The sequence below is a fragment of the Silene latifolia genome, chromosome 8, assembly GCF_048544455.1.
Source record: "Silene latifolia isolate original U9 population chromosome 8, ASM4854445v1, whole genome shotgun sequence".
Taxonomy (NCBI): Eukaryota; Viridiplantae; Streptophyta; class Magnoliopsida; order Caryophyllales; family Caryophyllaceae; genus Silene; species Silene latifolia.
In genome coordinates this window covers 80,935,005-81,007,093 of record NC_133533.1, presented here as the reverse complement: position 1 = coordinate 81,007,093, position 72,089 = coordinate 80,935,005, and positions in this window count along the sequence as shown.

Here is a 72,089-nt window from a genome sequence, read left to right as displayed (position 1 = left end):
GAGAGATGAGAGGAGGGAATTTCATATGTTTTTGAGGTATTTTGTGCAGGATTCGACGGAATTTGAAGTTAGGAATCATAACAACGAAAGACGAAGCAAGCAGTAGGTTCCTCGATCGAGTCAGCCTAGGCTCGATCGAGGCACCAACGTGCTCGATCGAGTGCACCCAGGGCGCGATCGAGGCACCAAGTGGACAATTAAAATCAAGTTAGAACGAAAGTTGCATAGTGAGGATTTTGGTTCCTCGATCGAGTCAGCCTAGGCTCGATCGAGGCACCACTCTGGACCCGGTTCTGTGTTTTAGACCGGACGGTTTACTGCTTTAATTGTTTCTAATATTTCCAATCCCTTTCTTAAACTCCGTCACTTTTATTGCTTATTTCGACTGCCATATTCCTCTTTCTCTCTTAAATCAACATCATTCATCATCAAATCTCACATAAAACTTGTGTTTGTTTGCTTATTAAGTGATTACATCAATCTATTGTGCTTATTTTTGCAATTTCATTAATCTATTTGCTAAGGTAAGTCCCGATTTGCTCTCTAATTCTTTCGAAAAATCTGAAATTTCTTGCTTAAATCTTGAGTTTATTGCTTTGAATCTTCCATTGCTCATATACAATTGCTATTTCCTTGTTTTTTAGCCCTTTATTTGTTGAATTAAATGCCTAATTTTCTAATTTGGGAATTAGGGTTCTTCAAAATCCGGGTTGAATTTATGCATTAAATTGGTTAGAAATTGTGTTATTATGCTTGGAATCTTCACTATTTGATATATAATCATGACCCCCTAGCTTTTTGGATGGTTTAATTGTGATTTTGGGTCTTAAAAATCGATTTTTCGACCCATATTTGCCAAAAAACGGGACTGTTTTTGCCTCTTGGTTGGGTATGATTGTATACTTGTCTATATTGCAGATAATGTCGTCTACTATGCAAGGAAACAAGAGGACACGGGAGAGAAGCGCTCCTATTCGTCAATCGGAGGTGATACCGGAGGTGGTGGAGTCTTCCGAGGAGGAGGATTTATCACCATTTGACGATTATCCTTTTGTTGAGTTCCGTGACAAGGAGCAACGGGATAGGTTCGAGTTTTTGATGACTAAATCCATGAGTGCCACTAGGTATGTGGATTGAAAAATATTGCGAACCTTGAAGATTGATGACATTATGTTGGGTATGTTTGTTGAGATTGGTTTACAGGGTCTTTTTCTACTACACGAGTTATCTTAACCTGCCTTGACCCTTGAGTTTTTGAGCTCATATCCTTACTTCCCTAATGACCATATTATTCGGTTTAGATTGCTTAATGTAGAACGGTCCTTGACTTTTGACCGTCTTTCCGAAATTCTGGGGATTGATAAGCATACGGATGGGGATTTATATAATGGTAGTGGGATGTCTGCAGTCCGATATTTCCCTTTGTTTACTGGCTATACGGATGCAGATGTTAGTAGTATGTCTTTGTTGGATGTTCAACATGTTTGTCTTCGACTTTTTCTACGGTTTTTGAGCTACTTGCTTTACGGGAGGCACGACAAGAGCAAGGCCTCTTCCTTAGAGGTCTTGATTCTAGCCAGTTACTTGAACCCATTTCAGAGAGGACCTTTCGCTTTTCTCCCCGCTCTTATTTGCCAAGCTTTTGACCGTATGATTGGGAAACATGGTGATTTAGACTGTGGTGCCCTCATTACTAAGATTGCTCGGGTTTTATGTGATTTTGAGGGGGATGACCCCTATGAGCCTATGGATGACCATGAGCCCTTAGCTGATGACGACCACCTGAATTACGATATCTCCTACATTGACATTAGGAACGGGAAGGATCATTATTGGAAGGTCCGGGGTCATTCTTATATGCTTTTGCCTTGTGACCGTTTGCCGGCTGTGGATCCTCTTGAGGAGAGTACAACCAGGGAGAGACCCCCACCTATCACGTATTTGATTCCCGAGGATCTTCTGGTTACTTTTCCTAGCTCTAGCACTACTACTACCACTGGCGGGCGTCGGAGAGGTCGTCAGCCTGCCACCCACTTACCTGGTTCTTTCCAGCCCACTCATCCTCCTCCACCTCCTACAGCCTATCCTACCCAGGATTATCACTTTGACCCAGTACTTGCAAGAGAGGTGAGGATTCATCAGGACATTAACACCGCATTGACTGAGCGGCGTATGTGGGAGCAGATGGAGGCTATGACTCTTGCTGCAGGGGGACAGTACACGGGCACTTCTCCTAGCTACTACACCACACCTGGTGATGATAGCCGTGTCTTCCACCTTTTTGGAGTGACTCCTGCTGAGTTTGGACAGTTTAGTACTGATTATGGTGTTTTGGGTCGTCCTTTCTACACTCCAGTTCGTCCCCATCAGCCTACTTCTATCTTTCCCGAGGATTTAGGTGTTCCTCTTTCACAGCGTGGGCAGTTTGGTCAGTTTGGAGCTTCTACTTCTCCTGCAGCAGCTTTCCCAGGAGGTGGCCGTTCTAGAGGCCGTGGTAGACGAGCTGGTCATTCTAGAGGCTTTGGTACCCCTGTTAATGACCCTGAGCTGCTGGCTATATATGCTGAGATTGATGACTTCGATGAAGCTAACCTTGATGATGATGATGATGGAGCTCAGTAGTGCCAGCTGGTCACTACATCCCTCACTTTTCACCTGGTTTGGGGGAGGCTTTTGCAGTACAGCTGGTATTTTCTTTCCTGTTTTTGTTTTATTGCATTTCTTATTTTCCCTCTTCCCTTTGTTAGTTGTGTCCCATAGGTTGCTGGATTTCTGTGTGATTGCTATGTTGTAGGCGTCACAATGAGGACACTGTGACATTTAGGTTTGGGGGAGGGTATTTATTTCTGTTGTATGTTTATTTTATTGTTGTGTGAAAAAAAAAATCCAAAAAAAAATTGAAAATTTATAAAATACAAAAACATGTTTTATTTATTTTGAGTCGAGTCTTGGTGAATTGTTTAGCAATGATGATAATTTGCTTTGTCTTTGCATTTGAATCCCATCTAGTTGTCCATGTACATTGTTTTGACCCGTTAGCTATGATAAACAAAGCTCTTTACTCAAGTCTTGACCGTCACAATATGCCTTATGCCGAGTAAATTTGACTTTATTTTGTTGGTAAACCACTTAAATTTCTGAGGTCTTTAGAGCTTCCTAGGCCGGGAACATTAATAAACCGGTCTCATTGTTATTTAGGCTGAAGAGTGTGGTCTCCTTGTGGAATATGTTATATCAAACTGCATAAGTGTGACATTAGTTTCTTAGCTTTTGTGCATTCATATGATTGAGTACATGAGGAAAGGCGGTTCTTATTGTTCAAATATGTCATACATTACCCAGTTTTTGTTAGCCCGTTTGAACCATGTAGTCTTTTTATATCTTATTTCTTAGCTACATTCCAGAATTTGCTTACCTTTTTCGGGACAGTCGCAGTTGCTTGAGTCTTTGTTGTTATAGTTGCTTTGGTTGGGTTGGGACTTTTATTGTCATGTGGGTAGTAGCTATCTTTTTGTAGCAATTGTGTGACCTCCTATGTTGAAACAAAAGAAAAGTGTTATGAAGCATTGAAAAAGAAAAAAAAAAGAAAAAAAACAGAAAAAGACGAAAAAAAATAGGAAAAAGCAATAAAGAAAGAAAAGAAAATAAAAGAAAAATTCTTGCTTCATCAAGTTTTGTTAGGAGGTCATGGGTGGTAATTACTGGAGTCTAATGCACATTTGGAGAGTCTTTTTATTCTCTCATATGTTGTCAAAGTTGAGATGATTTCTCCAGTTGGTTGATTATATTATATACTATTAGATTTGGTTATTGGTTTAGCGCTGCGACTACCGTCTGAGCCTCACATACCCATACGTGCTTTTGCACAAGCCACTTCTATACCCATGCCACTTTACCACCATTCTGTCCTTGATACATGTACTTGGTCTGTATTGTGAATGCGCACTAGTTGGAGAATCTTCTATCACATTAGATTGCATGCATGTTTCATAAGTTGAGTGAGTGTCTCTATTCTTTCTATTTTACATATATCTCACCCCTTATGAGTGCATGAGTGAAACAGCGAGAATCCAACAAAATTGTCTTGCAAGGTTGAAAAGCATTTGGCTGAGTCTCGGTATCATGTCACATCTTGAGTAAGAGCTGCGTGAATCTGTTACCCGTGCCTTTGAATTTGTTTTATTGGCACAATTTTTGGTCATTACTTTGTTATAGATGTGGATAGCTGGAATTTGTATGTGCCTAGACATTTGCTCTGAGTTATTCATTCACCATTTGTTTGTTTGTCCTTTGTTTGGTTTGATTGCTTTGCTAGAGGACAAGCAAAGGTTTGGTTTGGGGGAGTTTGATGTATCACTTTTATATATACTTTTATAGCTCCTTTCATACCATTTTATATATCGTTTTCGTATCTTTATATCGTTTATATGCCTTATTTCAGTGAATTGTCGATACTGGCGCTACTTTATGTTTTAATGCAGAAATGACGAATTACGAGGATAATCAAGCGGAGATGAGCATAGCGGAGATGGCATAGTGGAATACACGGAGCATGGCACGAAGAACGAGGTGGCATGAAGGCTAGAAGTGAAAAAACGAAGGAATCTTTCTGTGTAGATGGTTCCTCGATCGAGTCCCCTGAGGCTCGATCGAGTAATCGTCCTCGATCGAGTCACCTCAGGCTCGATCGAGGAACCTCTCTGGTAGATTTATTTCCGGATTTTCCTAAAACAGTTATTTTGTATTATAAATTCTAAACTCGTACGGGATTATTAGGTGATGCTTTTATTTTGCTTAGAACGGCTGAATACTCTCTCTAGCTTTAATCTTTCCTTGATATGGTACTAATCTTTCTTCAACAATTAATCATTCAAGTTTATGTTAATCAGTTATTGTTCTTATTTCATGTTTTCAATCATGTCTTCAATTATTATTATTGTTGTTATTGCTTTAGTCATGAGTAGCTAAATCCCTCATCTAGGATGAAGGGGATCTAGGTTAATTAGAAAGGGGAAATTGATTAATTGCTAGAAAAATCATATAAGTTGTCGTTTGATTATTGTTCTTATTCTAGTTAATTAACTTAGGCCTGAGTTGTTAATTAGTGTAGCGAATTAATCCTTTCAACAACCGGGTTAGAATTAATATAGGCTGCGATAATCAAATAGATTGTATCTAATTATAGCGACCACATGTTAGAATCGATCTAAAGGGCATAAATAGAATCGACCGATCTTGTGACCTTAGATAACTTGATAGATCTAGCAATTGATTAAGAGATCCCATATAATTGACCTAGTGAACCGGAATCCTAAACTTTTAATATCATTGTTTTAAATCCTTTTAATTACTCGCAATTAGTTGGTTAGATAATAAACAAAACAAACCCCCAAGAAAACGGTTACCTTTAGACAATTTAAATATTTACAGACTGACTATTACCGCCTCCTTGTGGATTCGATACCTGTCTTACCACTAGCTATTCTTGTTAGTTTTGAGATAGTTTTATTTTGATTTGGTGATACGACTTTAGCCTTATCAGCTGCAGATGATGCTTGAATAAAGACGGGGCAGCAGGTGGTTGCTTGAGCATATGGCTGATGAGTTGGGCTCAGAGCAGATGCAGAGGCGAGATGCTAGTGGATTCGGGTTGCTGTATTGGTCGTGAAACACGGATTTTCGACGTCGGGTTCGATGCAGCGGCTGGCTTGATTGGTGTTTGTCGTGATGGTGGCTTCCACCGGTGTCGATGTCGAGTTGAGGTAAGACTGCTAGGGTGGTGCTGGAATGCAGGCTAGGTGTTGTGAATGGGTTGTTCGAATTGACGAAGGATGGAGTTTATGGTGGTGTGTGGTCTGGTTTTGTGTTGGTAGTTGCAAAAAAGTTGGAGAATGGAGAAGATTTATCATCAGATTTTATCACCCAAAGTCACATGTTGTACAATGATTTAAGCATATAAGGGAAATTGAGTTAATTGTAATGAATCAATGTATATATATAAAAGAGGCTTTTTTCAGAAACTTTGAGAAACTCCAAGTTTTCTAAAACACCTAAATAAATAAAACAAATAAATTATTTTCCTCAATTAAATTAAATCTTAACTATATTTTTTAGATAGAGTTTTATTTGCATAGGGCATGTAATCCCAATTAAATTAAATCTTAACTATATTTTTTTAGATAGAGTTTTATTTGCAGAGGGCATGTAATCAAAGTAGGACAGTAATTGGATATTTATTAATCCGCACTATGATTCTTTAGTGCTATAAATACAACTTCTTGATGCATCAATTTCTTTGTCTATATGATTAGTTTTACGTTAGCTACATTGATTAATTGGTTATATATATTTGCACACCATCATAATTTTGTGTCAATTCAACTACGTCATTCTTTTCTTTGCTTTAATTTGTTATTGGTTTTATTTTTAACTAATATTGTTGGTATTCTTTCTTTAATATTTGCTTATTTTATTAATTTCATGATTCATATAGCAAAAATTAATCCCTTCACAAAGTCTTATACGCTTTATTGTTTTGCGGTGTACAATATGCGCAATCTTTAATCTTCAAAAAATTGACCTACAAATGGTATTTCATTAGATATCATGTTTTTAGCCTATAATTTAGGATTTCATATCACAATACTTTAAATTTATGTGATTTTAACGAGATGTAATGCTTATATGCTAATGTTTCTCCCTCCAATCCAATTTATGGCTTTAATCATGTAAGACTGTCTCACAATGAGATGATCCATTTACATAAAAAAGCACTCTTTTAATGATTTTCTTACACATAAGGACTGTTTTATTCTAAAATTTGTGGTGTTGTATAGATTTTTCTTTCACCAACAATTTCATAAGCCAACAAGATTCTGAACTATTATTTGCAGATAAGTGGAGATGCCGAATGAAATCTTAATACAAGCTTCTCTAAACTTTTTTCAGGATGGTAATTTTACTAAGGATTCATGACTTACATAATTATATGAATATAAAGTTCATGTGTGCAACTGAAATCTTATTACATGCTTTTATAAACTTTTTTCAACATATTATTGTTCCGTTGTTAACAAACTAAGCTTCAACATAGTTCTTTTATGTTTGCAGAGATGCCATTCGGAAACATGAGTCAAAACGAGGGCATCACATGGATACAAAGATTAGAGATTGTTAATTGTTTTCCTGTTGTTGTATAGTCTTTAAACATATAACTTACCAACCACTAGAATTATACCTATATTCACATTTGAGAAACTTATTTTTTAGTTCAAATTTCACAAGGATTAGAATATTATTGAATCATATAATAAACTATATCATTATTATGAGGCCGTCTTACATGAAGATATCGTGAGAAAATAAGAAATACACTCTCGAGTTACGAGGACTTAAAAAGGAGGGGAGATGGTTTAGGAAATGAGAATGGAATCATAATTTGGGCGGTGGAGGTAAATGAGGGAATTATAACTATAATCATCGTATTTACAGTACAATGAGAAGAGTAAGTTAAAGAAGTATTACTTGGATTTGTTAAAGGTCAATCCTTGTGATTCCTCGGTTTAAAGAAACTATGTTAAGTACTACATACTAATGAAGTAATTATTACTCCATGACTCCATCATAAGTTAAATTTTAAGACAAGAAGTATTAGATGTTGTTATTTTGTGCGGAGGATTGTTACACTTTAAACTCCCGTTTTCAAGTTGATAGTAATTTAAGAGACGTTATGATAAAATCATTATAAAACGAAAAGGATCGATAATCCTTTAATATAAAATCATTAAATATCGCAATTCTAATTGTAATAAGATTCTAACTAGAAACCAACAACAATGGAAACTCTATTAAAGAAAGATAATTTATAGTTTAAACAGTTTCACAATCGAAGGAAAACATTATAAATGAACGACTCTTATTGATTAGGGTCGGAGGACACATTAATTGTACTCCTAAAGGACCTAAGTATTTTTCCATAAATATAACTTATTAATGGCTTGACCATCTTAATTAACTAAGACTTACCCTTAAAACATTCTTTATATATGAAGTGGTACCTCTGAGTCAACATATTACATTTTGAACATGTAAGAACATACATTTTCTCATAACCTCATTTATTAATACATAAAAATTGGACTCTAACTTATGAGAGTAGTAATTACCAAAATTATAAATTTATACAAACCAATTTAGTTAATGTGCAATGCACGGGCATGAAATCTAGTTGGATAATAAATACAAGTGATGGATTACACCACAATAATAGAGTAACACCACAATAACACAGGAATAACATTACAATAACAACATAATAACACGGGAACAAAAAAAGAGTAAAGAAAAACAAAGTAATAAAAAAAATCAAAGTGAGACCGGAATAACATCACAATAACACCAGAATAACAATACCACTAGAAGAACAACACAATAACACATGGTAAAAAAGAGAAAAAAAAATCAAAGTAGTAAAAAAAATTAAAGTGACACCGGTATAACATCACAATAACACCAGAATAACAACACAATAACATGTCGCAGAAAAAAGAGTAAAAAAATCAAAGTAGTAAAAAAAATCTAAGTGACACCGGAATAACATCACAATAACACCAGAATAACAATAACACTAGAATAACAGCACAATAACATGTGGTAAAAAAGAGAGTAGAAAAATCAAAGTAGTAAAAAAAATCTAAGTGACACCGGAATAACATCACAATAACACCAAAATAACAATAACACTAGAATAACAGCACAATAACATGTGGTAAAAAAAGAGTAAAAAAATCAAAGTAGTAAAAAAAATCTAAGTGACACCGGAATAACATCACAATAACACCAAAATAAAATAACATCAGAATAACAGCACAATAACAAGTGGTAAAAAAAAGAGAAAATAAAAATCAAAGTCGTAAAAAAAAAGTACAATAACAACATAACAACACTAGGTAAAAAAAGGAGATAAAAAAAATTAAAGTAAAAAAAACCGAGTAACACTAGAAAACAGTGAAAATAAGTAAATGACAGTGGTTTTATATGACAGGTAAGATTAGATCTTGGCCATTCATCTCTAATATAATCTAGTGGCTGAGATTTCAAAGCATAAACTCACCATAAGAAACAAAACTTACAAGAACCTAAGTCTCTCTCTCTCTCTCTCTCTCTCTCTATATATATATATATATATATATATATATATATATAGAAATATGATCTCGTGCGAACTGAAAGTTCGGTGCGAACCGTACGAACTAAAGTAATAGGCCTGGATTTCACGCACTTAACTAAAACCAATTCACACGACACTCTCCTTATACTCTCACTAACAGTAAAACTAACCCTTCAATTCTCTCTTATTACCAACGACGACCGCTCTTTCACGGCGACGGGATTTCCCACTGCTCTCGGACGGCGACAAGATCTATTTCTTCGTTAGTTGATGTATGTTTTTCCCCTTTTGTAATAGCCGTCATTTGATTTAATTGTGCAAATAATGATGCAAGTAGTTCAGAAAAGTTACCTGATTTTAGTGGTAAAATTAGTTGTGTAGTTGAAGTTACTGATATTGAGAGAAAATTTGGGAAGAAATCAAGTGATTTAGGGGAGAATTGTGGGATTAAAAATGAGGGTTTGAAGAAGGTGGTGGAAAATAAGGAAGAGAAGGAATCATGTGTTATTGATGTGAAATGTGAAGAAGATAGTGAGGTTTTTGAAGGGGAAAAAGTTTGGATTTGTCATCTGAATTCTGAGCAGGAATCGAAATCGGGTTCGTTGAGGGAGAAAATGATGCTTGGATGTGGTTGCAAGGGCGAGCTTAGTGTTGCGCATTCGCATTGTGCCGAGGCTTGGTTCAAAGTGAAGGGAAACAGGTGTATTTCTTTTCTTTATGAGTTTGAAAGTTTGTTTCTTGTTCTTTATTTGAATACAAATACTTTATTTGAGACGGTTGTAGGAGTGAAACGGATCAAAAGCAACTCATGTCCGGTTATTAAGAGCATTAATCAGCGTTGGAGATATGTCTCACACTTCAGACGGTCTTAAGAGAGACTTACTATTATATCAATTGCTTTTACTTTTTTTGTTTGAAAATTTGTAATTATTCCATAGTTATAATGTTATCAGCTTGGTTTCTTACTATTTAGACATGAAGTACATAACATAAAAACAAAAACAAGTTAGAGGAGACGGAAATTAGGACATGTGGTCGTGCATAATATATACATTATTTCGAAAACAGTAGCAAGGTGCCAACTTTCAGTCGAGTTTTGCAGGTGCAAACGAAGTTTAATATGGGTGTTCTTGGACTCGTTAGAGTCGTGGGAGTGTGAAGTTTTCAAATATGGTCAGAGGTATGGTCAAGGGTTGCTCTAAGGGTGGTCAAATTGGCGGTTTACAGGTGCTGCTCAGACGGGTTTGCTGCACTTTTCTGGGCAGTTTGGTATCGGACAGGGTGTCTTCTAATGATCTTTTAGTAGGGTTAGGGTGGTCATATAAGGCTGAAATTTGGTACAGTCGTATAGGGTAGTGTAGGAAAGGAAGTGGTTGTGTTGTACGTGGTGGAAAATGGAGTTAACGTGGTGTTTCGAGGGGTTGTACAGGGTCTGATCGCGGTCTGCAATAAGGGCTGTCAAAATCAAGTTTAAACTATGTTGCATTCATTAACATGCTTTCATCGATGTTGTACGGTATAATTGATTAATTTCCAAAGTATATTGTATTAGTTATGTTGAGTAGGAGACCAATATAATGTCATGCATGTAATTCTTCTGTTATATGATAAGGGTTCTTGTCACATTTTCATTTTGTATAATGTAATGGTAATAGGGTGTTGCCACTCCTGACTATTTTTGCTACTGATTTGGTGCTTTATCTATCTAAATAATGAGCTCCATTATTAGATGTCTGACCTAATTTCGGGGTATATTTCTCGACGTATAGCATTCTTTACCAGGTGGTGATGGAGCGGTGGATGCACATACTACCAGTCCGGATACACATGGTATTACTACTGGATACACAAATTGATTTGTGTATCTAGTAGAAATAACAGGTGTATTTGTGTATTTAAGTACCAATACGTGTATGAAGGTAGAATGTTAACAATTCATCCACGTTAAGAGTTAAGGTTTATACAACAGGAGTTGGATCAATTATTACTAGTGTTGATTTGAATGATTTTGAAGTTGAATTATTTCTACTCGGAAAGTTAAATTCTTTTCAATTGAATTCTTAGGTACTGTTACAAGATTCCGGACCGCCTTCCCTCACATCTAGCGGCTCCCTTATTATGTGCTGGAATTACTGTTTATACGCCCATGATGCGCCATAACATGAACCAGCCTGGTAAAAGTCTTAGGGTGATTGCCCTTGGGCATATGGCTGTAATGTTCGGTAAGGCTTTCGGGCTTAAAGTCACGGTCTTTAGTACAAGCATGTCGAAGAAAGAAGAAGCCTTGAGTATACTAGGTGCTGACAATTTTGCTCTTTCATCTGACGAGCATCAAATGAAGGTAAATAATTCTGTGTCCAACTTTACAGTATGTTTACTCCGACGTTTGACGCTATTACGGGTGTGAGTAATTGGACCACCCTCGCGTAGAGTATGCTAGTTCCCTAACTATGTTGGACCACCCTAGCATTTATGGTTGATCTAAATTGGGTTTTTTTTTTTGAGAAAAGGAAAGTTTCATAGTTCGGATACCTCTTGCTCACCTTGTCAGCTTCTCATGTGGTCATGGTTGTAACTTGTAAGGTGGCCAACGCTTCTGAATCCGACTCAACTCTCACAGCTGAAAAATCCACTGTTCGCTTTAGAAATCGACAATGATGCCGCCAAATCAGATGATTTTACCCCACCCCACCCCCGCCATTTTAGTCGAATTCGGCGAAATTTGAGATATTTGAGGTGTAATGCTACTCTCATTTTTTCTGCAATGGTGAAAGTTCAGTGCTTTGATCACTTGCACGCACAATGCTGTTACTTCATGAAACTGCAGAAGTTACAGTAACATTATTAACCTCTGAAACTGAATCAAGATTAGAACTTTGAATGTTCTGATCTCCTTTTTGCTCAAAGTTTCCAACTTTATCATTAATTTCAGAAGAAACTTGGGTTTTATTCAAATTTTCCGAATTATTAACCGCTGCAACATGTTCAACATCAGAACTTTGACTGTTCTGATCATCTGTCTGCAGAATGGTAGCATTATTCTGCTAAAAGTTTCTAACTTTATCACTAATTTCAGCAGAATTTTGGGTTTTATTAAAATTTTGAGAGTTACTAACTGCTGCAACATGATCAAGATCAGAACTTTGACTCTTTTGATCATCTTTCTGCAGACAGTTTAGATGTTAGGGTTTAAAATTTTCTGTTGTCTCACTAGTTTGGAGCTCTAGATGGAGTAGACAGTTCATATGTTAAGGATTAAATTCATGCTAGTGCAGACCTATGATAAGAGATTCTAATTGACATTATACCTTGTGAATACCGGAAGAGACTTAATTTGCTATCTGTGGATTTTTGCAGGGTCATTTGCTTTATGATTCTGATGTTAGAAAAGATCTCCAGAATGTCCTTGATGCAGATGATCTAGCAATTACTGTCAGCTCAAACCATAGGCCACAATGCCACATTGCATCATCCAACTTATTACTCAAAGCCTTCTGTTGTTGAAATTGGAGGTGACCAAAAGGACTGTGTTGGTAAGTATCTGAATCATGAAGTTACTACTAAGAATCGACTTATATGCATACTACAATAATGACATGTTTACCTTAGCTGCCTGCATTTTAACCAATGACTTGACATTCTGTTGCTTTGTGATGCCATTATACAAAACAAAACAATTCACTCAAATAATGACATGTAGACATTGTAACACATTCGATTGTTAGTGTAACATATATTTACCGTCATTGTGTTAATGTAACAGATATATGGTGTTACTTTAACCCATAACTGTTATTCCGTATTATGTAACTCATTAGAATCCTTATCGTAACCCATCTATTTGTTCCTGGCAGTGAGAAATTGATTCTCACAAACAAGTTCAAGGTATTATGGATGCGGATCCACGGAGGCGAAAAGCGAAGCAAGATTTTCACTCTTTGGTTTACTTGCATTTGTGGAGTCGCCACCAATTTATTGTGGAAAATTGGAAACCGTTCGAATACCTCGTGTCATGTCAAGACACAAAGTAATGACATGAACACTAAGCACTCGTCACCCTTAGCATTCTATGTCTAGAATGACTCTCGTGGATGCCAATGAACACGGATGTTCACATAGATCTGGAGTAAGGGATGAGGGTACGTATTAGGAAGCTCTTTTGATCGAACACATAATCCCGCCCGCCTCGATAACGGCCTCTACTAATGATTAGAGAAATTGTCTATACTCGATATGTTGTTGATTTATATGCATGCAATGCAACATCCATTAGATTAATCCTAGCATATGAGAATTAACTAAGTCGGTTAACACGTAATTTAACATACAATTATGTCGAGGTAGGAATTTAAGATCGATCACATGTGAAAACATACATGCAATACAATAATAATACAATAAAGGAAAATTACAATAATTACATCGGATTTAATGATTTATGTCGAAAATACATTTAAAACGGATGGTTTTGGAAAAGAAAGAATAAATGAATAGACGAACAGATTATGGATGATAATACGATTAATAATTAATTAAAACACGTAATTAAAACTAGGTAAAAGAAGAAACGGGAGATCATGGACAGAAATCAACCGGGAACAGGCGCAGCAGAGCTGCGTCCCTTGGAAGAGGTGCAGCATCGTGCGTCATTCTGGGTTGAGTTCAAGGCCGTGTGAAGCGAACCGCAACTCGTTAATATTCATTGGTGATTTTAATGATTGATTATAAATAATTGACTCGGATGAAAGTGATTAACATGTTATTTACATGTGAATGAGGTGACAAAGCATGAACATGGATGTAATTAAACAATACGAGTTAATTACAAGATTAAAAGGTTAATTAATAAATTAATTAGGTTAAACAAGTTGTTAATGATGAATTAATGATGGATATGATAAATAACAGATGGGAATATATCAAAGATCGAATTCCAGAGACTCAATATTAATGAATCGAATCTCTAAAACCCGGATTGACTTTAATGACGAAAACCCGCAAATATTGGTTATAAGGGATTTAAGTCGGAATTTAATGACGAATTCAATACTAATGATGATGAATAATATGTTAAATTACCACGTTTAAATCATTATATAAAATAATCGAAGAACAAACGAAAGAAAATAAAAGAAACAAATTGACAAAAGACGAAGGAAGAAGAAAGGAAGCAGGAACTGCGGCAGCCTCACGAAGAGGCGCAGCAGGTGCTGCGTCCTTTCTCGACGTCTGCCTTCTGATAATTCGTAAAAAAAGGTTTTAAAACATGGTTTTACAAATCGGTTTTAAGAATACTTTCGACATAAACCTTTGATCCGGGTGATGTCGTCACTCATCCAATCAAACACATTTATAATACTCAACATACAACTAGCTAGTGGTAAGTCGAGGTCGATCCATGGGACGGTGGTTACTCAAATTATTCAATCTAATTATGGTTATGCTTGGGGTTGTCACAATTATAATGGGTTGATGATTCTAATCTAATAAAGGCAATAAACAAGCAACAAAAGGAAAGATGTAAACAATTGATTAAAAAGCACTAGGATATCATGGGGTCATAGGGGAATCATGGGAATTGATCATACAAACATGTTCTCAAATTATAAGCAAGCAATTATTGTTGTGATGGATTGAGTTGGGTTATATCTTACAATCCTAGGAAAGTTTGGGTCCCGGAGCCGAATCGATTAGCTTGTACAACACCTACAAGTCGACTTAATCTTCCCTACTCAACAACATGCATGGTCTAATGAGACTCGAGTTGGGTTATGTCTTACAAGTCTCATTGAAAAGATAGAAGATGGTAGTAAATGCAAGGATTCATAGGCTTAGCATTTCATCAAACATAACATGTGCATGAGTTGAGATCAAAACAAGCAAGCAAATAAACCATGAAAGCATATTAATTTAAGCATGAATCATTCCCCATGTTGGTTTCCCCTAATTACCCATTAATCCTAGCTAAGTAACTACTCACTCATGATCAAGTTTAACATGTTAATAAGGTTGTCAATCATACTAACAAAGCTAAACATGATGAACAAGTAAGAAAGATTAACAATAATTAAAACAAGGATTAAGAGAATTATACCTATGAAGATTCCAAAATAATAATGCAAAGAATAATAGAAGAACTTGATAATTGATGGAAGGTTGTCAATCTCCCAATAAACCCAATAATCTTCTAATTACCCAATAATAAACTTGAATTACTCAATAATAAACTTGAACAATGATTAAAGGAAAGATTAATGTATAATTTGTGGAAAGATTAAATGATAATCTATTCTAATCTAATCTAAGGAAGGATTGATTTAACCTAATGAAAACTTGATTCTAATCTAATAAAACTTGATGGTTTGATTATTACAAATGTGGTATATATAGTAGAGCATCATTAGGTTAAGCAAGGGTAAAATAGTAATTACACTTTTGAGTTTCAAGCAGGAAGACGCCGGTCTCAAAAGAAATACGCGCGGATTTATGGTTCACGTAGCAAGGGAAGACTTCCTGTCCAGGAATACGCTCGTCCCGAGCGAAATATGGGCGTCCTGGGCTTCAACCCGAGCGGGTTGAATTTGACCCGAGCGGGTTGAGCTGTATCTTGAGCTCAGATTGTAAAACGGACGTTATTTCCTCATCCGGACTCCTATTGGAGTGATTCAAAAGCCTAGATCACTTGATTTTTCGACGCCGTTTCATCTAGCATACTTTCAGAGACAAAGGAGCAACCCTTGGTTTGTTTTCGAGCGATTTCTTCATGCAATGCCTTCTTTCTCGTCATCCTTGCTTTTAACCCTTTGATCCTTCTATATATACACTTTATTCCCACATACTTGGCCATCATTCTTGCCTCCTCTTCATACTAGTCCATCTAATATCATCAATAAGCTTCCAAATATGCACGAAAGACGGGAATTTCCGCCTTATTATCTCCTTTTCTACAAAACATATGAAATGCGATAGAAAAGCAAATAGGAAGGTTTTGACGGATAAAATGGCCATAGAATGGTATAAAAGTATGCAAAATAGGTTCAATTAGGGGACTAAATGTGCGCAAATAATGTTCACATCAAATATCCCCAAACCGAACCTTTACTCGTCCCGAGTAAAGAGGTGACAAAAACTAGACCTTTATTTAAACTATCCTAATAATATAGCCGATATGAGACAATTAGCGGGTCTCACTCCGCCCCTTCAACTCACAACAAGACAACCATGAGGTAGGATGCCTTCTTGCAAGGCAAGGTGGGTCTTGCCAAAATGGCGACACATCCAAACATTAAGCACACAAAATCAAGTAATGGATGCATCTACAAAAGAATAGCCACTTTCCTCATCTAAGTGGCGGAAATTATCTACAAGGGAAGCAATTCAAGGGTACACAATCCTTCATAGATGCAATTTGTTCAAACTACTAAGCCTAGAAGGATACCAATAAATCACCTCCAAAATGTGTCAAGCTAGGGTACCTTTGTCCTCAATCGTTAAATGCTTTTGTCAAGAGTAGACTCCCTATGGTGTTAGAAACACTGGAGGATCACGGAATTCCCCCTCTTGCCTAGACAAGAAGAAAGGTCGTCCCCTCTCTACCATGCACAAAAATGGATACGATGGATAAAGGGATCAATAGATATTTGAGTTTCACTTTGGGAGTTTGCTTTTGTTTTTGTTTTTTCCCCCAATTTCTTGTGGCATTTGACATTTGAGAACACTTTCTTTGCCATTTCTTTTTGATTTTTGGCATTTCAACACTTGACAACTTTCAACTTTTTGCATTTTCTTTTGAACATTTTCAATGTCACCCCATATGTAGTGAGGGTGCCTTATATTTGAAGCTTTTAGGAGCCTATTTTTGCTCCTCTTTTCATTTGATGCAATTTTGTAAACTTTCTTTCATTTTTCATTTCATTGAACTCAAATTGATTTCTTTTTTTGTGCCCATTCCCTTTTTGATGACAAAATGTATGGTAGAACATGGATGAATGATGGATGCATGGTTTCAAGGGTCACCTTTGAATAAACGGTAGCCAAGGAGTTATCACACCACAAGGTACTCTTGACTAGGCCTTAATCCATGGGTCAAAGGATACTAGTATGACACATCCTAGGGTGTTTTACAAGTATTCTAACAAGCAAAGTCTTAAGAAGAAAAAGCATCTACTAGGGCCTATATACACTTGTCAAGCTTCCCAAGTAGACGGTTTCGCAAAATTTTTCTAACATGCAACTACATGCCATGATGCAACTAACATATAAACATCCTAATGCATATGATTCTACCAACTAATATGCCAAATAAACTAAATGCAATCCTAAATTCACATTGTTTTTACCGCATTAATCAAAATAAAGCCATATAGTCATTAACATAAAGAGGAAAAAGGAGATTAGAAAGATCATACCATGCGGTCTTCAATATCCTCATGTCTCGGATGTGGCGTAGTCAATCAATGTGAATAAGGATGAACAAACACAATATATACAATAATATATACATGACTACACTACAAAGGAAATGAACTTGTTTTTGGATTTTTAAATTTTTCAAATTTTTATGGGTTTTGTTTTTATGAAATTAAAAGACATATTTTTGGGATTTTTCAAAAATTTTTAATTTTTATCATTTTTTGGAATATAAATTCCCATCCCCCACTTTATTTTGGATATTGTCCTCAATGTACATGTAGGAGTAGGAATAAAAAGGAAATACATGTTTTTGGAATTTTGATTTTATGGAAATTGAAGTACAAATGCAATGATATGATATGAATGAATGCATGCTCTAACTAAATGCAATTCTATATGACATATATAACAAGTGAATGCAATATAAACTATACTATATGATGCATGATAAATGCTTAAGTCACCTATGATCAAACCTCCCCAAACCGATTTAAACACTATTTCTAGTGTAGAAATGAATAGGTTTGGCCATTAGTAACTAAGCATGAATTCTAGTCTATATGCAACTATCTACATGAATCATGTGAGATATATTACAATGCAACTACACTATATGAACTAACTAATGTAAATGCAATATGAAATATAATATAAGTGCAAGCCTAAACTATATGATATATGTATGTTGCTTCATGGTTTAACCTCCCCAAACACTATTTCTAATGTAGGAAGAAAGGGGTTTAATCATGAGGCAAATACATAAATGCAACTATACATGAGAGATAGGGAAAGAAAAGGGTTCTTACAATCATTGTAGGAGATGAAGATGGTAGATATGAAGCATATATAGCCATAACACGAGCCAAATGAGAGAAAATGAGGAATTCCAGGGTCAACCCGCTCCAGATAAACTCAACCCGCTCGGGTTGGTAGTGAACCCGCTCCAGATAAAATTAACCCGCTCGGGTTGACAGCAAAGACATGCGTTTTTCTTAAAATCCGCTCTGATTCTTGGGCAGGGAACTTTTCTTCTTTTCTTGGCCTTCAACCCGCCCGGATTTATCTCGGGATGGGCGTCTTTTTTGAGATTTTGGCCCAACACCTTTCTCTTGATAACACACTTACTCATAAGCCCAATTTTTCCATTTTCTTCATTTCTTGACATTTTTCATCTTCTCATTTTTATGAATTTCCTTCAAAAACTCAATTAAAAATATGAGATCCCTCCCTTTCATCTCTCATGCAATTGATTACATGAATGCAAAACTACATAAAATGCATATATACAAATTAATGGTTATTAAGGAACTCCATCAAACCAAAGATTGAAAATTAACAACTTTATAGAAGATTATCACTAGCACTCAAAGCACGTAGAAGTCGGTCAAATTCTTGGGAGTGGGACATGAATAGGCATGGATAACAACACAAAATTATGCAATGAAATAATGCCCAAGTAAGGGACCGAACAACCATGTCAAGAACATTATGACAAAAATCATAAGAAAAATGATGGATGGATGGAACATAAAATGGGTAGTTGGTTGGCAATTCACTCAACTCATCCTCCAAATAGTCAAAATCACCACATTCAACGCAAGTACTCTCATTATCATCCAAGGTGATTTTAAGGGTGTCTATTTGGGGTTCCCAAATGTCCTCATCATATTCCTCATCCCAACAAGGTCCATTATCAAAGGGGTTGTCGTAACAAGGCTCACCAAGCTCAACACAATTGTCTCCCTCAAATATGTCATCCTCAAAGGGTGAGTTTTCACTCAAGTTCACATCCATATCATTCTCACTTTGCCCATTAACATCAAATTCCATGGAGGTTGATTTCATTGAAACACAAGAAGAGTAGGATGATGACATCCAAGCATTAGTTTCACAATCAAGAATGTACTCCTCCTCATCATCACTCTCCTCATCTAGCACTCCATCTTCCCAAGGTGGGGTAATTTTGTGGACAAAGTGGGTTGACTCAAGGTTATAGGAAGGTTTCTCATCCTCACAAATCTCATTTTCATCATAGTTTTCCTCAATGAATTTTTGAAATGTGGCTTTTATCACTTCCATACCTTCCTTGGCATTCTCAAAGATGTCATGTATAGTTTGCTTAAGACAATGGGTGGTCATGAACTCAATAAATTCCCAAAATTCCTCACAACTCATCTCACATATCCTACCACCACTCAAGTGAAATGCCAAGTTGCGGGTTTCAAGGTTCATGCCATTATAAACAACACAACATGCTTCATAATTTGAAATAGTAAAACCATGATGCCAAGCATGAGTCATATAATCTTCAAATCTTGCAATGTACTTATCAAAAGACTCATTTTCATGTTGCCAAAAAGTGAATGTAGACATGTTGAGCATGTGAAATAGAACATGTACAATAAAATTCAAGAAAAAGAAGCACAACTAAAACTAGACAAAAGAACAATTCAAATAAACAACACCGTCCCCGGCAACGGCGCCATTTTGATCCGGGTGATGTCGTCACTCATCCAATCAAACACATTTATAATACTCAACATACAACTAGCTAGTGGTAAGTTGAGGTCGATCCATGGGACGGTGGTTACTCAAATTATTCAATCTAATTATGGTTATGCTTGGGGTTGTCACAATTATAATGGGTTGATGATTCTAATCTAATAAAGGCAATAAACAAGCAACAAAAGGAAAGATGTAAACAATTGATTAAAAAGCACTAGGATATCATGGGGTCATAGGGGAATCATGGGAATTGATCATACAAACATGTTCTCAAATTATAAGCAAGCAATTATTGTTGTGATGGATTGAGTTGGGTTATATCTTACAATCCTAGGAAAGTTTGGGTCCCGGAGCCGAATCGATTAGATTGTACAACACCTACAAGTCGACTTAATCTTCCCTACTCAACAACATGCATGGTCTAATGAGACTCGAGTTGGGTTATGTCTTACAAGTCTCATTGAAAAGATAGAAGATGGTAGTAAATGCAAGGATTCATAGGCTTAGCATTTCATCAAACATAACATGTGCATGAGTTGAGATCAAAACAAGCAAGCAAATAAACCATGAAAGCATATTAATTTAAGCATGAATCATTCCCCATGTTGGTTTCCCTTAATTACCCATTAATCCTAGCTAAGTAACTACTCACTCATGATCAAGTTTAACATGTTAATAAGGTTGTCAATCATACTAACAAAGCTAAACATGATGAACAAGTAAGAAAGATTAACAATAATTAAAACAAGGATTAAGAGAATTATACCTATGAAGATTCCAAAATAATAATGCAAAGAATAATAGAAGAACTTGATGATTGATGGAAGGTTGTCAATCTCCCAATAAACCTAATAATCTTCTTGTTCCGGGTGTAATTCCAGAGCAGTTACTTGTTACCACCCGTGCTTGTAGGATGACGTCCTTGATTGAATCCTCCTTTCGGCCTCCTGAAACAATGAACAAACTGAGGGCTCGGCTTTGGCCGAGCGTACTCACTCCGACGCTCAAGTCAGTGGACTTAAAGAGATAAGTTGTTGTTACTTGGCGAAGTATATTTTGTAGAGAGATAAGGAAGATATTACCAGATGAATAGTGATTCTTAGGTTAAATTGTGAATCCTTTCCTCAATGAGAGTTGAGGAGTATTTATAGACTTTCACCTTTTGTCACGTAGTGGCCAAGTGGCCAAGTGGCTAGCAGGTGGAAAGACTGATCTACCCTCGGTCGAGGGACCCGTGTCAGGCCGGCGGGCCCTGTTGACTCGCCGCCGAGGGGTCTTGGATATGAGTACACAAACATGTGCCCCGGCTGGCTAGTTGTCCCAGCCGAGGCACGAGAGTTAGGCCGACAGGCTGCGTCGGTTAGGCTGTCTAAGTCGTTGTCGTTGACTTGCTGTGGATATCTTTGACCTTGCTCAATATGTTGACTCGGTCAGCGGGTGCAGAATATGCCCCATCAATTTGCCCCCAGCGTAGTTTATGACGTGGTATGGACCTTCGATGAGTGTTGAGTGTATTCTGCGCAAGTTTGAAAAAATTTCTGCCCCGGCTTCTTCTACCTCGGCTTGGTTCTGCTTAGGCCGTACCATATCCCCCCTCCACATGGATGTGTAATGGACATCACATGTGGAAAAGAAAGTGGCGCTGGCCGAGACTGAGGTTGTGAGTGCCGTGTGCTTTTGATTGCCCCCAGCCGGTGCTGCCAAGCTTGGTTGAGTCAGCGGGCCATTTGGCAAGTAGATACCAAGGGGTGTGTTGAATAAGATGCGTCGATTGGCATTCTGTCGAGGAGCGTGTCGAAGAAGTTTTGTAACTATTTGTCGATTGACATTCCATGGCTGCATGCTTGACAAGTGTCTCGTTGTTGATTGGCTGACGCTTCATGGGCTTTGCCCTGATTGGTCGGATTGAGTGGGCTTTGCCCTATAAATAAGATAGTTAGCCCCTCATTTTGGCTTTCCAATTCCGTTTTCTTCAAAAAATTTCTCTTGCTTAATTTTCTTCAACTTTCTTCGAAGCAACTTCTCTCTAGTTTCCAAGTTACTCGGCGTAACACTCTTCCCAAGGTAAACAAACAAAATTTTTAACTTTTTAATTGTTAAGTTTTCGTTGTAAGTCATGTCTTCTGCTGATGCCGGTCCTAGTAACCGTGCGCCGGGGGGTTCCCCGTCGCGTCTTGATGAGGAGGAGATACTAGACGCCATCCCGATAAGGTCCGGGGGCCCTAGGTCTCCTTCTCCTGAAGTTGATCCTCAAGCTCTGGAGGATTGGGAGGATGATGACGGTGATGATGACGGTGATGATGTTGGAAGGACTCGTCCTAATGAGGGAAGGCAGTACATCATGGATCACGGCGACGCCTGTAGGGTCTGCCCTGACCGTGCTTGGACCCACAAGTTCGCCAGTTGTTCCGGCGAAACACTTTTCGAGGGCCATTTCTACTTCGGCAGGGGATACAAAATTATTATCCCTGAGGTGGGTCAGGCCGTCTGTTGCCCTCCCCCGGGTTGCACCGGCGTATATATCCGGCACCTGGAGTACGGGCTCCGGTTTCCGCTGAATGAACACGTTATGGCCATCATTAGAGCCATAAACGTCGATGTTGCCCAACTGCACCCGCTGGCTATTAGGACCATAGTCGGCTTTGTCTGGCTCTGTCTCTTCAAGGGGGAGGTCCCAACGGTTAATTTATTCCGTCGGCTTCACCACCTTCGGCCATCGTTTCCTGGTCGCGTCAGATGGTACAGCGTGCAAACGCAGCCGGGTTACGTCTCCGTTGATAAGCTTTCTTCCTGCAAGGACTGGAAAGATCGGTGGGTGTACGTTGAGGTTCCGGATGACTATCCCCTGCCCCGGTCCTTCCAGCACCAAGTCAATTTGCGGTGCGAGAGTAAGGCGGAGCATGATAAATGGGTCACCCGGAGTAAGCTTAAGATGGACGCCAGCAAGGTCCTTCTTAATGCGGATGAGAAGCGGGCGATGAGGCTGTTTGAGGTGGGGAGTGATGGGTTGTCGAAGGGATGGATTCCTCCGACGCAGATCATTCTCCAGGATGCGCCGCTCTGCCACGTCAGCCTCATACCGGCCCTCGAACGGGGTGAGTGGGGTCGGTGTGAGGCCCATCTCTGCTTTTAATGTTTCTGTTATTTGAACTTTGAATTGTTTCTTTCACTTGACTGTTGCTTCGTTTCTTTTGCAGACCATTTTGGCCCGGACCTGTCAGAGGATATCCTTAGGAGAATGGGGCTTGCCAAGGACAAGTCAGTTGTTGATACGCATCCTAAGGCCCTGGCTCATGATCGCAGAACGCCGCCGAATGATCTCATGGATCAACAGCTGAAGGGCTTAAATGTGGCGGCGGCCCAGGCGAAGATTGCTGGTAACATGCCGCGCCGAACGCGGAAAACAAAGTCTTTAGCGGCGACGGCGTCGACATCAGGTCTACCTCCACTTCCTTCAGTCGAAAAGGAGATGGTGGAGGTCGTTGATATTACCGCCGAGGAGGTGGTCACCTTGGCAGTGGAAACCCCTCGCCTCCGCAAGAGGAAAGAGCCCACCCCTCTCAAAGCTGATGCTTCTGCTGCTACTGCTGCCGGCAAAGAAATGCGGCCTCCGCCCAAGAAGGCCAAGCATGGTACAGATCTATCCTGTGGCTCAGACTTAGCCGGTTCATTAGGCGTTCCTGATGACAGGCTCTCTGGTATGTCCATGTATGTTGACACGGATGCTTTAATTGAATTTTTTGTAGATCAACCGCTGCCGTCCACCGGACACAATGTTGAACGGCGTCTTGAAAAGCAATCTGCGCAGGCAGGTGGTAATAATGACACCGTCGTCACCTCCTTCCCGAAGCCTACCCCCTTACAGATTAAGTCGGACGGCCTAAGTTTGGCCAGGTTGCTGTCGAAGTGGGCTGATACGGCCGGTGCTCTTATTGTGGAGCAAGAGAAGGCCATTCCTGAAGCTGCCCCACAGCTCGAGCGGCTCAGGCTTGAACTCGACGCAGCGAACAAGGAGGCTGAGAGGGCCAAGGCCGAGGTCAAGAGGCGTCCGTCTTTGAGAGGAAACTTAGGGAGGACGCTGAAAATGCAGTCCTCGCTGAGAGAGCCAAGGCTGAGGCTGCGGCGGTTGAAGCTGCTAAGCTGCTGGAGGCGCGTGACCACCTTCAGAAGGTCGCCGACTTTAATGCTAAGCAGAGGGAAGAATGGAGGTCTAGGTTTCAGGCCCAGGGGAAGGTGGTCCGGAATAAGGATGCTATCATCGATCAGAGGGAGGAGGACATTGAGACGCTGCAACGCGAGATCCTCCCGAACATGTGCGCCCAATACCGGGACCTGGCCGAGGAAGCCGCCAGGGAAGTGATTGGGGAGCTCTTTCCTCTTGATGGCTTCTTTCCGTGGGACAAATTTGAGGAGCTGTTTGATGACAAGCTCGAAGCTAAGGAGAAGGCCGCGGAGGAGAAGGCCAAGGAGGAGTTCAGGGTGAAGAAGGAGGAGGAGGAGGCCGCGGAGAAGGCGGCCCTTGCTGAGAAGGCTAAGGCGGCCAAGGAGGAAGCTGAGAGGATGAAGGCAGGGCGAGGCCGCCGAGGCCGAGGCCGCCAAGAAAGCCGAGGCGAGGGCGCCAAGACGACCTCGGGTCGCCCACCAAAGACGATCTTTGCTAACGTTGCGATGGCAAGCGGCAACGGCATAGGGAGACGGGTGGTCGTCACCGGCTCACCCGACATCTCGGATAGCCACTGTTCGGGGCCAATTATTAAGCCTTTCCTCCCTGCCATCTTTTGGCGCTTCAACTGACATGTCTGTAACCTTTTGCTTTTTTTTCCTTGTATTTTGTAAAACTTTGGTAGGTTGTGTTTTGGCTTATCCCTATGGGGACGGCCGTCGTCTGTATTCTCCTTACTTGTAATCTTTTTTAATAAAGCTTGTTTATTGGCCTTCGGCTTTGGCCGGGGCTTTGATCACAATTCCTCATTTGTCTTCTTGCGTTATTAATTGAGCGCTTTTTCGTTTTTACCTTCGGCCTGGCCGAGGCAGTTAGAATGCGTATCTCAACTGTGTTTAACGTCTTTTTCTTTAAACATGTTATCATGTTGGTCGCTTCCTCTTTCACTCTCGGTCTGGCCGAGGCGTCCGATTTGCGTTTCCAACCGCCGTTGTAAACATGTTAGCGTATCGACCGTTGTGTCCCCTGCCAGGCCTTCGGTTGGCCGAGGCGGCTAGAGGTTACGGCTCGACAGCGTTCGTATCTGTAGACATATTGATCGCTTCCTCTGCCAGGCCTTCGGTTGGCTGAGGTGGCTAGAATTGCGTCTCAACTGTACTTATACGTTCCTAAGGCATGTTGGTCGCTTTCGCGAGTATCAACTGCACTGGTAGTGACTGCCGAGGCGTCTACTTCTTGGGGTGACTGCCCGGCTTGGGTCGTGGCGTCTACCTCGATATGACTACGGTGGGGATAAACACTTTGATGGAAAATTTGGGTGATTCTTCATTAGATATAAACATGCGTTGGGGTGCCAACAACTATTTTGGACACCTCCGCCGCTACACAAAGTATTTCCTGAGATTGTCAGTGTTCCAATGGCTCATCAAAGGCACACCCTCCATGTCGGTCAGCCGGTATGTACCCGGCCTCATTCCTTTGTTGGTGGCGGCCGACTTTCTTAGGACTAGATCCCCTACTTTTAAATCCCTTTTGTGGACTCTCCGGTTGTAAGCTCTTCTCATTCAGTTTTGGTATACTGCCAAGTTGAGGCATGCTGTATCTCGGCTTTCTTCGACCAGGTCTAGGGAGGTTCTTAAACCTTCCTCATTTTCAACCGGGTTAAAGGTGGTCATTTCGAACGTCGGCACCGTTGCTTCAACCGGCGGGATCGCCGGACCCGTTGACTAAGTGGAATGGACTGTACCCCGTTGCTTCTTTCTCCGTGGTTCGCAGGGACCACAGGACGCCGGGTAGTTCATCGGGCCATCTTCCCTTTAGGTCTTCAACCGTCTTCTTCAAACCGTTGAGGATTGTTTTATTAGCTGCCTCCGCCTGTCCGTTGCTCTGTGGGTGGCTGATGGAGGAGTATGCAAATTTGATACCAAGTTCTTCCAACCAGCTCATTATTGTGTCACTCCAAAACTCTCGGCCGTGGTCAAATACCATGACTTGGGGTTACCCAAAACGAGTTATGACATTTTCCCAGATTACCTTTCTTACGGCCGCCGTCGTCTTTGCTGGTACTGTTACAGCTTCAACCCATTTGGTGAAGTAGTCAACGGCGACAATCAAGTAATTTCTTCCTCCGGATGCCATTGGAAATGGCCCTAGTAGATCCATCCCCCACTGTGCAAAAGGAAGGGGGCTAAGTACCGGCTGCAGGTCTCGGGAAGGTGCATGTATCACCGGAGCATACATTTGACAGTTGTTGCACTTTTTGGTTTTGGCTCTGGAATCCGCGAGCATGGTGGGCAAGAAGTAGCCGGCTCGGAGAGCTTTGTGGGCTAGTGTTCTTGCCCCCATGTGATGGCCGCAGATGCCTTCGTGAATTTCTGTCAGTATTAGCTCCGCGTCGGCTGGGCCGACACATTTCAAGAGTGGCCTTATCACGGACCTCCTGTATAATTCTCCTTCAAACACCAAGTACCTTGCTGCGATCCTCTTTATCTTCTGTGAGAGACTGCGGTCCTCCGAAAATTCATTTGTCAATTTGTATTTCATTATCGGAGTCATCCACGTCGTCTCGGTCTCTATGTTACCTACCATGCCGACGGCCTCAGTAATGCTCTTGGCATTCCTGATGTCCACCAGCACGGTTCGGCTGACATTCTTGATGGTTGAACTGGCAAGCTTTGAGAGAGTGTCGGCTCGGTTGTTCTCAGACCTGGGAATGCATTGTATCTGAAAAGATTTCAACTTTGAGGTGTCAGCTTTTACCCTTTCCAGGTATCTTACCATTCCGTCGTCTCGAGTCTCGTACTCTCCCCTGATTTGATTAGCCACTAAAAGTGAATCTGTTTTCAAAATGATGTTTTCTGCGCCGGCGGCTCTAGCTAACTCGACTCCGGTTATCACCGCCTCGTACTCGGACTCGTTGTTTGAGGCCGAGAAGGTAAATTTCAAGGCATACTCAAACTCGTCCCCGTTTGGGCTGATGATAAGGATGCCGGCTCCTGAGCTGTTCGCCGTGGAGGACCCATCGGTGTATACTTCCCATACCCCGGGGTGTGATTATTCTTGGTAAGTGCACTCGGCAAGGAAGTCTGCAAGTGTCTGCCCCTTTATCGAGGGCCTCGGCTTGTATTGAATGCCGAAGCCGGATAGCTCTACTGCCCATTTGATGAGCCTGCCTGATTGCTCAAATTTTTCCAATGCTTTCTCCAATGGTTGGTCGGTTAAGACCGTCACGGGATGTGCGTCGAAGTAGGGTTTCAGTTTCCTTGCGGCGACGACGACAGCAAAGGTGTTTTTTTCAATCAGGGGGTAATTTCTCTCGGCGGGCAACAACGTATGGCTGACAAAGTAGATTGGGTGTTGCTGTTTGTCTTCTTCCCTGATGATCACGGCACTGACCGTGGCCGAGGTAACTGCTATGTACAGATATAGCGTCTCCCCCAGCATCGGCCTGGACAGGGTTGGGAGAGTCTGAAGATGAGCTTTCAGTTGCTTGAAAGCCGTGCTCTGTTCCTCCCCCCAGCTGAAGTCTTTATTCCCCTTCAACACTTTGAAGAATGGGGTGCTCTTGTCGGCTGACCGAGAGATGAAACGAGCTAGAGCCGCCATCCTCCCGGTCAGCATCATAACCTCTTTTCGATTCCTCAGCTCCGGCAGGTCCAGGATTGCTTGGACTTTGTCTGGATTGGCATCAATTCCCCTGGCGCTGACAAGTACGCCGAGGAACTTACCTGCACGGACACCGAAGTTGCATTTCATTAGGTTGAGCTTCATCTTGTATTTTCTTAGTGAACAAAATGTCTCGTGTAAATCGGCCAAGTGCTCGCTGTCAGACTTGCTTTTTACAATAGCATCGTCGATGTAAGCCTCAATGTTTCGCCCTTTTTTATTTTGGAACACTTTGTCCACTAGTCTTGTGTAAGTTGCGCCGGCGTTCTTCAAACCAAACGGCATCATTTTATACATGTATGTGCCGTTAGCGGTGATGAACGCGCATTTAGGCATGTCTTCCTCGGCCATGAATACCTGATGATACCCTGAGAAGGCGTCCAGCAGGCTTAGCATAGTGTAGCCTGCCGTCGCGTCGATTAAACTATCTATTCGGGGCAAGGGATAGCAATCTTTGGGGCACGCTTTATTAAGATTGGTAAAATCTACACACATCCTCCACGCCCCCGATGACTTCCTCACCATTACAACATTAGCTAACCACTCAGGATAAGTACAAGGCATGATAAAGCCCGCCGCTAGTAATTTATCTACCTCGGCTTTGATGGCCTCATGCTTCTCGGCTGAGGAGTTCCTCATCCTTTGCTTGACAGAGCGAGCGGTGGGGAGTACGTTCAGCTTGTGAACAATTACCTCCCGGCTCACGCCTGGCATCTCGGCCGCTGAGTAGGCGAAGACGTCTTTGTTCCTCCTCAGCAGGTCTAGGAGAGCGGCCCTGAATTTTGGCTCCAGGTTGACACCGATAGTTACGGTGCGCCCTGGGTCAATTTCCACCTCTTCAGTCTTGGCTCCTTCGACCATGCCGACAGTTGCATCCATGTGGTCGCCCTCCTGTTGTAAGGACGGGCTCTTCCCCTTCTCGGACTTCTTTGCCACTTTGAGGGATTGCATGTTGCACCCTCTGGCAGATATCTGGACGTTGACCACCTCGTCCTTCTCGTCCTTTGAGACGAGCTTATGTGCTTCCCCCCGGCCCGAGACATACATCAGTGTCAGGGCCCGGATGGACATTACTGCATCGGCCTCGCTCAGAGTGACTCGGCCTATGAGAACGTTGTAGGCGGACGAGCCGTCAATGACCACGAACTCAGCTAGGACATTCTTAGCCGCATTCCCCTCGCCGAACATCACCGGCAGTCTGATTGACCCCAGGGGTACCAGGCCGGCCCCGGAAAAATTGTACAACGGATTGGTGCAGGGGCTCAAGTTCTCAACCTTCAAACCGAGGTTGAGAAAGCACTCTCTGAACATGATGTTCGTGTAGGCGCCTGTGTCAATCAGGCACCTCTTGACCAGGTGGTTGGCTATGTCCAAGTGGACTACGAGTGGGTCGCTGTGAGGGGCGATGACTCCCTCGTAGTCCTTCTTTCCAATAGTCATATCGGGGATGTTGGAAGCGGGGATCGCTGTTTTAGGCACAAAGTTGATGGCCTGATACAGCTCGTTCAGGTGCCGTTTGTGCCCATGAGCGGACCCACCGTTCTCGTTGCCCCCGATGACAACATGGATTACTCCTATCCGTTCAAAGACGGATTTCTTATTTGAACCGCCGGCATCCGTCTTTTGGCCTTTGGCAACATACTTGCCGAGGCTCCCCTTCCGGATCAGCTCTTCAATGGCATTCTTCAGATGCCGGCAGTTGTCAGTTAGGTGACCGGTGTGGCCGTGGTACTCACAGTCCTGGCTCGTGTCACCGTCCCCCCTCGGCCTGGGGGGCCTTTCCCACTTCTGACCCTCGTTCTTGCTCAGGGCAAAGACCTCGGCGGCAGATACGACCAAGGGGGTGTGGCCATTGAACCGCTTTTGGTAGTATGGTCCTAAACTTCCCCCGGCGCCCGCCGAGTTCTGTTTCCTGGCAGATCTGTCAGACCGTGACCTATTATTATCACGGCGTCCCTCGTCCGGGTTGTCCTCCCGGCGGCTCTTTCTCTCTGAGTGCCCCGCCTCGCTGGGGCCTACCCAGGTTTTGTGGTAGTCCTCCACCTTTATGGCCTGGTCGGCCATTTTCCTGGCGGAGTCTAGGTTCAGGCCGCCGCACTTGATGAGCTCATTTTTTAAGTCCCCTCTCGGGAGGCCTTTCATCAGTGCGAAGGCGCCAGTTCGCTGTTCAGCTCACGAATCTGCTGAACCTTGGCGTCGAACCTCTTCACATAACTTGGGAGAGACTCGCCTACCTCCTGTTTGATAGTCAGGAGATCCGATGTCTCGACGGCCCTCCTCTTATTGCAGGAATACTGGGCCAAAAATATGTCCCTTAGGTCGTCGTAGCAGTATATCGACCCATTGGGCAGCCCCTTGTACCAGCTTTGTGCCATCCCATGCAGGGTCGTTGGGAAGACTCGACACCAAACCTCATCAGGCTGCTCCCATACCGACATGTAAGACTCGAAAGCCTCGGCGTGGTCGGTTGGGTCGCTTTCTCCTTTGTACGATATGGGTGGCAACTTTAGCTTAGTCGGCACCGGGACCTCTAGGACGTAGGGGTTGAGGGGCTGTCTGACCACGTGTCGAATGACACGCGGCGATCGGCTCCTCGCATCCCTAGTCCGGCTCCTCTCCCCGTGGCGGGAAGGGCTTCTTCCCCGACTCTGGTGAGTCGGGCTTCTTCTCCGACTCTGGTGAGTCGGACTCCTTCTTCGACTCTGGTGAGTCGGACTTCTTTCACTCCTCTGGGGCATGCCTCGTCGGTGCTGCGGCGACGCCGTCCTCCCGCGAGTGCGGGAAGGACTCAGGTCTACCACTAACACTCTGGGCTCCCCGGCGTCTTGACAGGGCCAGCTTCTTCCAGTGCTCCGTTCAAGTCTCTCGGAGTCACATTCTGGGCCCTGGTCTCCTGGACGGGTGCCGCCGCTCTTGTCGGAGTGACAGTGTGAGCCGGCGTGCCACCTATTAGGTCCAGGAGTAGCTTCAGTTTATCTGCATCAACCACATGTCCCATGATGGTGACTTGGTCGGCGGGCAGCGACGTGTCTGGTATTATTGGCATCCTGTACTCCGGTTGAATTACTCGGCCGGTGGAGGGCTGCGCAACCCCAGAATTGTGGACGGTATCATCTTGGCAGAATTCGGTTTCGTCGGTCACAAATACTTCTTGTTGTTTCGACATCTTCTTAGCTTTTTGGGTGGGTTTTTGTTTGGGAATGAATGTGACTAGCTTCTAGTATCTCTCCCCACAGACGGCGCCAATTGTTCCGGGTGTAATTCCAGAGCAGTTACTTGTTACCACCCGTGCTTGTAGGATGACGTCCTTGATTGAATCCTCCTTTCGGTCTCCTGAAACAATGAACAAACTGAGCGCTCGGCTTTGGCCGAGCGTACACACTCAGACGCTCAAGTCAGTGGACTTAAAGAGATAAGTTGTTGTTACTTGGCGAAGTATATTTTGTAGAGAGATAGGGAAGATATTACCAGATGAATAGTGATTCTTAGGTTAAATTGTGGATCCTTTCCTCAATGAGAGTTGAGGAGTATTTATAGACTTTCACCTTTTGTCACGTAGTGGCCAAGTGGCTAGCAGGTGGAAAGACTGATCTACCCTCGGCCGAGGGACCCGTGTCAGGCTGGCGGGCCCTGTTGACTCGCCGCCGAGGGGTCTTGGATATGAGTACGCGGACATGTGCCCCGGCTGGCTAGTTGTCCCAGCCGAGGCACGAGAGACAGACAGCGACAGTCAAACGTCGGTTAGGGTCATGTCTAAGTCGTTGACTTGCTGTGGATATCTTTGACCTTGCTCAATATGTTGACTCGGTTAGCGGGTGCAGAATATGCCCCATCACTTCTAATTACCCAATAATAAACTTGAATTACTCAATAATAAACTTGAACAATGATTAAAGGAAAGATTAATGTATAATTTGTGGAAAGATTAAATGATAATCTATTCTAATCTACTACTAATCTAATCTAAGGAAGGATTGATTTAACCTAATGAAAACTTGATTCTAATCTAATAAAACTTGATGGTTTGATTATTACAAATGTGGTATATATAGTAGAGCATCATTAGGTTAAGCAAGGGTAAAATAGTAATTACACTTTTGAGTTTCAAGCAGGGAGACGCCGGTCTCAAAAAAAATACGCGCGGTTTTATGGTTCACGTAGCAAGGGAAGACTTCCTGTCCCGAGCAAAATATGGGCGTCCTGGGCTTCAACCCGAGCGGGTTGAGCTGTATCTTGAGCTCAGATTGTAAAACGGACGTTATTTCCTCATCCGGACTCCTATTGGAGTGATTTAAAAGCCTAGATCACTTGATTTTTCGACGCTGTTTCATCTAGTATACTTTCAGAGACAAAGGAGCAACCCTTGGTTTGGTTTTCGAGCGATTTCTTCATGCAATGCCTTTCTTCTCGTCATCCTTGCTTTTAACCCTTTGATCCTTCTATATACACTTTATTCCCACATACTTGGCCATCATTCTTGCCTCCTCTTCATACTAGTCCATCTAATATCATCAATAAGCTTCCAAATATGCACGAAAGACGGGAATTTCCGCTTTATTATCTCCTTTTCTACAAAACATATGAAATGCGATAGAAAAGCAAATAGGAAGGTTTTGACGGATAAAATGGCCATAGAATGTTATAAAAGTATGCAAAATAGGTTCAATTAGGGGACTAAATGTGCGCAAATAATGTTCACATCAACCTTACATTATGATTACAATAAATAAAGAACAATAAATAAAATAGGATTTACACCCTCAGACTTACATGTTTGACGAATGAGATTGTCTAAGTTAACGTTTAGTGATGCTCGACTCGAATGTACGACAAAAGTGCCCTCTAAGAGGAATTAAACAGATTGATTAAGTTGATTGATGTGGAGTTGGTCAAATTGGTCGGTCATGCAAAACGAGACTGGTACTCAGAAAGATCCGAGCTTACGTGGTCGAATGTTCAAGCACGTAGACGCCAAAAAGTAAGAACGTGGTCTAGAATGCAAAGGGAGAAGAGAAGGGCGGACACTCGCGTGAGAAATATGAGGACCGAAGGTCTCTATTTATACTAATCACACGACGGAAGTATACATAAGTGATTGAGCGATCACTTAACGATAAACTTACGAATTATCACAAATCGTTCCGCGTACCAAACATGCGGCCCAATAATCACCAGGTGGTTTGCGGGAGGTGCAGAAATGAGGTATCTACAGAGCCCCCACTTTTACTGAGGCTTGGACAAGGCGAAAGTCAAAGTATAACCATCAGGTCAATCGAAGATTACAACCTGACGACTATGGCGACGCGAGGTGGCTCAAGGGGTCTGAGCCAAGGACCTGTCGTCGAGAACATTTTAGAGTCTGTCGACTATCGGGGAGGGTCGTTTAAAGTCCATTAGACTACGTAAGGAGGCTCGCCAGCCATAAGAAGAGACCATACCTGAAATTCTTCAAAACTCCAGGGAAAACGCGATATTGGGAGAAGACAGCAGGACGTAGTCATGAACTGCAGGGAGAAATCTGCTTGGGTCGGCTTCAAACAAACTTCAGAAGAGCTTGAGGTCGATGTTGATCTCCATGTATCGAGAGGGACGATTGTCTGTTGGTGGACTCTCCATGGGGGAACATAATAGGGAACTGATCTCCTTGTCTCGAGAGGGAATGTCTATCCGTGTACTCTCGTTGGGGGAACATAATAAAGGCGTGTCGAAACACTTGTCAAACAAGAACCGCTCGTTGCGACAAGTAAGGTCTTGGCAAAAACATGGCAACAGTTTTCTGTTGGCTTGGAAATACGGGTTCGGGCGAAGAATAAATGTCAAACGGACCAAATATGTGATATGACATCGAGGAAGAGGCGCACCAAAGATGGGCCCACAAAATAACGAACTTATAACGAATCTTCGAAAATTCATATGGAGGGAAACTGAGGAAGAGGCGCAGCAAGAGATGCGTCCCTTGGAATAGGCGCAGCACCTGCTGCGTCTTTTCCTGAGTGCGGCATTTCTGGGTAAAAACCCGATAAAACAGGGGTTTGTGTTTCATAATTTCGAAACATAAACTCTCAATTTCTCTCTCAAATTCCAACCATTTTCGTCAAAATTTGATCCAATAGCTTGCATTTGCCATGACTAATCGAGGTATGTGTATTATTCTTGCATTAATCTTCTATAACGGATCAAATTGGACCGATAAAATCAGGGTTTCAACCCTAAAATGTCGAAAATTTGGGGCTTTTCCCCCAAATGATTTTGCCTTGCAAAATTGACCCTATAAATGGCTAATTGGTAGTATAAGGATCATAACCATGTATTTGTTTCGAATTTTCGTTGAGTTTTGAGCATTTGAGTGAAATTGAGACGGTTTCACAACTAAACCGTAAATCGCTTCGAAAATTGCACTAGGATTGCCCATTTGTGACAAAACTTGGCATATCGAATCCTTGTATTATGGGTAAACTTCCTACCATCTCGGAATTTTGATTTGTGATGGCTTTTTCAGGACACTTTTTAGGGCATAATCGCCGTTATAACAAAATGCTGTCGAAATTCCGATTCGAACCCATGACTAGGCTTCAACTTAGGCTTGACTTGACACAAATTACCACATGAGTGGACGGGTTTGTGGGAAAATTGCCAAGGATGGCGAGAAAAGAGCGATTTCGGAGCTTTGAAAACTCGAAAATCCCCTAATTAAGGCTTGTCGTCACTTGACGTGGCCTAAATTCACTTTAATTTTGCAGGTGACGAGGCTTCTACATCAGGGAGAGCTCCCATGGACGTGGACACTGCCATTGACCCTTCGCGTTTGCTTGAGGAGGCGTTAGAGTAGGCTTTAACTGCCTCAGTGACGGCTGCTGAGGACGAGGTTGTTGAGGAGGAGGAGGCCCCGAGACGGGCCAACGTTGGACGAGGTGGTCGCCAGCTGAGGGGAGCACCTGCCTGGGCTGAGACTTGGGATAGTAGGCACCTTCTTTGGGCTGCAGAGGGTCATCTGTCCTATAGGACGGTGAAGAGCTTGGTAAATCGAATTCATCACTCTTCGTTCATCTTCTTTCATTTATATTTGTTATTCCTTTTCTTCGTCATTCGAGCTAAAGATAGCTTTTGTTTCAAATCCAAATAGGAGGCCGAGAACATCAGATCGTTCTCGGGCTATACGATGGCGATGGGGTGCTACGAGAGGCTGTCAGCGGAGGAGCGAGCCATCATCGAGCGGAGAGCGTTCGGTGCTTTGGTGCAGGCTTAGAGGGATATCACGAGGAGGAAGCTTCGGGCTAACCTCAGTCTCGTCCGAGCTTTCTTGCACCGATTTTGGGACACGACCTCCATATTTCACATGCCTTTTGGTGAGGTGGGGGTTATGTTGGAGGATTACGGCATGATTTCTGGTTTGCCGTGTGGGACTGAGGTGGTGGAGTGGCCGGAGACTGCCATGAGGGTTGACTCGGCCGAGGCGAGGAGGTTGATCGGCTGGAACCTGATGCCGAAGGCTGCTGCAGTGCCTGGATGGGTGCCTAGTTCTTATGTCAGGGACTATTTTGCGGGGAAGACCCCGGCGTCGGTGGTGATCGAGGGGAGGGAGATGGCTCCTCCACCCTGCACTGCAGAGCAGAGAGTCCGTTTGTGGCTCTGGTGGTTTCTGTCTTCGATCTACCTCGGAGACAAGGGAGAGAGGCTTTCGACGAAGCTCCTTCCCTTTCTTTCTGACCTGAGCGATCTAGGCCGTTGGGACTGGGTCACTGCTGGTTTTGCGGTCCTCATCCGGTTCATGAGGGCCATGGTTCGTCTGGAGTTGATGGAGAAGGGGACTTCTCCTGCTGCTGTCGGCCCTGGATTATTGTTGGAGGTATGAACCGTCATTTCATTTTATGAAAGATCAATTTCTTTTCTTGTCAAATCACGAAAGATCGTTATTGATTTTCTTGCTTTACAGGCGTGGGTGTACTCCTACTTTCCGAGCCTCGCGTCCAAGAGGACGGAGCCGGTGGAAAAGGCCTATCCCGTTGTGAGGGATTGGGTTATGTGCCGTACGAGGACTCGGCGTTCCTTCCACGACGTCTGTCGACGGGAGGTGAACGCTCTTCAGTTGGACGGCGTGAGTACTTCACCTTTGTTCGTTTTTTCATTACCTTTTCAGAACTGATCATAAGAATGACTTCTTGTTTGCTTTTCCCTGTGGGTGCCCAGGCCTTGGGCGGAGTTTGCTGGCGCTCCTCCCTTTGTGGCTGAGGTCCTTCGACCTAGGAGCTCGAGTCGGTTCCTGCTGAGGACGTCGATGGGTCCTGTGTGGTACTTGGGCGAGCGTTTGGCTCATCAGTGCTCTCGGGATTGTTGGGGTTGGTGTCCTTAACAGTTAGTGCAAGGACTTATAAACCTCTAAAAGGATCAAAGGGCATACTTTTGGTATTATTATCAGTTGATCCACGTTTATCAATAACAGTTGGCTTGCTAGATAAGTTTGACGTTATTGTCATACAGATGGCGGTGATCAACTGGTCCCTAAAAGTCACACCTATAGGATACGTTTGAGAGACGTGACGGTATGTAAATACAGTCATGTAGATGCCAAATTTGACTAACCAGTTAGTCCGAGTAATTAGTCAGATATGTGATGTTGAGATATTATATTTAATACGGATTAAATATCATGAGCTAAGGCGAATTAACCAGTTAATTCGTAAAATCAAATATAAGCGATTTATATTTGATTAATGTATATTGAATATAATTATACAATATCGTCTTTGTCGGACATGTATTAATATTTCAACTAACCCGTATAATTAGTTGATGTTTTAATAGCCGATAACCGATGACGATTTATAATAAACCGCGTCATATACATTTAGGAATTTTCGAGCCGGTCCACGAGGTAAAATTAAGAGGAAGTGGAAGCCCACTTCCCCATGCATACCCTCGGTCCAACCGAAACACACAAAAGGGGAGCTCCTCTCCTTTTGTGATCTAGACAATTCATTTTACAGAAAACTAGGGTTTTTGAGACATTTTCTCTCTGAAACTCAGATCTCACATCTCGAAAACCTCACAACAAGTTCTCCCAATATTGCAAGGCAATCGGAGAACACGTTCTAGCACAAGGGCATATCTCGGACAAGTCTTGGGTGCAACAATTAGGAGGGAATCTCGTTTGATTTCTGTTCTTTACGCCGTGCATCAAAGGACCCGAGGTTGATTCTTTATACTTATCGTTTCTCTATTGTATTTATGTTTTATGACAATATTCGCATGTTATATTTACGTTATAGTCCTAAATTTTAGAGGGTCTTATACGGATATTACCCCACAAGTGGTATCAGAGCGAGGCCACGTAAATTTTTCTATGTGTTTTTCATAAAACGTTTTTGAAACGATGATTTTGTGCATTGAAAACCGTGCGGCTCTTTACACGGCTGATTTTGTTTTCAATTCGTTTTTGCATCTTGTTATTTTATACAGATATTATAGCAATATGTTAAGGTTTTGTCAATTATAAAATTGATTTTATGCGTTTTTGATCAAAATTGTTGTGGTTTTGTATCATAAAACTTGTTTCACGAGGGTTTAGAGTTTTTCAGAAAGTTTTGTACTCGATCGAACAAGTTTTTAATCGATCGAGTGTTTTTTCTGTCTTGTTTTTGCTCGATCGAGTCCCTGTTGTACTCGATCGACCCCCTTTAAAAACCTATTGCTTGATCGAGTCCCTGTTGTACTCGATCGACCCCTTTCTAAACCCTACTGCTCGATCGAGTTGTCCTCGTACTCGATCGAGTAGATTTGCTGATAAAGGTACTCGATCGACCACCAGTTTAGTCGATCAAGCACTTTCTGTTTGGCAACCCTCTCGATCGACTTGCAATTCAGTCGATCGAGCCCTTTTGTCCCTCGATCGAGCCCTTATGTCCCTGGATCGAAGGATTTCTGTTTTGACAGCTTTGAAAATTTAATCTTTTTGCTTTAAATTTTCTTTTGGCTTCAATATGTACTTTATACGGATATTGTACACTCGCTATGATTGTGAAACGGTTCACACACGTACCATTAAGTTATTTTAAAGCATATTTAAAGTAACGGACTGTATTAGATTAAAATTAAATTGATAGAAGCAGTTTTATCACATGAATTTTAATCATTAAAAGGTGGTTTGGATAATTTAACATAATTACAGAATTATGTCACGAATGAATTTGTTTTTAGTTGATGCATCTTATTATCGTTTTGTTGAATGCCTTGAATGCCTTTTATTACGTATTTATTTTATTTTTGCAAACGGTTGTAACTTAGTGTGGCCTTAGTAGAACGTGTTACCGTAATGATGGAACACGGTCTCGGTTGTATTTTGAGATCTCGTATCTCCGTTTTGGGATTTTTCACTTGTAATTACAGTTTTTAATTAGAATGTAAATAGGTTTATATTTTGTAATTTTATTTGTAATTTTTGAGAAGACCAAAGACGGAGACCAGATGCTCACTCCCGCTAACTGGATCAAGATGGAACAACAAGACAAGCTTCTTGGGTCCAACGGTGGATTCCAAAGTTGTATTTTGTTCTTTTTATTAGGATAGGCCACACTAGGAAATTTTATTTACGTATTGCATTCATTTATTTATTTTATCGTAACGATAGTATGCATCATATTCCGCCTAAAAACCAAACCACCTAATAATTGCATGAAAACTGACACATATAGAGGTCACGAGTTAGTTTTCATTGACATTCGTATGTCACACGATCATGCTAAGCCATCACCTAAATTGATTCATTCACGCAGACGCTAGTTATTCGTTCACTTAAAATGAATTATAATTAAGTTGATGGGATCTTCCTCGTATAAACAAAAATTGAGAACGGTCTTTATAGGTCAAACTCCAATGAGTCCCTTCTTCGTCGGTAGGCATAATATGACCCCTTCTACGTCGGGTAAGTTGGAACCGATTGACCTATTTTATCTCAACACTATGGTCACTCGTACGATCCTGTGACTATGGTGGACTATAGATAGGATTTACGGAAATCTATCGACCAAGAGTTCTTCCGGAAGAATTAGATAAACAGTTGGCTTATCAATTTACAGAAATTGAGTCTTGGGATCACTTGTATCATTCTTGAGGGAGATCAATTATGCAAGTGCGAGAGTCTACATGTTTAAAATGAATTTTTAAATAGACTTAAATCACCTCGATGAGTTGCTTATTTCGTTTTGTTTTTCTTTCTTTTTCAGTGTAGATCACGAACTTTTAAACTGCTTAATAACAAATGGCTGGTTCTACTGATAACCCAATGCCAAGTGCCACATTGGACCGTGAGTCCTGGCTTCGGATCTTCATGAATCAGATGAATCAGTCTACTCGACTGAAGAATGATGGATCCAACTTCGCGGACTGGGAGGCGGCATTACGGAATGCTGCCGCTGCTGACGGGAAGCTCAAATATCTCTTGGAGCCCATCCCGGCAAACCCAGGTCCCACGGCTAGAGCTGCTGAAATCACCAAGTTTAATGATTTCTGTATGGAAGCGGGTGCGATTAAAAACGTACTCATTTTTGCAATGGAACCCAATTTGCAGAAACGCTTCATAGCCCATGGTGCAAACAAGATTTTCACCACGCTCACTAAGGAATTCTCAAAAGCACCGAGAATCGTGACCTATGAGCATACCACTCGCTTCTTTGATGCGAGACTCGAAAGAACCAACCGGTTAGCCCACACATTCTCAGCATGATTGAGAATGTCGAGAAGCTGGAGACCTTTAACTGTAACATCAGCGAGAACATTGTTATCGACCGCATACTTCACTCACTCCACGATGGTTATTCGCAATTTAGAGCGAATTACTATATGAATGACTTGAAGAAGACTCCCCATGAACTGCACTCCCTCCTCGTACAGACCGAGAAGGACATGAAGTTCAGTGGGAGCATGAAACAGGATGTTCTCGTTGTGTCGAATAAAGGGAAAGGTAAGGGCAAAGCTCGAGCAAACCTAGCGGAGGGTAAGGCGAAGTTCAAGAAGTCGGGTTCGGGTAAGAGTGGGCCTGGTGAGTCGAGCACCTCATCGGGGGTGACAAAGAGCAAGAGTGAAAACATGGAATGCCATCATTGCCACAAGACCGGGCATTGGAGACGCACATGTCCTGTTTATCATGAGGACTTAAAGGCAGGTCGTGTTAAACCTGTTGGTATGTCTTCCTCTTCTTCTACTTTTATTCATATGATTGAGATTAACCACGCAAGTTACGGAACTTGGGTACTTGATACTGGTTGTGGTTGTCATCTGTGTAATCATGTGCAGGGGCTCCGAACATCGAACCCCTCGTAAAGGGTGAGGTGGACCTGCGTGTTGGGAATGGAGCAAGAGTAGCCGCCATCTCAAAGGGGACATATGTGATCCAGCTTCCCAAATGTTTTGAGTTGTCATTATATGACTGCTATTATGTACCTAGTCTTTCGAAAAACATTATTTCGGTTTACTGCACTTGATAAACTTGGTTTTTCATTTGTAATAGAAAATAATACTTGCATTTTCTCATTACACGATATGATTTACTGGCAAGGCGCCTCTCCATGAACGGAATTTATGTTTTAGATCAGACCACGGAAATATTACACGTAATGAATAAAAAGTTAAAGGTTGGTGACAAAGATCAAACGTATCTATGGCACTGCCGTATGGGACACATTAATGAGAAACGCGTAAAACAGCTCATCAAACATGGAGCTATCTCGGCCTTTGATTTTCAATCATTTGGCACGTGTGAATCATGTCTCATCGGTAAGATGACTCGTATTTCCTTCAAATGTGTTGGAATGCGCGCTGCTGACCTATTAGGACTCATACACACGGATGTATGTGGACCTATGTCAATCACCGCACGAGAAGGCTATAGGTATTTCATCACTTTCACGGACGATTTGAGTAGATATGGCTATGTCTACTTAATGAAGCACAAAAGTGAATCCTTTGAGAAATTCAAGGAATACCAGAATAGGGTACAGAACCTATTAGGTAGGAAGATTAAAACACTGCGTTCGGATCGTGGTGGCGAGTATCTTTCTCACGAGTTTGATCAACACCTAAAGGACTGTGGGATTGCCCTACAGTTAACTCCACCTGGAACACCTCAGTTGAATGGTGTGTCCGAACGGAGAAATCGAACACTACTTGATATGGTTCGATCCATGATGAGTCACACCGTGTTGCCTGACTCGTTATGGGGTTATGCTCTTATGTCAGCTGCTCTAATACTTAACCGAAGTCCGTCTAAAGCTGTTGACAAGACTCCATATGAACTATGGAAGGGAACGGTCCCTAACTTGTCCTTTATACGGGTTTGGGGCTGCGAGGCTTATGTCAAGTGGAGACACGAAGATAAGCTCGGCCCGCGATCGGTCAAGACATACTTTATAGGTTATCCTAACGTAACACTTGGTCATTACTTCTATTCGCCAACCGAACAACGCGTTTTTGTTGCGGCTAGTGCGACATTCTTAGAGAAGGAATTTCTCGAGAATGCAAAAAGTGATAGAACCTTCGACCTGTCGGAGATTCCAGAACCAAACACCGAGCAACCATTGGAGGAACCTGTTCCTTCAATCCCGGCTGCGGTGAATATTCCTGAGGAACCTAGGAGGTCGGGAAGAGTCTCTATTCCTCCGGACATATACATTGGTATGGTCGAGGAACATGACATAGATGACGTTCTACTCTTAACGAGTAGTGAACCCGCAACCTATAAAGATGCCATGACTAGTTCTGACTCAAAGCTATGGCTTGAGGCCATGCAATCCGAGATGGACTCCATGTATGAGAACAACGTGTGGGATCTTGTTGACTTACCTGCTAAGGTTCGTCCCCTTCAATGCAAATGGCTTTACAAGATAAAGCATTCTATGGAAGGTCAACAAGATATCTACAAAGCACGACTAGTTGCTAAAGGTTTCACCCAAGTGCCAGGTTTGCACTACGATGAGATTTTTGCACCCGTAGTCATGCTGCGTTCCATTCGGATTATCTTAGCGATTGCCGCCTTTCATGACTATGAAATTTGGCAAATGGACGTGAAAACCGCCTTCTTAAACGGCTTTTTGGAGGAAGAGTTGTACATGGTACAACCCGAAGGTTTCATCGATCCTTTACATCCTAAGAAAGTGTGCAAACTTAAGCGTTCCATTTATGGACTTAAGCAAGCATCAAGGAGTTGGAATCATCGCTTCGACCAAGTGATTAAAGAAAATGGATTTACTCGATCTGTCGAGGAACCATGTCTATATATCAAGTCGAGTGGGAGCAAGATTGTCTTCCTAATATTGTATGTTGACGACATACTCCTGATTGGGAATGACATACCTCTACTAACTTCGGTGAAAGTATGGTTGAAAAACCATTTCCAGATGAAAGATCTGGGAGAGGCACAAAGAATTCTAGGCATCCGTATCTATCGAGATAGATCACGACGGATGTTATCTCTCGATCGGAGTCTTACATAGACAAAGTCCTAGAGAGATTCAAATGACTAACTCCAAGAAGGGGTTCCTTCCCATGGCTCCGGGGGTGCATTTGAGCCGTCTCGGGCACCAGAGACACCGGAAGAGAAAGAGCGCATGACACGGATTCCTTATGCTTCGGCTATAGGATCAATCATGTATGCCATGATATGCACACGTCCGGACGTGGCATATGCATTGAGTATGACAAGTCGATTCCAACAGCATCTAGGTGAACCACATTGGCTGGCTGTCAAGAACATTCTTAAGTACCTACGGAGGACTAAAGATTGGGCATTGACTTATGGAGGCTCTCAAACGCTATGCGCAACCGGTTCTGTGAGATGCTAGCTTCCAAACGGATCGAGATGACTCGAAATCTCGATCTGATTCGTTTTTACTCTTAATGGCGCTGCAGATCACCGGAAGAGTTCGAAACAAATCTGTTAAAGAGATTCTACGACGAGTCCGAGTACTATGTCGCGTCTGAAGCTACAAAGGAAGCGATATGGATGCGTCAATTCTTACATGGGCTCTCTGTAGTGCCTAGTTCGAATGACCCGATCACCATCTATTGCGACAATAGTGGTGCCATCTTCCAAGCTAAGGAGCCAAAGTCTAGCAACAAGTCTAGACATGTACAACGGAAAGCTCATCTAATCCGGGATTACGTGGAGCAAAAGGAAGTAGTGATAGAAAAGATTGCTACAGATGATAACATAGCAGATCCTCTCACTAAAGCATTACGACAAGATAAGCATGAAGGGCATGTTAATTCCATGGGAATTAAACGTGTTCCTGAGTTGTAGTACTCTTTTATGGATTAGATTCATTCTCCTTTGTACTCTATACGACATCATCATTTTGATATTTTATATACATATATTTTGTTTTTCATGTGGAATTGTACGACGATTTTGAACACCACAAAGTGAACTGAACAAATATCATATCTTTTTAGTCCTTAATTGCCCACATGAGCTGATAACTCTGGCAATTATTTTGTGACGTTGGTTGATGGTGGGTTCAACGAGCCATAAGTCAACCGGTTGACTGACCAATCACAGAGGCGATTTATACGGATATTTCGTAGGACACTATTGTGACATCGACGTGGAGTCCTAAATGTTTTATAACATTCGTTGCCCGGTCGTGGATAGGACCTCCATGGTGATCCTAAGAGTCGATTCTTTTGACCATCGACTGTCTCTTGAGAATACGGCAGATTTTGGGTGACTTTGGTTTCTTTCTCACGGTCATCCGTAACAGGGGGCCAAGTAGATTTTTTCTGGGTCATTTCATGCTGTGCTTAGATCGGAAGGAGTCGAGTTGAAGGAAATATTCAGCCTTTATCAGGTACTCGATATTTCTCAGGGCCACTCGAGGAGTCAGAATCGAAATGCATGGCCATGCTCGGATACGGATTCGTTTTATCAGTTAAGTTACTCTCTAGTCGGGGAAACCACTCTTGATACAGATCGATTGTAAAATACGACCTTTGTGGATCCAGATCTGCAAATTGTTTTACATTGAGTGGGATAAATTTTAAATGAATATGAGAATCGGTTATCGCACATACACTTGTACGGACAAGTGGGAGTTTGTTGGAGCTTGTGTCCTCCAGTTAGTGCGGATAACGTCATTGCACATACACTTGTACGGACAAGTGGGAGCTTGTTGGGGTTGGTGTCCTTAACAGTTAGTGCAAGGACTTATAAACCTCTAAAAGGATCAAAGGGCATACTTTTGGTATTATTATCAGTTGATCCACGTTTATCAATAACGGTTGGCTTGCTAGATAAGTTTGACGTTATTGTCATACAGATGGCGGTGATCAACTGGTCCCTAAAAGTCACACCTATAGGATACGTTTAAGAGACGTGACGGTATGTAAATACAGTCATGTAGATGCCAAATTTGACTAACCAGTTAGTCCGAGTAATTAGTCAGATATGTGATGTTGAGATATTATATTTAATACGGATTAAATATCATGAGCTAAGGCGAATTAACCAGTTAATTCGTAAAATCAAATATAAGCGATTTATATTTGATTAATGTATATTGAATATAATTGTACAATATCGTCTTTGTCGGACATGTATTAATATTTCAACTAACCCGTATAATTAGTTGATGTTTTAATAGCCGATAACCGATGACGATTTATAATAAACCGCGTCATATACATTTAGGAATTTTCGAGCCGGTCCACGAGGTAAAATTAAGAGGAAGTGGAAGCCCACTTCCCCATGCATACCCTCGGTCCAGCCGAAACACACAAAAGGGGAGCTCCTCTCCTTTTGTGATCTAGACAATTCATTTTACAGAAAACTAGGGTTTTGGAGACATTTTCTCTCTGAAACTCAGATCTCACATCTCGAAAACCTCACAACAAGTTCTCCCAATATTGCAAGGCAATCGGAGAACACGTTCTAGCACAAGGGCATATCTCGGACAAGTCTTGGGTGCAACAATTAGGAGGGAATATCGTTTGATTTCTGTTCTTTACGCCGTGCATCAAAGGACCCGAGGTTGATTCTTTATACTTATCGTTTCTCTATTGTATTTATGTTTTATGACAATATTCGCATGTTATATTTACGTTATAGTCCTAAATTTTAGAGGGTCTTATACGGATATTACCCCACAAGAATATAATATCTCAACATCACATATCTGACTAATTACTCGGACTAACTGGTTAGTCAAATTTGGCATCTACATGACTGTATTTACATACCGTCACGTCTCTCAAACGTATCCTATAGGTGTGACTTTTAGGGACCAGTTGATCACCGCCATCTGTATGACAATAATGTCAAACTTATCTAGCAAGCCAACCGTTATTGATAAACGTGGATCAACTGATAATAATACCAAAAGTATGCCCTTTGATCCTTTTAGAGGTTTATAAGTCCTTGCACTAACTGTTAAGGACACCAACCCCAACAAGCTCCCACTTGTCCGTACAAGTGTATGTGCAATGACGTTATCCGCACTAACTGGAGGACACAAGCTCCAACAGGGATATCTTGACAGTTCCCATCGATCCTCCTAGGATGATGTTCAGGGAGCCTTCTGAGGCTGAGAGGGAGTGTAACACCCCCTTATACCAAGGTGCCTTACCAGGACCACCCTACCATGAAAGTGTGTTACTATCTCGGTTGCCCGAGGTTAGTACATATAAAAAGCATCTGAACTGAGCACATTTATTCAAGTACTGTAAAGTATAAAGTTTAGAACATCCAAATCCAAATACTGGTTTAACAAAATACAACTCCAAAGTCTAACAATAAAAGAAATCCAACTAAGACTCAGACGGTGATGCTATGAAAGGTGATGGCAATACTCCCAAGACAGTCCCCAAGCTCACACTAGCAATACCTGTCAAGCCTGCTCACAATCCCCGAATGGATCACCGCAGATTCCACAAACAACAACGGGGTCAGTATTACTCAAATATTAAGACAAACAAACGGAGAAATCAACTGATCATCGCCAATTCCCAATCCTCCATTCTCACACAAGAATGGCGACTACACACCAAGTGTGTAGCCCTGCCAGATTACCCATCGCAACAGGTAATCCTCGCCGCCGGGGTGACCACACCGATCCCACCTAGTCCAGCTCCTCAACGAGCGACAACAATCCCTGTTCCTTAATGTGCACATCCCCTCCCGTGGCGGGTTCCACGGAGGGCGAACTAGGGTGTGAAGCCACTCCCGCAAGTGACTCCACCACAATTACAATCACATGACATCACAGCCATCTCAATCCCCTCACACCAACATCGTCACAACAATCTCCATACTCCGATGATCAACAGATAACAATAATCACATCAAACATGTCTTACAAAGAACAAGAACCGAGTAGGAAACCCTACCTTAGAAATCAACAGTGGAATGAACTTGAACACTCAGAAAGGCTCCTCTACGAAGTCTTCTCCTATACCATAATCATATCACACAATTACACATTGCACAATCCCCATATTCCCAATTCCGTAAATGTACAGTAACCCCAACGAATACGAATAACATAGAAATAGAACTTACCAACAGTAGGATGAGGAATTAGACGCAAGGACTCCGAAGATTTCACAAACAACAAGGCTATGGGATGATTAGGGAGTGAATAGGGTTAACGTAGAAATGATGAAGTTGAAATGCTGTTTTGAAAACTGACGCGGGATATAAAATAATCTTAAACACTCCCTAATCAAATCGTCAAAATAATACTCGCCAGACCGAATACTCGGTCGAGTAAAGTTATACTCGGCCGAGTATCCGCTACTCGGTCGAGTATTCACTATACTCGGCCGAGTATTCATCGGCAGAACCAAAACAACTTACAACAACAGCACTACTCGGCCGAGTAGATCTACTCGGTCGAGTAGTCACCAAAGAAAATCCGTAGTATTACAGTCTTCCCCCCTTAAAAAGAACTTTGTCCCGAAGTTCACACACTACTCTCAAAACAAGGCACAACACAACGCCACAAGACTATACTAACCACATAAAACAACACCAAAGAACTACACAAGTCACCACAAAATCACTACCCCGACTCAAAGCAAAACAACAAAACAAGACAAAACACGACCGCGACCATCTTCTACCCTCCTAAAAAGACAACGGTTACGTCCCCGTAACCAAACATACCTGATCAAAAAGGTTAGGAAAACGTTCACGCATAGCTTCCTCGTATTCCCATGTTGCTTCCTCCACATTATGATTAGACCAAAGGACCTTGAGTAAGACCGTCTCACCATTTCGGGTCTTACGAACCTTGCGATCAAGAATCTCCTTAGGAATCTCGGCGTAGGACAAGGATTCATCAAGCTCGATGTTCTCCATATCAAGGATATGCGACGGATCGCTCACATACTTCCGAAGTTGAGATACATGAAAAACATTGTGCACCCTCTCCAAAGCTGGTGGTAACGCTAACCTGTAAGCTACCTCGCCAATACGGTCCAAAATCTCATAAGGACCTATAAACTTTTGGCTTAGCTTACCCTTTTTCCCAAACCTCATAACACCTCGCATAGGTGACACTTTCAAAAGAACCTTGTCACCTACCGTAAACTCAATGTCCCTGCGGTGTAAGTCGGCGTAGCTCTTCTGACGATCTTGAGCTGCTCTCATCTTTTGCCGAATTAACTGGACTTGCTCAACCATATCTTGAACCAGCTTTGGCCCTAAAACCACCGTCTGAGAACTGTCATCCCAATAAACTGGACTTCGGCATTTCCGGCCATACAAAGCTTCAAAAGGTGCCATCCCGATGCTTGTATGATAACTGTTATTGTATGAAAACTCGATCAGATCAAGCCTGTCTTCCCAACTGCCCCCAAACTCCATAACACATGCCCTCAACATGTCCTCTAAGGTCTTGATGGTCCGTTCCGTCTGACCATCGGTTGCCGGATGAAAGGCTGTACTCATCTTCAAAGTTGTACCCAACAACTCTTGCCAAAACTTAGATATGAACCTCGCATCATGATCAGAAACGATATCTTTAGCTATACCATGTAACCGAACCACATGCCTCCTGTAACCCAATGCCAGCTGCATCTTAGACCAAGTATCTTTCATGGGAACGAAATGGGCTGACTTGGTTAACCGATCAACAATCACCCAAATCATGTTGTTACCTTGTTGTGACCTAGGCAACCCCACAATGAAGTCCATGGAGATCGACTCCCACTTCCACTCGGGTACTTCCAAAGACTGAATCTTACCTTGTGGTCTCCTTTGTTCACCCTTGACCCTTTGACAGGTCAAACATCTGGCTACAAACTCAGCTACATCTCTCTTCATGTTTGGCCACCAAAAAGTCTTCTTAAGGTCTTTATAAAGCTTGTCACCACCCGGCTGAACTGAATAGGGAGTGCAATGAGCCTCCGTCAAGATCACTCTCTGCAACTCTGCATCCTCAGGAACAACCATCTCCCATCAAAACAAACACTCCCATCTGTATGGATAGAAAACCTGGAAATCGTTCCACTCTCTACCCTTGACTTCCACTCCTGAATCTTATGATCAAGCTCTTGCTTACTCTTGATGTTCTCGTACAACTCTGGCTCGATCGTCAAATCCCCGATGGTATCCCCCTCTAGAATCATAAAGATCCCCAACCTAGACATCTCATCCCTCAACTTCAGCAATGACATAACTGTACATAGCGAATGAATGGTCTTCCTACTCAGTGCATCTGCAATAACATTAGCCTTACCCTCGTGATAGATGATCTCCATATCATAATCTCCAATCAGCTCCATCCACCGTCTCTGTCGCATGTTAAGCTCCTTCTGAGTGTAGATATACTTTAGACTCTTATGATCAGAGAACACCTTAAAAGTTGCTCCATAAAGGCAAAGTGCCTCCAAATCTTAAGAGCGAACACAATCGCACCCACTCCCGGATCATGAGTAGGGTAGTTCTCCTCATATTGCTTCAGCTGCCTCGAAGCATAAGCTATGACTTTCCCTTCCTGCATCAAAACACAACCAAGACCATTCTTTGAAGCATCGGTATATACCACAAAGTTCTCACAACCCTCTGGCAAAGCTAGGATAGGAGTTGTGGTCAAACGTTCCTTTAAGGTCTGAAACGCCGTCTCACAACTCTCATCCCAAACAAATCTGACTTCCTTCCTCATCAAAGATGTCATAGGCCGCGCTATGGTAGAGAAATCCTTCACAAATCTCCTGTAGTAGCCGGCAAGGCCTAAGAAACTCCGAATCTCTGCAACATTCTTCGGCGATTCCCACTTGGTGACGGCCTCAATCTTACTAGGATCCACAGATACCCCCTTCTTAGATATCACATGACCCAGAAAAGCCACTTCCTCTAACCAGAACTCGCACTTAGACAGCTTGGCATAAAGCTGATTTTTTCTCAAGGTCTGCAAGACTATCCTCAAGTGCTCCTCATGCTCTTCCTTAGTCTTAGAATAGACTAAGATGTCGTCGATGAAAACAACCACAAACCTATCCAAGAACGGTGTAAAGATCCGATTCATCAAATCCATAAAAGCTCGCCGCGCATTGGTCAACCCAAACGGCATCACCACGTACTCGTAATGACCATATCGAGATCGGAACGCTGTTTTAGGAATATCTTCATCTGCTATCCTCAGCTAGTGATATCCCGACCTCAGATCAATCTTGGAAAACACACCTGCTCCACTTAGCTGATCAAACAAGTCATCAATCCTCGGCAACGGATACTTGTTCTTCACTGTGACACGATTGAGCTCTCTGTAATCAATGCACAGTCTCATACTCCCATCTTTCTTCTTTACAAAAAGAACTGGAGCTCCCCTCGGTGACACACTAGGCCTGATGTAACCCTTGCCTAGCAACTCATGTATCTACTTTTTCAACTCTGCCAACTCTTTAGGTGCCATACGGTAAGGTGCTTTAGATATAGGACCCGTTCCCGGCTTAAGCTCCACACTGAAATCAACATCCCTCTTGGGAGGCAAACTCGGTATCTCTTCAGGAAAAACATCTTCAAACTCTCTCACCACAGATATCTCAGAAGCCGTCGGTGGCTCTACTCGGTTATCTCTCACATGACAAAGAATCAAGGGACAGTTCTTCCTCAAACATGACTTTAAAGTCATCACAGCTATGAACCTACACTTAGGCTTTACCACAAACCCTATATAGGACACCCTACTACCCTTGGGACCCTTTAAGGACACCCTCTTTTGCCGACAATCTATTCTGGCATCATACTTACCCAACCAATCCATCCCGACAATCACCTCGAACCCATCCATAGGAAACTCTAACAGGTCTACTGGTAAATCTACCCCTCCAACTACCATGGATACTCCCTTATACAGCTTGAGACACGACACAGACTCCCCTGAAGGTATGAACACATCATCTTTTACAACCTCAAACTTCCCCAAACCCATAGACACAGCATGACTCTTAGACACAAAAGAATGTGTAGCCCCGGAATCAAACAAAACAAAGGACGGTATATTATGAACAAGAAAGGTACCGGTAACTACATGAGCATCATCCTGTGCTTCCTGCTTGTCCATCATGAAAAGCTTCCCACTGTTTTACTGTCCTCCACCCTGAACTGAAGCATTGGAGGTACTTGGCTTAGCTGCCGAATCCTGAGTGGTACTGTTGTTCTGGCGCTGATAAGATCCACCACCACCGCGGTTGTAACCGCCCTGGTTGCCCTGTCCACCTCTGTTGCCCCATGAACCACCCGGTCGGCTACTAGCAAAACTCTGAGTCGGCCCCTGAGAAAAGTTCCCTGACCGAGCTCCTGAACCAGTGTCGGGCTTGAAGCTCGTGCATTCCCGTCTTTTGTGGCCTATCCCACCACAGTTGAAGCATGTGAGGTTAGAGTTGTCACTCACACTCCGACCTCCATTCTTTCCCCAACCACGAGATCCTCCCGAAAAACCGGCTCCCCCAGAAAAAGCCTTAGCATGGCTAAAGTTCCCTTTCTTGTTGGCCGACTGACTGTTGTTTCCACCATAAGCCTTCCTCTTTTCAGCAGTAGTCCTCTCATCGATCTCTCTTAAGAGATCTACCATTCTCTCTGCTTGACCCGCTCTCAGATACACTTCCTTGAGGTCAGTAGCAACCCCAGCTGGCATACGACTCACGATCTTAGCAGATAAACCCCTCTCAAAACGGAGAGCCAAACCTCTCTGTCCTAGCTGCATGTCTTCAACATAACGAGATAGCTCCAAAAACCGATGATAGTAGTCAGTGACCATCATCTCCTCAGTCATGGTGAAGGAATCAAAGTCAGGTCTCATCTTGTGTCGGATATGCTCCGGCACGAACTGCTCCCTCATAGCACTCTTCAACCCAGACCAAGGAATAGCTCCTTCTTCCTGGTAAAAAGCTCTAGCATCTTCCTTGACGTTTTGCCACCAAACTGCAGCTTCACCTCTTAGGTAGTACACTACCTGCTCAACAATCATGTCTTCGGGGCACTTAACCATTTCCATGAGAGCTTCAATCTCACGGTGCCACTTCTTGAGTAGCTTTGGTTCACCTACCTAATCATATGTGGGAGGGTTGAAGCGAGCAATGATGATGCTGAGCTGAGTTGCATCCATCGACTTCTCGTTCCCCTTTCCCACATTTTTGAGAGCTTCAAGGAGAGCCTCTTGTTGCTCAATCATGCGAGCAACCTCATCAAGAGTCATCTCCGAAGCTTGGATGTGCGCGGGAGTTATTTTGGGCGGGATACTGAGCTAACAAGAAACACGGGAACGTAAACACAAAAGCCTACAACTCAAAACGTAATAACCTTCCGCCAAAAGAACACTCGGCCGAGTATACATCCATACTCGCTCGAGTAACGCCTACTCGGTCGAGTATCTTAAATACTCGGTCGAGTATTCGACTCCAGAAGCGAACGTCAAAAACTCAAAAACGACACTCGGTCGAGTAAAACAATACTCGGCCGAGTAGACCCTACTCGGTCGAGTATACTTTCTTACTCAATCGAGTTATCACATACAGTAGCCACTGCTACTCACTGCAAATCAATACTCGGTCGAGTGCTTGGTTACTCGGCCGAGTGCTCCCTACTCGGTCGAGTACCTGCCCTGCTCGGCCGAGTCTTAGAATAGACGGGTATACAGTACAAAGTTCTCTATCATGCTCACTATTCCCGCAACGAACACATAACATCCAGGACTTTAATGCCACGTTATAATCATATCAGTATACAATTCATGCATATGCTAAATCCAACATAACAACCATTCACACACCCATCACCTCCTCCATTCCTCCCATCACCACACTTACAACTTTCAACACATACACTTTTAACTATCAACTATTACCAACATGCATCTTCACATACATGTACATACAAAACCTAACTCTCATCACACTTCCCCATGTTACCGGCTCGAGTTAGTGAGTGCCAATTTGGGACTCCGGGACGTCTCCCGAGTCTTTGCGGTAGCTCCAAACAACTCTCCCCGGGTTCATTTTATTTAGACTCCCTAGGTTCATTAAATTCATTTGTTTAGGTGCCGGAATCTTCGGCTCTGATACCACTTTGTAACACCCCCTCATACCAAGGTGCCTTACCAGGACCACCCTACCATGAAAGTGTGTTACTATCTCGGTTGCCCGAGGTTAGTACATATCAAAAGCGTCTGAACTGAGCACATTTGTTCAAGTACTGTAAAGTATAAAGTTTACAACATCCAAATCCAAATACTGGTTTAACAAAATACAACTCCAAAGTCTAACAATAAAAGAAATCCAACTAAGACTTAGACGGTGATGCTATGACTGGTGATGGCAATACTCCCAAGACAGTCCCCAAGCTCACACTAGCAATACCTGCCAAGCCTGCTCACCATCCCCGAATGGATCACCGCAGATTCCACAAACAACAACGGGGTCAGTATTACTCAAATATTAAGACAAACAAACGGAGAAATCAACTGATCATCGCCAATTCCCAATCCTCCATTCTCACACAGTAACCGACTACACACTGAAGTGTGTAGCCCTGCCAGATTACCCATCGCAACAGGTAATCCTCGCCGCCAGTGGGTGACCGTAGCCGATCCCACCTAGTCCAGCTCCTCAACGAGCGACGACAATCCCTGTCCCTTAATGTGCACATCCCCTCCCGTGGCGGGTTCCACGGAGGGCGAACTAGGGTGTGAAGCCACTCCCGCAAGTGACTCCACCACAATCACAATCACATGACATCACAACCATCTCAATCCCCTCACACCAACATCGTCACAACAATCTCCATACTCCGATGATCAACAGATAACAATAATCACATCAAACATGTCTTACAAAGAACAGTAAACTGAGTAGGGAAGCCCTACCTTAGAAATCAACAGTGGAATGAACTTGAACACTCAGAAAGGCTCCTCTACGAAGTCTTCTCCTATACCATAATCAGATCACACAATTACACATTGCACAACCCCCATATTCCCAATTCCGTAAATGTACAGTAACCCCAACGAATACGAATAACATAGAAATAGAACTTACCAACAGTAGGATGAGGAATTATACGCAAGAACTCCGAAGATTTCACAAACAACAAGGCTATGGGATGATTAGGGAGTGATTAGGGTTAACGTAGAAATGATGAAGTTGAAATGCTGTTTTGAAAACTGACGCGGGATATAAAATAATCTTAAACACTCCCTAATCAAACCGTCAAAATAATACTCGCCAGACCGAATACTCGGTCGAGTAAAGTTATACTCGGCCGAGTATCCGCTACTCGGTCGAGTATTCACTATACTCGGCCGAGTATTCATCGGCAGAACCAAAACAACTCACAACAACAGCACTACTCGGCCGAGTATGCTCTACTCGGTCGAGTAGACACCAAAGAAAATCCGTAGTATTACAGGGAGGCTGACCTGGCTGGCGTCGATGGTGACGCCCTCCTTCTTCCTGGCGAGGACTACTCGGCGTTCCTCTACGGGAGGTTGGCGTACTAGCCGGTCGTGGTGAGTATTTACTCTCCTTTTGATTATTTTGAGAACACGATGAATGATCATCGGTTAATGGAAATCACTTGACTTTGCAGGAGGTCGAGGCGGCGGGCATCTAGCCCCTAGAGTACCCCGAGACCTTTGAGTACACTGACGCGACGGGGATGACGAAGATCTCCGAGCTGCGCGACTTTGATGCGGTGGTGAGAGATGCTGGCTTGGACGAGTGGCAGCATCTGATTTAGAGGGTGAGTCTCCTAACTTGTATAAGTTTGTGTAAGAACACATTTGCTTGAGTTTGTCCAATCGTTAAGAATATCCTCTTTTGAAATGTAGGTTGCGCCATCCCGGTTCGTGGCTTTATGGAGAGTAGCCAACCGGCTGCGGGCTACTGCCGTCGAGGCACTTGCTGGCGGCTGAGGACGCACTAGTAGAAAAAACCCCTATCACGACGCAGTTATCGTGGCGGTTCTAACAGAAACGACGTGAAAAGCCCAATATATTGCCGGGAATGAAATTTTTATGTAGGTAGGAGGTCTATTGTGGCGGTTAAGTCAGAACCGACGTAATAACATAAGCTTTTTATGGCGGTTCCAAATAGAAAACGCCACCATAGGTCAATTGTGGCGGTTCTATTAACAACCGACGTTAAGAATGACGTTAAAAGTTTATACAAAGTTACAATTTTGTGGCCTAAAAAACCACCATAATATCTTTTTGTGTCGGTTTCTAATTAAAACCGACTTTAATAGAAAAAATAAAAATAAATAAAACCTCCAAAAACCCTTTTACATTCCTTCGCCTTCTTCTTCATTTCCAACCGCCCAAACATCACAATACCTTCACAATTCAACTCCGGCAACCGAAAACTTCCTTTCCTCATGCCGCCATCGAAAACCGTGCATTTCCTTCTCACGCCGCCGTCGACAACCATCAATATCGTTGTTCTTTCCGTTTACACCCCATACATTTTTCGACTCAATTCAATCATCATTACAATTTCAACTCCGGTAACCCCATTTTTCGAACTCCTCTCTATACTACTGGTTTTTTCCGGCTACAACGCACAAGATGCGATACAAAGCCACCGCCACAACAACATCAAAGGTACTTTTGACAATATTTAATTGCAGTTACAATATCTTCATTTAAATCTTTATCAATATCATTAAATTGATTGTTATTGTACTATTGTATTATTGAATTATAAATGTAGCATCTGTATTAGTATAAATGGAATGCTTGTTTTAGGTTGGTAAAATATCGAGTTCAAAGTCAGGTGTTTGGTGCCCCTTGTTCGTTTTGGTATGAGTCATTTTTGGGGCTTATTTTGTGTCGAGTTGTAGTGTGTTGATCGGGGTTGTTAAAGGGGTCGAAGGGTATGAATCTAGGATGAGTTTCATCACATTTTAGAGTTAAAATAGAGGTTGGTAAGTAGCGGTGACAGCCCCTGTTCTAGTCAGTTTTTCATTGTTGTAATTAGTATTAGAATAAGAATATTAGAAGAATGCTATAGTTTAGGCTTTAGGGGACTATTCAATTGAAACTTTTTCTGTTGAGCTTGATCTTAGGTTAAGGTGAAAATTAGCAGCATCAGTAGCTGGGTTTATTAGTCTTCCGGACCGGGCTTGGACCATGTCTCAGTCCGTTTGGCATATGATCTTGGTCCCTTCTCATCTTTACCAAGCCCCTTGCTTTTTTTAAATAAATATGTAATGCAATGGTAGCAGTAGATGTGTGTCCCTTTTGCTTTTAATTAAACTAGGCAGGAATATCTTTTCCCTTGTGCATTTCCATTGCTTTTTTAAAATAAATTTGTAATGCAATTGTAGTAGTAGAAATATGTAATGTGCAATTGAATGTGTGTCACACTTTTTCAAAACGAAGGGTCACAAGCTAAGAGGAACCTCCCTCTTATAAGCATCAGATCTCGTATCAGATTTGAAAGAAAGACTTTAATTGCAACTGCAGAGTGAATCTAAGAAAGACGAAGCTGGAAATTTTATCGATTAGTCTTGTGTACAGCGGTTTCATGATCTATTAAAACCCTAATCTTTGTAAACAATCTTCAAGTTTACAATTTCCCTAGTCTTGTGTATTAGATTCATCTGGAGCAAAACAATAATTTCATGTCATTAGATTCATCTTAGAACGAAAGATAATTTCCTGTTATTAGTTTCATCTTTGGAACGAAAAATTAGTTTCCTGTTATTAGTTTCATCTTGAGCGAAACAATAATTTCCTGATAATAGTTTCATCTTGCAGTGAATCAATAATTTCCTGTTATTAGGATTATCTTGGAGCAAAAAAATAATTTCCTGTTATTTGATTCTAAATGAATGTTGTTGTGATTACTAGTATTGCACGCATAAATTCTCATATAATACTCGTACTCTTAAATTATATTCCAGTTAGCCTTTGACTTAATATGTTCCTCGAATCCTTGTGTTTAGTAGAAGATAGAAAGCAATTAGGATCTCATTTAATGCTAATAACTCTTGAGAAGAATCAAGAATGACGAATTTGATTATGGAGCACAATTTATTGTATGGTTTTGTACTAATGGTGTATTAAACTTGAATAATGGTGCCAGGGAAAACAACCTTTGTGAAGAGACATCGGACTGAAGAGTTTGAGAAGAAATAAGAACATAAGTTTGTTTGACATTGCATATTTATATTTTGAAGTCACTGCAAGATGATGGGAAACATTAACAGTGTTCGTTTTTTTTTGTCTCTACAGCAACAATTGGTGTGGAGGTTCATCCACTGGATTTCACAACAGGTCGTGGGAAACTGATGTTTTATTGTTGGGATACTGCTGGTCAGGATAAATTTGGTGGTCTTAGAGATGGTTATTAGTAAGTACTACTTGACTTCACCCTTAAACATACATGTTCGCTAACCTGAAACTCGGAAAATATTCATAGATTATGCATTTGGGGTGGTTGTATTCTGTTATCCTTTATGGTAAAAGGCGCATTCTCGGGGTGGATGGTGTTGTTGATGAAAAAGAGTACGACCAACTTGTTGAACCTTCACATATTTGATGCAAGGTTCTCTGTAATCATTTATCATTAGTCAGAAGTCGTATATATATTAGTGACGTAATGCGCTAATGGATATAAACCTCAAAAGCTATTAGGCAAGATGTGTTAGTTTGTAAGCACTAGGAGAATTGGGAGCTATTTATTAAAATTGAGCTACATGAGCTTGAGACAAGCACTTTCAGTGAAACTTTCAATGACCTCCTGCAGCTTACTCATAGCTTGTTCATGTCAGGCGTGGGAACACTTTGCATAGGCTGTTAATCCACACGTTGTATAGGCTGTTAATTTAATTTCTTATTAAAGCTTATATTTAATTAAATTTCATAGTCCTAATTAACTTTTTAAACTATATTCTTAGAAACATTGGAAGGGAAAGGAGCAAAAAGGAGAGTTTATTCCAACAAGACTCGAAGATGCATTGGTCAAAGTGGCGATATTCATGAGATCAAAGAAGAGTGGGCTACTAAATGTTTAGAGAACTTATAAATTAGTTTATCAACTATGGCATGTATTTTTCATACACTTGGATATGCATCTTTGATAATAATGATATTGATGTTATTTTTATGTTGGATGTGATGCAAGATTGATGTAAGTTTGTTGCTGGACGTGTGTTGTTAGGAATACTATAAATGTGGTTACATTTCTTTTGACAGGTCTTATTGTGTTCATATAATATTTGGAATTATCAAATTCATGGGGAGGTGCTGCTGAAATTTCCGTAGAAAATTAATTATTATTTTAAAAAAAATATAAATAATTTTTACGACGGTTCCTTTGGAAATGACGTGAAAAAATTAAATATTTCAAAAATATTTTGCCTTTAATGGCGGTTCTTCGCCAAACAACCGACGTTATAATTACCTATAATGGCGGTTCTGTAACAACAACCGTCGTTTTTTTTTACCTTTTACGACGGTTCTATTAAAACAATCGTCGTTGTGCTTACCTATAGTGGTGCAATATGATATTATTTAAATACCTATGGTGGCGGTTTTTCAAACAATAACCGCCACTATATATGAGTTACAGTGGCGGTTCTTGTGTTAGAACCGTCGTTTTATCTAACCCTATAATGGCGGTTTTGTTGAAAAACCGCCACTGTAGCTAAGCTATTGTGGCGGTTGTACAACCACCGTAAAGGCAAAACAACCCCGTGATATACAGCGCACCCATAATTTATAAAAACCGCCATAAAAAGGCCATTTATGACCGCCATTATAGGGGGTTTTTCTACTAGTGACGTCAGGTTCGCGATGCCGAGGTTGCTGCTCTCGAGGCGAGAGTTGCTGAGCTAGACGACGACCGGCAGTAGTTGGCTTGTTGTTTTTTTGTCTTCGACTGTATTTTGCACATTTTGTAGGACCCACATTTTGGACATTCGGACATTGTTTTGGGGCTCGAGCCCCCAGTTTGGTGTACATATCCCCTCTTGATTGTATATGTGATAGCCTGAGTGCCTTTTGCTGCTGGGTTGCTTTGTTTATACCTGCAGGTTAGCTTTGAACAAGTTTGGTAGATGACGGTTTGCGTCGTCATGCTGCCGAAATTTACACAGAAATCACATAGAACATACATTTGTACATATGGCCTAAATTAGCGCAAAGCAATGACTCGAAAATGCAAAAATTTTGCTGGAAATGACCGAACGGTAGGGAGGGTTACCCCCTAAAAAAATAGAAATAGAAACATATAAGTTTGAAGGTTAATGTGGGATGGGAGTGAAATGATTCCCCAAAAAGAAAAATAAAAAAGAAATGTATAAGTTTGGAAAAAATTAATAAATTAAATTAAATTGGTGAGATGATTCCCCAGAAAAGAAAAAAGAAAAAAGAAATGTATAAGTGCGCCAAAATGACGAAAATGTCGATATCGCCTCGAAATGCGTGCCCGTGAAATTAGGAAACACGAAATATGGCAATTTGATGTATTTACCAAAATAATAACCCGTATGAATAGGAAATTATTCGTTGAGGATTTTAGGAAAGATCCAACGCGGAAAATCACAGAAAGAAGGCTGAGGAAGAGGCGCAGCAAGAGCTGCGCCTGTTCCCCAGTGTATCCATCCTGACGGATTTTAGGAAACAGCTTTTACTATAAATAGAAACGTCGAGGGAGGTTTTATTCACATAATTCTTCCGTCTTTCTTTCGTCTTATTACATAAAGGTCTCAAAATAAGCACACATCATGAATACTCTCGAAATTCGTCTAAAAGAATGGACAAATGAGTTCTCTAATGTGGAGAAACATTTCCCCCCTGTTGTTTACACTTTGCTTAGAGTATTTGAGTAGAGTGCTGTTGGTGATTCAAGAAAGTAAAAAGTTTAGGTTCCATCCTTTATGCCAGAGGATTAAACTTACGCACTTGTGCTTTGCTGACGATCTGGTGATGTTCTGCAAAGGGGAGAGGAGGTCCATTGAGTTGTTATTAAATGCTTTCAACTATTTCTCAAAGACCTCTGGACTGCTTATGAACAAAGGGAAGTCAAGCTTTTACTGTAATGGAGTTGATACCTACCTCATTGATGAGGTGGTGAAGTTGACTGGAATGACTAGAGGTTCTGTGCCATACAAATATCTAGGGGTTAATGTTTCTCCTAAGAGATTGTCTGTACAGGATTGTACTTGTCTGGTGGATAGGATTGTGGATAGAATCAGAGGGCTTAGGGCAAGGAAGTTGTCGTATGCTGGTAGGGTGGTGCTTATACAATCTGTCCTCAGTAGTCTACATAGTTATTGGTCTCGTATTTTCATCATCCCAAAGACTGTTACTAATAAAATTGAGGCCATTTGTCGGGCATTTCTGTGGCATGGCACTGACAATAAGGAGAGTCCATCTCTTGTTTCTTGGCAGGCTATTTGTAGACCTAGGAAGCAGGGGGGGTTAGGACTGAAAAATCAGTATGCTTGGAATGTTGCATTGATGGGGAAATATGTGTGGTGGATTGCTAGTAAAGCTGATATCCTATGGGTTAGGTGGGTGCATGCTGTCTATATAAAGCAAAAGAGTTGGGTGGATTTTGTACCTAGCATCAATTCTAGTTGGTCTTGGCGCAAGATTTGCCAGGTAAAGAATATACTAAAGAGTCTTATGTTTGACAGTAGGGGGGAGCCTTTAGACTATTCTTGTACTAAAGGGTATTCCTTCCTGGTCCCTGATATGGAGCAAGTCAGCTGGTTCCCTTGGATGTTAACCAGGTGTATTGTTCCTAGACATGGGTTCTGTGTATGGCTGGTAGCTCACAAACGACTGTTGACTCAGGATCGTCTGGTTAGAATGCAAATCATTCATCAGAACAGGTGCTTTTTCTGTGGAGCTAAGGAAGAAGATCATGATCATCTTTTTTTTCAGTGTGTTTATAGTCTTCAATGTCTGGGTCTGGTGTCTGCTTGGTGTAAAACTCAGATTCCAGTGACTGAGTGGATTTCTTGGTGGGTCAAGTGGCGACAGCGTTCTGCAAGCAGGAAGCAGATTATTGCTCTGATCATTTCTTGCTTGGTGTACCGTCTCTGGCAAATGAGAAACAAATGTCGTCTGGAAGGCGTATTGCACAGGCCTGAGTATCTGGTGCAGGGTGTTAAACAGGAAGTCAGTGTTAGGTTGGGTCATTATAAGTTTAAATGTACCAATGTTAGTGTATTACGGTGGATGACTGAACTTAGTGTTTGATAAGGATAGCTTTATGGTTGGCTACCTTGAAATGTGTCTTGTATTGGGTCACTTTTATATTCTAATGAGAATACTTACATTTTCCCAAAAAAAAAAAAAAAAAAATGTGGAGAAACACGACATGGGTGCTTATAATTTTGGATCGCTATTGAGTTTGAAGTTCATCAAGGTGGTCAAACCATTCCTAGATGCTTGTCTTGATTATTGGTACCCGAATTATCACATATTCGCCTTCCCCGGAGGCGACATTTGCCCATTTCCCGAAGAAATTGCTACGATTGGTGGTTGGGACCCGGAACATTTGCCTGCTATTCCCTCCACTTCTCAAGGGTATAAGAACAAGTTTAGGGACTTGCTTGGGTTGGCAAGAGCTAATGTGGACCGTCTTGTGACCTCTAAAGGAGTGCGAATGTTGGATTTCATCGATCGATTCATCAATAGGGCAGATCCCACTATCTCTTATGTTGCGAGGCGAAGGGCATTCCGGTTTTGCCTATTACATGTATATGTCCTTCAAGGGCATTTTGATGAGGATTTGAGAGGCGACCCTCGTTATTTGAGCTTGATTGAGCAAATGGAGCTGCGCAGGAGCCCAACTTGCCTGTGTTTAGGAGAGCTCCTATTGGGTTTAGATAACATGAAAGCCAACCGTGACCTACTTTATCTGGGAAGTCCCATTATTTTGCAGGTAAAAGAATAAAGAAATTTTATTTTCGTTTTTTTTATTTTTTTTATTTTCGGTTTCTTTTTTTTATTTTTTTTTAATTCCTTTTTTTGGTAGGTCTGGCTTATGGAGTGTCTTCGATTGATCGAGCCCCCAGTTATGGTTCCTGCTTATCATGCTCGCTCAATTGCAATGAGGACCAGGCTCTACATGGTGGACTTCACTCGAGTTTGCAACTACTGGGAAAACAAATTGAAGAGTGAAGATGGCCCCTTAATTAGATGGATCGTACCATGGTGGCATCTCAAATCTGTCACTGGAGTATCTTCCTTGGATCCTACCCGATCTGTTCGCATTCCCGGCGTGGAGTTTATGATATGCATCTTCCCCGAGAGGTTGATGAGACAGGTCGGACTGAAGCAGATGATTCCGAAGCTTGACACGATCCCGCAGACTGTCGTGGCGCTTACTACTGAGAGTCCAAGAGAATGGGCCATCAAATGGGCTCAAAGGAACATATGGTTCTTGAATTCTTCTGTTAGTGCTCTATGGGTGTCAGATTCCTATCCGCGGTGGAAGAAAGCTACTACTCCGGAGGAGCGCGAGAGATTGAGGAAGCGCGAGCCTGTTGACAACAAGGTTCGCGAGGTGGAAAAGGAGAAAGAGAAGCATCTGACTGAGGGAGAGGAAGAAGCCGGATTCCGAGTTGTTCATCCTTTGAAGAAACCAAAGACTTCTCCTGCCGTCGAGATGGTGGTTGACAAGAATGGCAAAGCAAGACCATGAGAGAGATCGTTCATGATTAGGTCTGAAGTTGCGCAAGAGCGTCCGGCTCGAGGTCGGGACAAGAAATTTGACAAAAATGACAAAGGCAAATGGAAAATGGAAGAGTAGCCTAAGTCTTTATTATTATTATTGTAAGAAGAAGTTGGGATTTTTAGAATCCTAGCCTATTTTTTTTTTAAAATCCTTTATTATGTAGCGTATTATTATTATTATTACTAGAAATGAAATAAAAAAGGTTAATTGGTTATGAAACCGTCGTGATTTTCTATGATTATTCTTGTCGAATTCCAAATGCATTCGCAAATGTCCTTCTATTTACATTTAAAATAATTGATGGGTTGTATCCCGTGAAGGATTGCCTACGTATTCATTAAAAAAAATGAAATCAAACCCTTGCGCGTCGTTCAAGTAAATGTAAAAGAATAATTGTTCTAAGCAAGAGCTTGTAATGAACTTAGAAAATAAGCATGAGCTTTTACTTACTCCTAAGATGCAATTTAGTTTGTTTGATGATATGAGGATGACAAGTTATCAAAATGCAAGAGCAAGATGACATTAGCTTAATTCAGCTTGGCCAGGGGCCGTTTATTTCGTGCCACAAGAGCGACACGTGAGGTTACGCGAGGCGCGTTTTGCTCCTACTTTAGGCATAGTAACGTTTCAGTTGGTCGAGGTTTGTCGGGTTGGCAAATTCGTTCCCATCTAGGTCTGTGATTCTAACCGCACCCTCTGGAAGTATGGACTTGACTAGGAATGGCCCGACCCAATTGGGTTTGAATTTTCCTCGTGGATCGACAGGTAAAAGAGCTCTAATTGATTTGAGGACCAAGTCTCCTTCTTTGATGTTCCTTGGCTTAACCCTTTTGTTGAAGGCTCGTTTGATACGTGCTTGGTATGTTTGCACATTATGTAATGCACGTAACCTTCGTTCATCCAGGAGGATGAGTTGTTCATATCTATCCCTCTTCCACTCGGCTTCTGGGATTTGACTTTCGAGTAAAATACGCAAGGATGGTATTTCTAGCTCGACTGGTTGTACAACTTCCATGCCGTAGGTCAAATAGAAAGGGGTGGCCCCAGTGGGCGTCCTAACAGATGTACGGTATCCCCATAAAGCAAAGGGTATCTTGCTTGGCCAATCTCTATAGTTGTCAATCATTTTCTTGAGAATCGTGACAATGTTCTTATTTGCCGCCTCTACCGCGCCATTGGTTTGTGGTCTATATGGCGAGGAGTGGTGATGCTTGATCTTGTACTTGGCTAGCAATTGTTCAGTCTCAGCTTGGAAATGTGATCCATTGTCACTGATGATCTCATGTGGGCAACCATATCGACAGATAATGTTGGTTTGTATGAACTTTGCCACGTTCTTAGCTGTAAGACTGGTGTAGGAAGCCGCTTCTACCCACTTGGTGAAGTAATCGATTGCTACTAGGATGAAACAGTGACCTCCTGTTCCGGCTAGAGTGATCTTGCCGATAATGTCAATTCCCCAAGCAGAAAATGGCCAGGGAGATGTCATGGTGCAAAGCAACGAAGGAGGGACATGTTGTACATTCCCGAAGATTTGGCAATTATGGCAATGTCTTACATATTTGATGCAATCAGATTCCATCGTGGTCCAATAATACCCCAAACGTGTGATTTTCTTTGCCATTATGGGTCCACTCATGTGAGGCCCACATTCTCCATCATGGACTTCTTCCATCACTTTCCGTTCCTGTGAATGATCAAGACAGCATAGGATTACACCAAGAGGTGTTCTTTTGTATAATTCTCCTTGCATGAGAACGTATTGGGAAGCTAGTAAGCGGATAGCGCGTTGTCCCCTTTTGTCAATTTCTGGTGGATAGGTGTCATTGAGTTTAAAGTTTAGGATCGCTTGGAACCAAGGTTCCTCTACGATTTCCTCCTCATCGGTGATTTGGTGCACATAAGCTGGCTCTGATCGTCGTTCGATGTATAAAGGCATTTCTACCATGCTATCCGGCATATTAATCAAAGATGCAAGTTTTGCAAGAGCATCTGCAAATTGATTCTCCTCTCGAGGTAGGTGTAGGTAGGTTACTTGATCGAAGAATTGGGCAACTTGGTCTATTCTGGCTTGATAAGGTGCTAAGCTTTCGCTTCGGATTTTCCAAGATCCCGTAATTTTGTTGATGATCAAAGATGAATCCCCATGCACTCGAAGATTCTTGATGCCTTAACCTACTGTTGCTTGGAATCCAATGAGACAAGCCTCGTATTCTGCAGCGTTATTTGTCACCTCGAAGTCAAGTTTGACAGAGATTGGTGTATGCTCGCCTTCAGGAGAAATGAGCAACACTCATATTCCAAATCCTCTTAAGTTCGATGCTCCATCAAAATAGAGGTCCCATGAGTCTACATCCGTTTGGAGTATATCCTCATCCGGAAACGACCAGGTGTCTATCGTTTGTGTATCATTAATGGGATTTTCTGCGAAGAATTCGGCAACGGCGCGCCCCTTTATAACTTTCAAAGCTACATACTTGAGATCGAACTCTGAGATCATAAAAGTCCATCTCGCTAAACGTCCATTGAGAACGGGTTTCTCGAAGAGGTATTTGACAGGATCAATTTTGGAGTATATTTTGACGGAGTAGCTAAGCATGTAATGGCGTAGCTTCTTCGTTGCCCACACAAGAGCGAGGCATGTCTTCTCGAGTGGCGTGTATTTGCACTCGTACTCCAAGAACTTCTTACTAAGGTAGTAGATTGCTCTTTCTTCTTTTCCTACGGTTTGAGCTAGCATGGCGCCCATGGCCGTTTTGCCACCGTGAGATATAAACCAAGAGGTTGATCTCGTTGAGGTGGCATGAGCACTGGTGGTTTGGCTAGTATTTCCTTGATTCGGTCGAAAGCCTTCTGACAATCATCATCCCACATGGTGTGATCTATTTTCTTTCACTTCTTGAAGATAGGTTCGCAGATCATGGTGAGTTTTGATATGAATCGACTTATGTATTGCACCTTGCCTAGGAATCCTCTAACTTCTTTCTCCGTTTGAGGTTGCAGCATTTCGATTAGAGCTTTGATTTTGGAAGGGTCTATTTCTATACCTCGTTGGCTAACAACGTATCCCAGGAGTTTGCCAGATGTTACTCCGAATGCGCATTTCTGAGGATTGAGCCTCATGTTGTACTTCCGTAGCCTTGAGAAGAACTTGCGAAGGTTCGCGATGTGCCCCTCTCTTTCCTTGGATTTGACAATCATGTCATCTACATATACCTCAACTTCTTTATGCATCATGTCATGTAAGAGCGTAGTTGCGGTGCGTTGGTATGTAGCTCCGACGTTGATTAACCCAAACGGCATAACCATGTAGTAATAGGTTCCCCATTGAGTGACGAAGGCGGTCTTATGCATATCTTCTATGGCCATCTTGATCTGGTTATATCCTGCATATCCATCCATAAAGGATAGTAGCGTGTGATCTGCTGTATTATCCACCAATATGTCGATATGTGGTAGAGCATCAAAGTCCATCCTTGAGATCGAACTCTAAGAGCATTAAAGTCCATCCTTAGGACTTGCTTTGTTTAAGTCTCTAAAGTCAACACAAACACGGATTCTCCCATCCTTTTTGGGTACGGGTACTATGTTAGCTACCCAGTCTGAGTACTCGGAAACTTTGATGTACCCGGCTTTGAATTGCTTATCGACTTCTTCTTTGATCTTGAGAGCCCATTCTGTCCTCATTCGACTAAGCTTCTGTTTCACGGGTTTGAAACCTGGTTTGATAGGGATTCTATGCTCTGCGATGTCCCTATCGATCCCTGGCATGTCTTTGTAGGACCAAGCAAAAACGTCTTTGAACTCGTGCAGGAGGTCTATGAAATTAGCCCTTTCGGTAGGGCTCAAGGTCGTCCTTATCCTAAGTTCTTGGGGTTCTAGCTCAGTTCCTACGTTGATGGGTTCAGTATCTTCTATTACTGGTCCCCCTTCCCCCTCTTGTAGTATTTTTTTGGCTATGTAGGGAGGTATTTCGTTCGAGTCTGGGTCATCCTCAGTATCATCGTAAACAGAATTGCATTCAAGATAACACGGAGTAAGCAGAACCTGATTTATTCATATTAAAATTTGAGAAAAGTTGAAACAAAGAAGCCATCTGATCTGTAGTCAGTGGCGGTAAAGGGACAGTCGTTGGGACATTTCCCGAACTACTGTTACTACTTGATACTAAGCTAGGAGAAACAAGGGGAGTGGGAATGACAGGAGGAGACTCTCTAGGAACTTCTCTAGACTCCGACTCTGACTCCGACTCTGACTCGAATTCATCATCTTCTGGTTCTCCTTTGAACATCTCTCCTTCTCCAGTGGTGAGCTTGAAGAGTCTTCCTTGATTGTTTGTCCACTTGATCGACTTTCTCCATCCTTTCTGCTGATTGGTGTTAGTTTCTGTGATTAACGCGGTAGGGTTGAAGTGATAATCTTGAATTATCATGATAATGATCTCATCCTGCGCGGCTCTAACAAATCGGTCTTCTCCAAATACTAGACTCACAGCTTGTTCGTCTAAGCAAGGTGCTTGACGAGTCTTGACGGTAGGAACCGTTTCTGGAGGAATGAAGTAGCAATCGTGAAAGATCTCGATTCCGGCTAGCTTCCTTTCGAGATATTGCCAAGGCTCGGGAAATCCGTGAAAGATATCTTGACTTACTTCCCTCACGAAGTATCCATTTAGGGTAGGGAGATAGGGTCGCATTTGGATTCCCACGTTCTTACGGTTTTGAACTTCAGCGAGCATCTCGAGAACTTCCTCTTTAGTGGGTTTGTATCCTAGTCCAAGGGGTATTCTTTGTGAGTTACCCTCTTTGTAGGGTGCAAAGGTGTTTCTTCGGATAGGGTTCAAAGGCATTCCCGGGAAGTATCCCTGGGATTTGAGTATGTGGTTGACCACTAAATTAGAGTAGGGATTGAAGTACAAAGGTGCCAACTCGTTTTCTATGACTCATATGCTATGGAAGCCCCCAAGTTCATGTACTGGATCTGCAAGAACTTGATTACTTGACTTCTTTTCGATTATTGCCTTGATGGGTGACGAAGTGATCGTCACCACCTTACCATTTAATGGGATTATGATTTTCTGGTGGAGGGCGGATGTTACTGCTTTGGAAGCGTGAATCCAGGGTCTTCCCAGAAGCATGTTAAAGGATGCCTGAATGTCCACTATTTGGAAGTTAACCTTTCGCTCAATAGGCCCAGTGGCTATGGTTAGGTTAACAAGTCCTACTACCTTTCATCGTGTACCATCGTATGCGCGAACACCTTGATTGGTAGGGGTCCAATCCGACTCTTTCATGCCCAATTTGTATGCCATTTTCAAGGGTATGACATTGACTACGGAGCCATCATCTACCAAAGTTATTGGCACATTCTTCTTTAGGTAAATGACAGTGATATAAAGAGCCAAGTTATGACTAGCACCAAAGGGTGGCAAATCTTCATCCGAGAAAGTAACAGGATTACTTAGCTTTGGTGATTCTTGAAAGACCAAGTTGACCACGTCGTCGGGTGTGAAGTTATGTGCCATATTTAGTTTGGCCAAGGCTTGCAGTAAAGCTTGACGATGTGGGAATGAGCTTGCCACTAGTTGCCAGACTGAAAGATCAGCCTTTGTCTTCTGCAGTTGCTTTAGCAAATGGTCGGTGGAGCCATCTTCATTATCATTTGGTGTGACCACATTGGTTGGACTGTTTGCTATGCGGCCATTTTGAGAAGTGTTTTGGTATGGGCGTCCCGAACGAGTAAGGTGGTCTACATCTTGATCTTCACAATTTTGGACTATTTCCTCACTGACTTTGACTAGGTAGTGTTTAGTGAGATACTCATCTTCATCATCATCGGCCTATATCCCATTGACAGTAGCAAGTTCCCTCATTCTTATGATTTCGGCCTCCAATTGGATAATTTGGTCGACTAGTTCATCAACCACGGCTACTACTTCTTGCATTGTAGTGTTTTGAGAAAAGACAGTGGTGCACGTTCTTTAGGTGTGGCGTTGGGATCACGTAGGGTTGCCACTGCATTCTCTAGTTCCATGACTTGCCTATTCACACTTTTTGCCCATGCAATGAAATCGGTGATGGTTGGAGAAATGGTAGAGTAGGTCCCTTCATTCTCTATTGCATGAATTTCATCTTCGACTGGAGCAATGAGGTGTGAACAATCTATGGTAGATTCTTCACTCGTAATCACTAGAATTCCAAGAGGATTCTGAGTGTTGTTAGGCTTACCTCTAGGCGGTATTGGTAGGTGACCGTCTTCAATCATATCTTGGAGTACATTTTTCAGTTTGTAGCATTTTTCTGTATCATGTCCCTTGCCTCTATGGTATTCGCAGTACGAATTCTCATCCCAGAACTTGGATTTCTTTTCTGGTTCGGGTGTAGGGCCTATGGGTTGAAGTTTACCCAGTTTCATCAATCTTTTTAGAGCGTTGGAATACGTGTCCCCTAGATTTGTGAATTTCCTTGGTGGGGTACTCTTCTTAGATGGCTCGAGAAGGTTAACTTCATCGGTTTTGCTAGTAGAGCCGTAAGAACGACTTGTTGAGCCTTGATATCCACGACCTACCGTTTTGGACAAGAGTCCTTTACGGATGTCATCTTCGATCCTCGTCCCTAGTACGGTTAAGTCTTTGAAGGTCTTAATGTTTTCATACCTCAAATGATTTGCATAGATGGGCTTTAGGTTGTCCACGGATTTCTCCACGAGGGTAGCTTCGTCTGGACGTTCAACAAGTTGAGTACTAGTCTTCCTCCACCTACTTAGGAAGTCGGTGAAACCTTCTTTGTCATTTTGGGTAAGAACCTCTAAAGTGCGCATGTTAACTTGGATTTCAACATTATCCGTATATTGTTTGGCAAACTCAATTGCGGCATCATCCCTGGTAGCGATCTTCTTATGTTCTAGAGAATAGAACCATTGTTTTGGGATGGTGTCAAGAGATGAAGTAAAGATCCTTAAGAACATCTCGGGTTTAATGCCTTTGATAGACATGTAATCCTTGAAAGCACGGATATGGTTCAAAGGGTTTTTATGCCCCTTGAATTTAGGGATATCTGTCATGTTGAAGTTGGTTGGCAACTTGGAACTCACGGCTTCATATTTGCGATTACTTTCCCTATAAATGTCATCCCCTTTGAGATACATCAATTGTTCTTCCAAGTATTGGAGTCGTTTCTCAGCTGTAGTCATACCTATGGGAGGGTTTTCGTCTCCGAAGTTATTCACAAATTCATCAGACACTTCACTTTCTCGTGGAGGCATCCTCGTTTCCACGGCATATATTCGGCCCTCGATTGTGTCAAGGCGATCGTATACTTGGTCTTGAGTGACTTGGAGACGAGCTAGCGCAGCTAGGATTTGATCATTACCATTCTGGAGTTGGTTGAAGTTCACGTCGCTTGTTTCAGGCATCTTGAAAACTGGATAAGAGACCGACGAAGAGTCAAAACACGATCGACCATTCTAGCACACTTACTTGAAAAGAAATGTTTTGACTTGTGAAGTGGGAGTGTGCCACTTGTGTCAAGTGAGTTTTGAGGAAATGACGAAGTTTGAAAATGTTGGTCCTAGTCAACTTTAGTGTAGTTATAGGAGTGGACTCGAAGTGAGGTTTTGAAATGGGTTTTAAGGCCCGAATTTTGACTCGACAATTGGACAGAGTTTCGAGTGGTTTTGCGCTAATGTTAGGCCTAAGTTTCGAAATTTTTAAATTTTAAAAAAAGGATTTTGATTTTACAAAAAACCGTCATGGTTTTGTTTAGAAATGGTGATCACATATGGTACAAGCATTTATAAAAGCATTATAATGGGATCCTGAGTGCATTTAAAAGGGTTTTGAGTTAAAGGGTGGGTTGCCATACCGAACAATCAAACTCGAAGTCTGTGGAGAGGCTCGTACCAAACAAGAGTAAGGCCGATTCCTAGTCCATTTCCTCAAGCAGTGAAAGCCCTTGATACAAACAAGAGTAAGTACCATGGTATGGATGACGTCAATCGCTATCCATCCTTAGGCCCAAATAAGAATTAGGACCGTTTAGACGGGACGATTGGTCGAATGGGTTGGGTTGGGCCTAGGAAGGCCGAATAAACGATCTAGGAAGACCGAGTTATGAAAACCGACAATTGTCTTGTACAAACTATTCCCTAACCTTGTTCAAGTTTTACCCTTTTGGCGACACGTAATTGTATTAATCCCCAGCGGAGTCGCCAAAATGTGGACGCGGGCCCACGGGGGCGAAAAGCGAAGCAAGCTTTTCACTCTTTGGTTTATTTGCATTTGTGGAGTCGTCGCCAATTTATTTTGGAAAATTGGAAACCGTTCGAATACCTCGTGTCATGTCAAGATACAAAGTAATGACATGAACACTAAGCACTCGTCACCCTTAGCATTCTATGTCTAGAATGACTCTCGTGGATACCAATGAACACGGATGTTCACAGAGATCTGGAGTAAGGGGTGAGGGTACGTATTAGGAAGCTCTTTTGATCGAACACCTAATCCCGCCCGCCTTGATAGCGGCCTCTACTAATGATTAGGGAAATTGTCTATACTTGATATGTTGTCGATTTATATGCATGCAATGCAACATCCATTAGATTAATCCTAGCATATGAGAATTAACTAAGTCGGTAAACACGTAATTTAACATACAATTATGTCGAGGTAGGAATTTAAGATCGATCACATGTGAAAACATACAGGCAATACAATAAAAGAAATACAATAATAATACAATAAAGGAAAATAACAATAATTACATCGGATTTAATGATTTATGTCGAAAATACATTTAAAATGGATGGTTTTGGAAAAGAAAGAATAAATTAATAGACGAACAGATTATGGATGATAATACGATTAATAATTAATTAAAACACGTAATTAAAACTAGGTCAAAGCAGAAACGGGAGATCAGGGACATAAATCAACCGGGAACAGGCGCAGCAGAGCTGCGTCCCTTGGAAGATGCGCAGCTGTCGCTGCGTCTGTTCCTGGGTTGAGTTCTGGCTATGAAGCCGGAACCGCAACTCGTTAATATTCATTGGTGATTTTAATGATTGATTATGAATAATTGACTCGGATGAAAGTGATTAACATGTTATTTACATGTGAATGAGGTGACAAAGCATGAACATGGATGGAATTAAACAATACGAGTTAATTACAAGATTAAAAGGTTAATTAATAAATTAATTAGGTTAAACAAGTTGTTAATGATGAATTAATGATGGATATGATAAATAACAGATGGGAATATATCAAAGATCGAATTCCAGAGAATCAATATTAATGAATCGAATCTCTAAAACCCGGATTGACTTTAATGACGAAAACCCCTAAATATTGGTTATAAGGGATTTAAGTCGGGATTTAATGACGAATTCAATACTAATGATGATGAATAATATGTTAAATTACCACGTTTAAATCGTTATATCAAAGAATTGAAGAACAAACGAAAGAAAATAAAAGAAACGAATTGACAAAAGACGAAGGAAGAAGAAAGGAAGCAGGAACTGCGGCAGCCTCACGAAGAGGCGCAACAGGTGCTGCCTCCTTTCTCGACGTCTGCCTTCTGATAATTCGTAAAAAAAGGTTTTAAAACATGGTTTTACAAATCGGTTTTAAGAATACTTTCGACATAAACCTTACATTATGATTACAATAAATAAAGAACAATAAATAAAATAGGATTTACACCCTCAGACTTACATGTTTGACGAAATGAGATTGACTAAGTTAACGTTTAGTGATGCTCGACTCGAATGTACGACGAAAGTGCCCTCTAAGAGGAATTAAACAGATTGATTAAGTTGATTGATGTGGAGTTGGTCAAATTGGTCGGTCATGCAAAACGAGGCTGGTACTCAGAAAGATCCGAGCTTACGTGGTCGAATGTTCAAGCACGTAGACGCCAAAACGTAAGAACGTGGTCTAGAATGCAAAGGGAGAAGAGAAGGGCGGACACTCGCGTGAGAAATATGAGGACCGAAGGT